The following is a 72089-nucleotide window of genomic DNA, read 5'->3' on the forward strand; positions in this document are numbered from 1 at the left end:
CTCTAGTACTGTGAACCCATGGAGCCATATTCCATCTCCCAATATGTGCTTCAGGCCTCTTTAGTTTCATAACTTATTATCCCTCCTTCTTTCTTTAAGTGTCCCCCCCAGCCTAATGGTCTGGTATCTGCTAATGCCACCAGCTCTGGCCAACAGCATGTGAGCCAGACAACACCCACCAGGTCCCACTTCTATTACCCAGGAGGGTAGTGTGGAAGCCTAATGTCGGGCATTGGGATTTTCTGGACTCCATTTGATCAGTGGCTTCACTAGGGACAGTAACCCCAGGAACAATGACAGGGAAAGAAAGAACATGGTGGTGCCCATTTGGCAGCTGAGATGCTAGTTTGAGGTACCCCTTAGGTTAGTCTGAGTACCAGGGTGGAACTTAGGGTTTAGAGGAAAGTTGGATTTAATGTTTTGTTCTTCTAAAGCCTGCTCCAGAATTCACACACTTGACAAAATGGTCTCACCTTGATAGCAGTGTCCTACCAACAATTCCTGCCAGACAGGAGACTCCCTGTGCCTGTGGGAAATGATTTGGACTCAGGGGACCTGTTATACTCCCAGTTCTGTTACTGAGTGTCCTTTGGCCTCAAACAGGTTATTTTTCCCTGGGGCTTGCCTTTCTTTACAATAATCTACAGTTTCCAATAATAAAGGTCCCTTCTCACTCTGTCACCCTATGACTCCTGGCCCTTTGTTTTACAGTTAGAATAGAGGAAACACACATCTTTGGTCAGAAAGTCAAGGGCAGAGTATAGCATATTGGTCATATCAGTTCTTTGAATCCCAGGCCTCAAATCCTTGATGGCAGTAGGCATAAATCATAAATAAATCCAGGCTACTACTCCCAGATTTCTTAGAAGGATCAGAGCACTGACATTCTTTGGCAGATGAAAAAAGAAATTCAATTATCTGGACTGCAAATAAAAAAGAATATTCTTTCTTGTTGAAAATTTTTCTGAAGGACAGTAGCAGTAGCAGTTTCTCTTGCTTTAGTAAGAACAGAGAACATAACAATATTTCTTCCATTATCATGGCTCTGTTTTGCTTCAGGATTAAGATTCTGAGTATGAATGATCATTATGCATTCAGCATTGTATGCTCTGCCTGTTGCAGATTTCAGAGATTGACCTGAATATATACTCTACTAGTGTACATGGTGACATTTTAATCAATTATACCTGTGGTCTCTGCGAGTCACTTACGGTTTAAATTTTTCTCATAAAAGTGGGATGAGGCCCTGGCCGGTTTGCTCAGTGGTAGAGCGTCGGCCTGGTGTGCAGAGGTCCTGGGTTGGATTCCCGGCCAGGGCACACAGGAGAAGCGCCCATCTGCTTCTCCACCTCTCCCCCTCTCCTACCTCTCTGTCTCTCTCTTCCCCTCCTGCAGCCGAGGCTCCATGGGAGCAAAGATGGCCCAAGTGCTGGGGATGGCTCCTTGGCCTCTGCCCCAGGCGCTAGAGTGGCTCTGGTCGCGACAGAGCGATGCCCCGGAGGGGCAGAGCATCACCCCCTGGTGGGCAGAGCATAGGCCCCTGGTGGGCGTGCGGGGTGGATCCCAGTTGGGCGCATGCGGGAGTCTGTCTGACTGTCTCTCCCCGTTTCCAGCTTTAGAAAAATACAAAAAAAAAAGTGGGATGATAAAAGGTTCTAAATATTTTTTAGTGGTAGTAATGTTCCATTTCATTGAGTTCTAGTTAATGAAGGCTCTAAAATGTTTAAAGAATCCAGAAACAAAACATTTGTACTGTGTTCTGAATATCAAAGACTACAGTTGTTATTTATAAGACAGTTGCTCATAAGCAAATGCTTTTTGATTCTGAGACGCAAGGAGCAATACGTTCCATCAACTCAGTCCCCCTGGGCAGAAGATTCTTCCTCAGTCTGGAGCTTTGGGGTGATCCTGCTTTTAGTCTATTTTATTCTATTACCAGTTAAAAGTGTTTATTTGAGCACCTTCTCTTGGTCCTCATTGTACAGTCTCAGCCCCCAGTGAGCTCCTAGTACTCAGGTAGAAGACAAGTTCCCCACCCACACTGTGACCAATCCCAAGACAGTGGGAGAGAAAGGGAGGATGAGGAAGATGACCAAGAAGAAAAGAAAAAAGGAAAGAGGTAGAAGAGCAAAAGAATAAGATTAGTTATGAAAAGCTTGTGCTGAATTTGTAAGAAAGGAGATGAGAGTTTAAACCTCAAGGAAAACAAGAGCATCTACCCCTCCGTTTTCGGAGCATTGAAGGTGGAGCTTTTCCTCTCATGGAAATCTAAGTTCTGGGTGTCAAAACTGGCATGTAGTTTGTCCTTGGGTCTGCCTTGATTCAAGATTTTCCTTGTCATGGTTGAAAGTATATCATAGCCTGATTGGTAGTGGCATAGTTAACAGAGCGTTGACCTGGGACACTGAGGTCCCAGGTTTGAAGCTCTGAGTTGCCAGCTTGAGCATAGGCTCGCCAGCTTGAATACACAGTCGCCAGCTTGCGTATGGGATCATCAACATGATCCCATGGTCACTGACTTGAGCCCAAAAGTCATTAGCTTGAAGCCCATAGTCACTGGCTTGAGCCCAAAATCACTGGCTTGAGCATGGGGTAACTGGCTTGGCTTGAGCCTCCTTGGTCAAGACACATATGAGAAACAATCAGTGAACAACTAAAAAGATGCAACTACAAGTTGATGCTTCTCACCCCCCCCACTCTGTTTTCCTCTATCTCTCAATAAAAAAAAAAAAAAAGAAATAGAAAGAAATAAAGCATATCATAAAACCCTCTTCCTATAACAAGTTTTAATTCTGCAAAGATTGGTTTCGAAAAGGAAAGTAGATTTTAAGCCTGAGCTACTTGTCTGAAATAATTTAGAGTTAAACAAGTTTCTTGATGATCTTGGGTGTTGGACACTTTTTGTGTGGAACTGACAATCTTCATTCCAGCCAACCAACCAGCTGACCAATCAAAGAAACCCAATTTCCCTCCTGCCTGCACATCTGCACCCCTGCCAAATGCAGAGCATCATTCTTACACATGTGTTGATCTCTAGATACAGCCATGTCTTGTTTACTTCTGTGTGGCTTATTCTTTTTTGTCAGTTATCCAGACAGCTCAGTACCTCTCTTGCCCACCTGTTAGTATTTTTTTCAGTAATGAGAAAAGAGTCTCAAACTAGTTTATTTGGTGATACCTTAGCAGTTTTTGAATTAGTATTAATGGAAAGAAGGTTGAAACTAATGGATAAAATGAAGACTTTATTCTTGTATTCCAAGTTGTTTATGCCAGCCCTAAACCCATGTTTCTATGAGTATTTGAAAAGTCGTTTTTATTTCTGTACTTTTGAGACCAGTTCTGTCCCATTGCTAAGACCCACTCTCTCAAGGTGAGGTTGAAGTGCTATGCCTCCCGGCTTCATTCTAGGTAAATAAATCACAATAACTCCTTTGAGTCTTTTACCTTTCTTTTATTTCCACTGTGGAAAAGTGGAAATATATCTGTCTATCTATATCATGGGTGGATTTTTTTTTTTGTGGAAAGGGTAATGGAATACAGAATACCATACATGGGTTATTCCCGCTATGAATTAGTCTCTTTTATCTGTCTCTGACCAAAACAGATGTTGGCAGCCTTTCTATTCCAGCTCTCTAAGTCAGACTAAGACTATCAGTTCCGCTTAGAAAAGCTGTAGGGAAATGATTTAACTCTTTCAATAGACCCTTACTAGTTTTCCCCTTGGTTTCTTTTTATTCTAAACTACAAATAAAATTAAAATGCATTTCTATGCAACAATAAAAGAAAAATAGCAATATTAAAAATACATCAATACAACTCTAGAGGGAAGAGAATTTTTATTCAAGGACTTTCAAGAATTCTGACATTGAAAAAACATTGCTTGAGGAGGCAGCTGAATGTGTTTCCAACTTATAGTCAAACTGCATTTGCATAGAATACCAAAAGAGCCTTTTTTTTTTTTTTTAATTTGGAGAAAAAAAGAATATCTATCAGAGTGTGACAGGATGCATCTTGTTAGGATTCTACGCTTTTCTGCAGAAACTGACCATTTAAAAAAGTCATTCTGCGCTGGGAGCCACAATAAAGCTCTTGTACCAGGATTCTGCAACCGAATGTAAATGAAAGAAATGTGAAGATGGAGGGCGCCAGGGACAGAGAGGCACAAAGGCTGAAAGGAGGGGAGATTATCGGGAAGGAAAGTACAATAAACACATAGCATTCCAAAAATTTATCATGGAAAGAAACTGTGTCTTTAGATTTTAGGTAAAATTTTTTTTCTAAATTGCTAAACAAAGACTCTAAACATTTTCTAAACCATACATAGGAATGAGGAAAAGGAAATGACTTCTTAGACTCTAGGTAGTTTTATATAATTTATCTCCCTTAGTTCTCACAATTATTGTATGAGGTGAGCATTTCTCTCGTTGTGTTTCTGGCAGTACCCATGCCAGGGCACCCGTGCATTAGACTCCCAGGTAGCTGGGTTTGTGAATAATGCCTCTGCTGGCACTTTCCCTCCCTCCGTAACCCTTCCAGGAATATGGGAATACAGGGTAAGAAGAGCCTCTGATTTGTAACTGAAGATGGAATTTAATTGAACCCTTTCAGCAGTCTGCAGGTAGGTGCTGGCTGTATTTTTTTCATTTTCAGAAACTGATGCAAAAGAGGTTGTCAGCGCTCTGGTATCACAGGGCTAGTAAGTGGCAGAATCTGATATTTTTTACTCCAGAGCTTACATTCCCAACTATCTCATCTCAAAACTCAGCTCTGTTAGAGGCTGTCCTTCACTGCACTCACAGCCACTAAGGAAATGGGCTAGGCTCTCCATCCCCCTTGTCCAAGAACCTCATCTTAGAATCCTGAGGTGGACCCTTGCAACCATCGCACCTGTCAACAGATAGGCCGTGTGACACAAGAAACTTCAAGTATTTCTTGAGATGTACAGAATTTCCTGCTTATAACAGGTGACTTGCTGATTACAATGGGACTAGAACAGGGACATTAAATATAGGGGGAACTCCTGGATGGCAGAAGTTCACTGACTTCTCCAGGTCACACAGTGTGCATGATTTCAAAACCCATAGTCTTCTCCCACTCCGTGTACAACAAAGAACCCAACTAGAAGCGAGATAAGGATTCTTGATTCCCCCAGAATTGACTAGATAGCAAAAATGAGATATTTTTAGATGAGGTGGTGGGTGGTGATGGAGGGAGAGCAGTGAGTCTTCTAGATTCTCAAGTAAGAATATAGAGGAGGCTGGAGAATCTGTAGAGTTCTGGCCACAGCCATGTCCATATGGTTAGTACCATGCTGATGGCTCTGATAGCTCGACCATGATGAGCCGTTATCATGTAGTCATTACAGAGATTATGTTATATGTCATATTGGCCATTAAAATGGCCAAAAGTAATGAATTTATTGTGGGATGGCCTTTGGGGTATTTCTGTTATATATAAACCATTTTAGTTGTGTGACAAGGAGCTTGGAAGTGTGAGATTGGTATCAGGAGGTCATAATTAGAAAGGCAAATACACGTATAGGTATCTGAAGTAGGAGCTAATTTGTTACAGTGACCAGGTTTTGGGTCAGGGTAGAATCAAGATTTGTAACTTATAACACAGATTAGCTCTTCAGCCTCCTCCCTTGTGCTGAAGGGCGAGGCATTGGTTTGCTACAGCATGTTTTGTGTGGGTCAGAGTGCTTTCGGTCGGTGAGAATCCAGTCTGTGAGGTATGGTCCTGCCCACTCTCTTTTGAGCAGGCCACATGTCCCACACAGCTGTGTTGGCCCTTCAGGCAATTTGGCAAACATTTGTTCTTCCAGCACACTGACAAACCTCCGTGTTGGGGATATCATCGCAGAACAAACGGCTGCACATTTGTCACTAGATTGTTCTTTGTTGTAGTCCTCGCTTATTCCTATGATGACAACAAAGAAAACGTCACACGCCTACGGAACAGCCGCTTCCTGGTGACTGTACTAAAATTTAGATTTCTCGTTGACATTGTGTTTTTCAGAATTCCTCCCTCTTTCCACAAGCGAGCACCTGCCCTGTTCTAGGAGCTGGAGCTACAGCAGTGAAGGAGACAGGCGCGTTCCCGGCTCTCACGGAATTTGCACTCTGGTGGGGAGACAGACAATAACAAAATAATTTCCAAAACAAACAATAAAAGGGGATATTCTAGTGAGTGCTTAGAGGTCTACTTTAGAGGGCTGGTGGGAGAAAGCTCCTCTGAGCATCCAGAGCTCAGGCTGAGGCAGGAATGGCCAGCACTTTGAGTGTAAAGAGAACAAATAAGTCCTAAGAGGAGGATGAGCTGGCAGGTTCCTGCACAGAATGGAGCACGGGCCCATTAACATGGTGGAGAGCTGTAGGAAATGAGATCAGAGAGCAGGCAGGGTACAGATGGTGTGGGACATTGATGGCCCCTAAGGCGTTTGAGTTTTGTTCTAAGTATCTTGAGAAACCATTGGAGAGAGACTTCTGAGTGTGGGGTTAACATGATATGCTTAATAGTTTAAGGAGAGCACTACAGAAGTTGCTGTGTGTAGGGCGTCAAGAATGGGAACAGGTGACTCACTTGAATGATAGGTGGAAGTCATTCAAGTGAGATGATAATGGCTTGGCCAGGGTGATAGCAGTGGTTAGATTTGAGATTGGAGAGACAAGATACATATTGAAGATAGTGGGATGGGGAGAGCGAGGAGTATCACTTTCAAGGATGGGGTGAGGGTAAAACCCACAGTTCTGTTCTGGCCATGAAAATCTTGAGATGTCTGTTAGAATACAAGTGGAAGACAAGTCAGAAGTTGTTAGGTGTCTGGAGCTCAGGGCTGGAAGTACAAATGTGGATTCCTTTACAAATTTGAGGCTACTTTAGTTATAGTAAAAACAAAATTATTTTAAAATCTAGGTGGATCTTATGAAATAAAAACTTAGGAAATGGCATTTTTAGAAGAGTCCAGTGGTTACATTACTTTCATTGCAGTTTCGTACATGAACATACATTGATATACAAGGCAAATATAATCTGTACTATGCAAACACAGATTATAGAAGATCAACAAGACCTAATAGTCAGGCCCAAGGAACTCACAGCCTAGTAGACAACATGCACGCCCCTGCTCCCCACGAACTGACACTTTCTTGCAAGCTACTTCTTTGCCCGGTACTGCTCAGAAGCCTTCCCCTAAGTGTGCACGCCATTTTCTTGGCTATTGAATGAGGAAGAGATCTTATGTCTGATCCTTCCAATCATTCAGTCAGCCCTGGGGTTGGAAGGATGACGTGTTGGGGGCTGATCACTCCCGAGTACTAATGTGATGTGTGAGGAGCAACATGCAAAAGGTATTCTGTACTGAGGACCAAAGCTGTCTCCAGGGGTCACAGAGGGGTCAGGGGAAGGCTTCATGCAGAAGTCACATTTGAAATGCATCTTGAACGAGGAGTTCGTCAGGGACCATGGGAGGAGTAGGAAGGCTGTTTCCATCAAAGCAGTTTCCCAGAGTGAAGGTGTGTCCCAGAGAAAGTCAGCCAAAACATTTTTTCCATCTTTGAACATAATGCCCTGTCAGACACACAGATTCAGGTGCTCTTTGCTAGTTTAGTGGAATGGTTCTCTTACTTTTGAAATCTGCCAGTGCCAGATTTCCAATGCTTCATTTATGCATTAAAACCCCCAGATCATTTCATTTACCTGACAGGAAACAAATTTTCATTTAGAGCTTTGACTAGAGAGTATTCTTTTCCACAGCCTCCCATCTCCCATCCTAGACAGAATTCACAAAAGCTGTGCATAAGTGGATTGTTGTAGTATAACTAAAACCTATTTCCTTTTATGTAAAAAACTCCAAAATGATAATTATAGGTAATTACTACAGTGTAAACCTCAGTCTGTTCATCTGCTAGCCCACAGCGAGTTCATCTGGGAGTCGTGTACTGCAGACTGGTGCCTCATTTTTAAACAGACTGGTGCTCTTCCCACTTTTTTATCATTGCATTTATAACAAAATGCTTTTTTAGTCACTTCTTGGCTACAGTTTATAGTTACTGTCTCTTCCTAGTATACTTATTTATGCCAATGTCTTCCTCTTCATTTTAATAGCTCAACACAGATGATGGATTAAAGACAAAAAGAGGTTACCCAAAATCGGGCTTTATTTATTTATTTTTTTACTATTGATAGTAAAATATTTACAAACCACTGCTCTGTTTTTGTTACTTAGGCTGCCCCAGAATTCCTCCAAATGTCTTGAGAATTGCATGGAGCAACAAGACCACAGCCAACAGATAGGTTAGTTCGCCTACTTCATCTTTAGAATATTGTCCTGCCGGATATAAAGTTAATCATAGTGGTTTCTTAGAAGTAGCAAAGAATGAATTTCTCTTCCCCTTCCCGGGTGAACAGAAGATGAAAGTTGACTTTTTGCTGCCAACTTTAAGCAGGCCTTCTGACCATGACTGTGTAAAACATTTACTGAAAATTTAAGTGACTTTCCTTGAGTAAATATACAAGCTTTCTGATTTCTCAAGCTGCTAAATAGAGTTGTGAAGATTAAATCAGAGCGCATATATCAAGAGTCTGGCAAAGAGCCTGGCATATTCTCAGTGTACAGCACGTGTTATTTCCTCTTACCCAGAAGCCTTAGCAGGGCTGTTTTTATATGATGCTCCTAATGAAAAAAATTTCCAAGTTTGATCATCAATTTCAACTCTCAGTTAGTGCTTACAGCACATCAATATCACCAGTGACCCACGTGATCATTTACTGCAGTGATCTGAGTAACAAGTGGTGGGGGTTGGAGTGGTGCTGGGGAAGGGAGCCATCTTCTGACATAAGCGCTCTTACCCGATTTGAGAGAAATAGGGTTAGGACTTAACGTTTGACAAGTCAGTAAATTCTTGGGAGCCTCACAAAAGTTTTAAGGCAAGATTTTGATGACTTTTCAAAATGCACACATTTTATGGCTCCACGGATTTGTCTGTGAACCTTCATACAAGTTAAGTAACCTGAATTAAAAATTTATTCCTCACTTTGTTGCCATTTTAAATAAAGAAATAATTTTTAAAAAGTGACTAAACACAGATGAGACTTACCCTAATAGAAGATGCTAAAGCTGGACACTGAGTGGGGTGATTGTGTGTTTCTATTTGCCCAGGGTAGATTCAGTTTGTGCCTGTTGTCATGTTGGATTATTAGTAGCATCCCCTTTTACTCTCACAAGTTGTTCCACTAGGTAAAGTAATTCAATTGTCCCAATTCTGACAATATGTTGGACTGTCCTGGTCCACCATGTCCCGTCACTAGCTTTGTGGCCTTTTAAGAACTCCAGCCTTGCAACAGAATTGAAAATGATTATATGGCGAGACCATTGATATTGCTCCCCAATGGTCTACTATGAATAGTTGATCTGCAAATGTCAAAGATTTCCAGGATTTAAACACCCACTGAGCCACATCTGTCCGCCACTACACAGCTCCCTCAGATGGGATCCTGTAGTCTTTCAGCGGGCAGACTCCCACTTCGTTCAGAAGATTTCACCAGTGTTTGAGGTTACTTCCTATCACCAAGTTTTTATGGCATCAGAACCAAGCCTGAGTAGTTTCTTTTTCTGCCCACAAGCTGTATTGTTACTCGAGCGTGCTTCTTAAAACAAAGAATATGTAACTCATTAAATGCCTTCACAAAAAAGGAGATGTAAGGATCTAATTTTATTGACTGACATGGAAAGCAAAAAACGCAGAGCCTGCTCACATCCTCTGTAAAGTGGGGATTCAGAGACACTTCTTCACCCCCCCTCCTGACATAGGAAGAGACGCCATCACACATGTTTATTGACTGGTGGACCTGAAGGTCTGTGTGCCATATGCACGCAAGGAAAACAACATAGACCTTGACAGGAGATGCTGGGAAACATTTCTGTATCCAGAGCTGGTGTGGTTACATTGTTGATACCAAATCAGTTGGCTTCCTAGAACTAATAGGTCATGTTGTATCCTCTAGGAAGGACTGTATCCACACCAACTCAGAAATGCTGCCTCAAAAAACAAAAATAATTCAACCCCAAAGGATAAAATTCACACTCTCCCTTAGTAACAAATTTCATTCTGTTCAACATGTTGCCTTATTTTTATGCACTTTAACTTAATGTCCAAACTTTTTAATCTTGATTGAAATGGCACAGTGCTTGTAGTTAATGTAATACTAACAAAACAACAACAATAGCAAACACACAGAACTTACTATGAGCCAGGCACTGGTTCAACATTTTACCTCTAGTAGTAAATATAATCCTTATATGATTGGATTATATTTATATATTTTGTTCTAAGTAGGCACTTAGAACAAAACAAAAACTTAATGAAGTAGGAACTTTTATTGTTGTTATTTCATAAGCAAGGAAACTGAGACTCAGAGTCTGCCTCCAGAGCCTGTGTCCTTGCATGGTTATCTCTCTTACCTCTTATATACTGTCAAAAACACTCAGGGAATTTCAGCTCACAAGAAACATCTCTTTTCAAATTCACTGTTGCTCTACTTGCATTCAAATGGTCAATAGATCCTTGTCACCTGCCTGTCAGTAATCATTCTTATCTTTTAAGAGAGAGTCACATCTCTGCCCTCAGCCTTCTTCTCTTAAGACACAAGGTATCTAAATAATTTTACTTCTTTCATTGTGAAGACTGTTTTCCAAACATTTAATCATTTTGGTTGTTCTCTCTGAGTGCCCCAGAACATGCTTCCCCGGGTACCTGCAGCCCTGCCCCACTTCAGCCTCACCGGCTGTGTGAAGAAGAGGTTCTTGCTGTGGTTTAGGGATAAACAGGGGCAGTGGTCCCAAACCCCGGGGCTGTGGACCGGTACCGGTCCGTGGACCATTTGGTACTGGTCCACAGAGAAAGAAGAAATAACTTACATTATTTCTGTTTTATTTATATTTAAGTCTGAACGATGTTTTATTTTTAAAAAATGACCAGATTCCCTCTGTTACATCCGTCTAAGACTCACTCTTGATGCTTGTCTCAGTCATGTGATACATTTATCCATCCCACCCTAAAGGCTGGTCTGTGAAAATATTTTCTGACATTAAACCAGTCCGTAGCCCGAAAAAGGTTGGGGACCACTGAACAGGGGACTAGAAAGAGACCCCCAAAGCCATAGCACATTTAACCAGGAGAATAAGGCAACTGTGATTCCCTGATTCCTTTCTGTGACCAGTGGAAGATAAATCACTTAGTTTTATATGAGAAGAGATCCATTCTAACACAATTATAATCCTAGGTAAAAATCACCTTCGGTCACCTGGAAAACCATGCTGGTGGTAGACATGAATGCATGTACCTTAAACAAATAAACAGATAAAGGAGAAACCATACCGCGACTCCAAACGGCTACCACACTATTTTGAAACTTCTCCTGCCTTTAGCAAATGTTGTAGGATAATTAATGGTTGTAATTTTTTCTTGTTTCTTGTGGTATTGTGGTCTTCCTCCTTAGAGGATAGTCATCCTTTTAAGTGGGATCCAACAACCTTCCTCAAAGGTTGGAATTCAAAACTGAGCCAAAACTACTTTGAAATGACATTTAATCCAGGCTGTCAGGGTTTGGGAATATGAAGGTGTCTGCATTAGAAGGTTACTTGCTAGTTACATTATTTGTGTAAATTCCGTGTTCATTCATAAGAAGCTTAAAATAACCAACACACAGACTGCACATAATAGTTGCCCCCAAAATATTAGTTTCTTGTTCTACTGTATACTAACTTGTGCTTCAGCACTGTTTAAAAATGCCATCTGGTATCCTCAAATCCACACTTAATGTTTGGTCTGGGTTGTCATCTGAGATGTAAACATGAACAAATGACAGCTTTCATGGTACTCAGTTTGAAGTGACTATTTCTGAAGATTGGCGTTTCTCAAGGTGTCTTTTTGTTGCTTCGGAGTACGATGTTAGGTGGTATATAATGAACTTTTAAAAACACTTTATTGGCTATCTATTTACTTAACATGTATTAGAGGAACTATTTCCAGAAGATCAAACCTGTTATTTCATGGATATTATTCCTTAAGGTAAAGCTTAAGACAAAGTAGACTTAAAGGAAAAGTTTAGAGTAAATAGGTCTATAGGTCAATATGGCAAGACTTTTGAGAGAGAGTCATGAATGTATAAAGTTTGGGACACACTAATACAGGACATCTTGACACCCAGGGGCTCTGTTATCTTGGTCTAGGGATGGCTGTAGATAAGTACCAAGACTCTTGTTGCTCCTGTTTCAGAATCTTCTAGGTTTGTCTTTAAGTCTCGAAATTTTTTTGCTCATTCCTGACTCCTTGTCTTGTTCTCCCTTGGAATGTCCTTTCCAATCATCTGCAGTGTTTCGATTTCTTCCTGCTGTTCAAGACCCATTTCAGGTAATATATCTTCTATAAAGCCATTTTCACCCATGCAGTCACATAGCATTTGGTTTATCTGTTAGCCTGGCTCACATACTCTTTCCGCCCTAGTCCTTGGCACAGTGCTGCTCATAGCTCACTAACCTATGTGATATGATGGGTGTTGCAGAGCCTCGCCTCCTACAGGATGATCAGTCTGGGGGAGGGCAAAGGCAAAAGCAATTCAAGCAAGTCACAGATCAAAGCAAACTCAGAATTCATTATTAGCTCTGCTCGTAAATATTCTTCCAAGTTGACCTGCTATCCATCAGTCCAGTCTTAGAAAGCTTACATTCGCTCATATTATAAATTACATCATCAATTATTTAGGAACAATAACATTCATTTTTAGGTAGCTTGCTTCTTTATTATTCAAAATCCTGATTTCACTTATTTTTCTGGATTTAGATAAAATTACAAAGTCAAAGGATATATGCATTTTAAATTTTGATGTTTTTCCAAATTGTCCTCAAGAAAAGTTACATAATTTATCTCTTACCACACATTTGATGATATGATATGCTTGCTTTAATTTTAAAGATGTTGGTTAAAAAAGGATACTTCATCATTATGTTAATTTGCATTTTAAAAACTGTGAGTGATGTTTATATTTTAAAATTATGGAAGTTGTATATAAAATGATGTGAAGCATGTTGCACCAGACTAAGGTCTGTAGGCCCTATTTGTCCTTTGTTTACTTTTCTTTTTTGCCTTTCTTTCTTCTTCCTTTCCTCATTCCCTTTCTCAACCTTTTTTTCTACTTTTTTTCTACTGCTTTATAAGAGATCTTTTTGTATGTATTGCATCTAAGCAGTGTTTATTGCAAAAGTTTTATTCAAATTTGCCTCTTTGTTTTATTTGTGGTATTTTTTCCTACAAAAGTTTTAAACTTTCAGACAAATTCAATAGGTCGATCTTTTCTTGTATGGTTTCTGGGCTTTACAGTTTCCTTCAAAAGACCTTCCCCACAGAAAAGTTTTAAATACACCCATTTAACAAGTCTCATTTCTAATTTTCAAACAGATGTTCTATTATATATTGTTCTATGACATGACAAATGGAACAAGCAGCCGTATCTTCTTCAGAGAGCAGGGAAGGACCTGGTTCGTGGCCTCACTGGGCGGCCGCCTGCCTCCTTCACTCTTGTCAACCCTGCACCACTTGGCCTTGGCTTTCGCTCCTGATCCCTGCCTCAGGCATTCCTTCTTTCGGTGGCCTCTCATAATCTGCTTATTGGGCCTACAGACCTCAGTCTGGTGCAACATGCTTAGTTGATGTAGGGCAAGACTGAAGCTGTGGGCACCATCTTTGCCACCATCTCAGGTAACTGCCCCAGGATGAAGCCAGCACAAAGGCAGGCAGAACTAAGAAATAGAGATTCCTGATGCTATCATTTGCACTTCTGGATCCATCTATGCTGAACCTGGAAGGACATTTCTTTTTTGGTTAAGACATTTAAATTTGTTTTTGTCACTTGCAGTTGAGAGCTCTCACTAATACAATCCCTTTCTATAATAACTAATGAAACACAGCAACCAACTCTTGAATACATCTAGAGATAGGCCCTCACTAATTTGTGAGGCGGTTTGTTTTCTTTTTGATGATTCTGAATGTTAGAAAATTTTATACTTATCCCAAATTTATCTCTTTTCATTGGTCCTCTATGTGTTACCAAGGGCAACACTTTTAAGCGTACATCTTTATTTGTCTTCTTGCCTTTTACAAACTCTGAGTTAGTTATCATACTTCTGTGAAATCTTCTCTAGCTAAACATACTTAGTCTCCTCAAATATCTGGCATGATTTTTATTTTCCTAGTCATACTCTTCTGGATATACAACAGTTGTTCAACATCTTTAAGAAAATGTGGCATACTCGTTGACCTAATATTTGTCACAAGATTGAACAGAGTAGAAAGTGATTATTATCTTGTTTTACCTGCAAGACTGACTATCAGTGAAATGCTGAAGGGGGTGAATGTATGGTTAAGATGGGACTTCCATTTCTGTTTTTATTTATACTTTTATTTTCATTATTCCACACCTCCACCACCCTTTGTCCTCTTCTCTCTCTACTCACCATGTTTCCCTCCACTCCTCCCCCTTCTCTTCCCTCCCCCAAGCTGCTCCTTATTACAAATAACAGTAGGGAAAGAATTGAACTCATCTATTGAGTTGAAGTGCAAAATAAATGATAAGTTTAATGTGCCACCTCTCTTCAGGAGTATATATTTTATTTCTATAGATAAAGTTTAATTGGAGTCAAAGAACAAAAGTTCCAATTGTGGAATTTTAGCTGTTGTTGAACTATATTGGGATGGTGCTTTATTGAAATTATATTATGTTTCAGGCCTCTACTTCATTCATAGACTCTCTGCCAGCCTGTGATCTCCAGGGCCCTGTTTGAGCAACCTGTTCCTGCTGCCTACTCTCAACCCTCACTTACCACCCACTCTTCTGAACTGTTGACCAGCTGTGTTTTGTCTTCTGATTCTTTTTTCTTTTCTTTTTAGATGAGAGGAGGGAAGATAGTGAGGCTGACCTTTGTATGTACCCCAACTGGGATCTACCTGGCAATCCCATTGAGGGCCAATGTTAGAGTACTGAGCTATTTTTAGCACCTGGGGCTGATGAGCTCCAATGGAACTATCTCAGCGCCCTGGGCCACATTTAAACAAATTGAGCCACTGGCTGTGCGAAGGAAGAGGGAGAGAAGAGGGATAGGGAGGGGGAGAGAAGCAAATGGTTGCTTCTCTTGTGTGCCCTGACGGGGAATTGAACCGGAACATCCACACATCAGTCTGACCATATGCCAGGCTGACACTCCATCCACTGAGCCCTGGCCAGGGCCATTCTGATTTTTAAAGATGCAAAAATACTTCTTGTTCTCAGTGGAGGACAGATTAGCCAAAACCAAAACAGAACAAAACAAAAACAAAAACTTGAAAGCTGGCTTCATTTCTCCAATAAAATGCACAAAGGTCCTATTGTCACTGGGACAAAGATGATATCAATGTCTTGGATAATAGCTGAGATTACAACAAAGGTTACATATTTTACATATTGCAATCCTTTTGCGATCACATATTTTGGTCATTGTAATTATTAAGTTCCACAGCATGGATTTGGTCCAATCACTCCATCTGATAACTGTCATTATTTAAATGACTGAAAATAGCACATCAATGTCTTGATTTTCACTTCAGACACATAGATTCTCTCTGGTTTTAGCATTCTTCTGATATTGCTAATAGGGTTTTTTTGTTTGTTTGTTTGTTTTTTTGTGGTTATTTTGTCCCAAAGACTAGCTCAATTCCTGGCTCTCCAGAAACATCTTGCAGTTGTTTATAAAAAGTTAGCCTGTAAATATAAATATTCAGAGCAGTATCACAAAGCTACTGAAAACCACTGCTCAATTTTCAGTTCTTTAGCAAGTTTAATGAAGTTTTTCCATAAGACACATTTCTGAAGGAAAATTTATGATACTGTGGGTCCGTCTTGTACTAAATCTCGGATAGTCATTTCCCAGTAGTAGCAGAAAGACTTCTTTCTAACGTGGCTTTTCCCTGCCAGTGTGCTTTGGAAGGAGAGCGCCAGGCCAGCATTAGAGTGACATCCCTGTGAAGGCACACACTGATTTCCTCAAGCACTGGATGATTTTCATCAAGCTGGCTTCAAAACTGACACTGATTTTCTCTCTCAGTCCGTTTACGTGTTAAGAATCCTTTCCAGATCACTTCCCAGTCCCTCTCCACGAAACCACCAGTGGCTCACGGACTCCGAAGGTACTCGATGGAATGGGAGACAATGATAACTCCCTCAGTCTGTTTTCTTGTTTTGAACAAACAGGTCTTTTCTGAGGGTGCTGCTGGTGGTTTGGTCCTTGGTCATTCCTCTCCTCAAAAACGTGTCTTACAAGAGCGAGCGGTTCTTCGAGTAGAATGAGCACCTTTCAGAGCCCTTTCTGTTTGTTTAGTTTCTTGATTATATGAAGTATATTAAAACCAGTTCAAGGCCCATTAACATAATTTTCATGCATGTTAGTTCTGGCAAAACACACCAGGCAGGAAATGTATGATAAATGAGATAAATAATTTTGATGGAGCAGTGAAATAAAATAAACTCTTGCTATTTAAGAAAACAAACCATGACTAGTGTGTGTATAGGGATTAGTTCATGTTAGGGTGGCATTCTGAGGGTGGCCTCTCATCCTTAGAATGTTCTGGGGAGAAAGAGCTGCTGTCTAATTCTAACAAGGTCTAGTTGTAGCTTTAAAAGTAAGCCATTATGAAGCCCACCATCCTTTATTTAGGGCTTATCAAGGCTATGGATTATGTGTGGGTCCCTGTTACTTTTTCTTCTTGGCTGCCTATTAGCACTTTGCTTAAAGAACGGACAAGGGCAGACAGAAGGTAGGAAATTTGTATAAGTTCATGTCACACTTACTAACACCTTGGGGAAGAAATTGTTGGGGACTAAGTAGAACCTTTCTAACAAGTTTAAATTTGCGCAGTTAGAAGTTTACAGACTATTGTGTGAGATGGCCCTCCTGAAAGCAGCTATCAGAGTTAATTGTAGAATGAGATTCATGAGGCCTCAGCCAAATACGTAGCCTTCTTATTAGATAGGCCCGGGAAACACTCTTCAAGATTTTGTTTTACAGTCTCCCTGTGCGCCCCCCCCAATCATGAAAGCTAGAAAGAACTTCAGATAAGACCTTGACAGTTTGAGTTTTTTCCTATATTTTAAGAATTTTCAAGAAATGGACCCCTGAAAATAAGGTGTTGTTGTTTCACCATGTCATGTTCTGATGTCACCTGAATTTTGTCTCATTGAGACCTCCTCCCATGCAGAGCTGTGTTTCTTGGGGGAGAGAAGGAAAATTCCACACAGTACGTATGTCCTGGCAGAAGATGGTGAAATTACGCTTGTGTAAGTTTTGAACTTTCTTTTTACTCCTCAAAGACTGATCAACTCAGAAAAACTCAGGCTAGAACGAAAGTAAAATTAATGAGATTTTTGGGGTGATCACTGGGTTTCAAATGCCCTTGCTATTGCTGCCATCATAGCTCTGTTAACTGAACTGGTTAGAGACCACATGTGACAGGAAGCCCTTGAATTTCTGCTTCTAAACACATGGAAAAGTACAGCACCACATCTCTGCCACCTACATCCCATTTGAGCCGGTCTCGGCTTAAATGAGATAGAGCATCTTCCACCGTAAGAAAATCCCCATCATCTCAATAATCTGCAAGGTTGATGCTGAAAAATTGTGACAGCAAGATTTTGGGGGTTTCCTAACATCCCCACAAAAAACATAGGGTGCATTGCATGTAAGTTATACAGTGTGTTCGTAAAGTCATGGTGCACTTTTGACAGGTCACAGAAAAGCAACAAAAGATGATAGCAATGTGAAATCTGCACCAAATAAAAGAAAACCCTCCCAGTTTCTATAGGATGATGAGGCAGCATGTGCGCATGCGCAGATGATGACGGAACACCGTGTATATAGCCGAGCAGCCCACGGCCATGCCAATCGAGATGTGGACGGTACAGAGGAAAGTTCAGTGTGTTCTGTGGCTCTCTAAATTCGAATCCATGACCAGAGTACAACGTGAATATCGGCGCGTTTATAACGAAGCGCCACCACATAGGAATAGCATTACTCAGTGGGATAAGCAGTTGAAGGAAACCGGCAGTTTGGTGGAGAAACCCCGTTCTGGTAGGCCATCAGTCAGTGACGAGTCTGTAGAGGCTATACGGGATAGCTACCTAAGGAGCCCTAAAAAATCTGTGCATGAGACCACATCAAACTGCACTGAATAGGTATGAAACTGGGAGAATTTTCCTTTTATTTGGTGCAGATTTCACATTTCTATCGTCTTTTGTTGCTTTCCTGTGACCGGTCAAAAGTGCACCATGACTTTACGGACATACTGTATTTCAATAAAGCTGGGGAAAATATATATGTACATATTTTTATTAGAAAGCTCAGGATCCTAAACTATAGGGAATAAAAAGAAAACAGAGCCACTAGATCATAAAACTAAATATCCACAGACAACATGTATTAAAGAAACAGAGGAACAAGGTTAACTAGTGAACCTTAAAATATGACCCATAAGGCCAGTGCTTTTCTGGCATCTGTGTAATAGGAAACAGAAAGACGCAATGGGGCTGGATTTGATAAATATGAGAATGGAAGAACTCCATAGTAGGTGAAGCTGGGAACTAAAGCAAGTCAATTTGGTAACAACAGCTGAAATTGTCAGGTGTTTGACCACCTTAACTGCTGAGGATACACGTTTCCTATGTTAAGGCTTAAAGTGACTGGAGCAGTACAGACTGTGTGAGCTCTTGAAACTGACCCACCAGGGCTCTTCCAGCCTAGGGTGTTACCTGAAGAGAAGGAAAGAGAGGGTTCAGATAAAAGGGATGGGTGGGAAAAACAGAGCCGGGAAATAGCAGAGAGAAAGCTGCTGTTAGGGTGTGTGTGTGTGTGTGTGTGTGTGTGTGTGTGTGTGTGTGTGTGTACGTATAATAGAATTTATTTTTAGAACAGTTTGAGATTTACAGAAAAATTGAGAAGATAGTGCAGAGTTCTCATATATTCCCTACCCAGCTTCCCCTATTATTAACATCTTTAAATTTTTATTAGTATGATAAAATTGTTATAATTAATGAACTAATATTAATACATTACTATTGACTTAAGTCCATACTTTATTTACATTTTCTTAGTTTTCACCTAATTTCTCTTCATGTTCTAGGATCCTATCCCGGACGCCACATTACATTTAGTCATCATGTCTCCTTAGGCTCCTCTCTGCTGTGACAGTGCCTCAAACCTTCTTTGTTTTTGACAACCTATGCAGTTTTGAGGAGTTCTGGACAGGTATTTGTAGCTGCCACATACATTTTAAAAACAATCTACAAAAACAACAGAGGAGAGATCTCTATGAAGTTAGAAAACTTCTGTGAACTTCCTAAAAGAGAGTATAACTATACACAAAAATTGGCAACCAAAAACTAATTATACACAAAAATTGGCAACAGAAAATTATTGAGGTAAAATGCTATACAAAGTTACTTTAAGAAAAATGAGGGTTGAGAGCAGAATAAAATCTCTGCAGGCAATAATCATATCAGAAAGACACATTGCAAAAAAGATAAAAACTATAATATATTATTTTAAAACAAGCTAAATATTTTAAGAAAATTATTCAAAACATGAAAAAATAGCAAAAAAAAAAAAAAAAAAAAAAGAATTGGAAAAAGTCAGAAGTCCAGAAATGGTGTTGAAAATAATTTAAAAAAAAAAGAAAAATGAAGGCTAAGTTAGAAAAGAATAAAAGCAAATTATAACCAATAGTCCTTGAGACAGGGGTCGGGAACCTTTTTGGCTGAGAGAGCCATGAACGCCACATATTTTAAAATGTAATTCTGTGAGAGCCATACAATATGTTTAACACTAAATACAAGTAAATGTGTGCATTTTATGTAAGACCAACATGTTTAAAGTACAATAAGTCTCTGAATTCTTTTTTAATAACATTGTTATGTTGTTGCTAACCAATGATGAATAAAGTACTTCTTACCATTAATGCAACTTCTGGTGCTGCATGGTTTTGCTGATGGCTTTGTAGTCTGGTTGATATGTGGTGAGGTTAAGCTTCATGCAGGCGTTGAGACTTCCATCCATTAAACGTGATCATAGGTTGGTCTTAACGTTCTTTAGATGTGAGAAAGACTGCTCACATGCATACGTAGAGCCAAACATCATCAGTACAGCAATACTCACACGCTGCAGTGTGTGGTATGTGATGGGAAGCACGTTCCAAGTTTTGACAATCAGCTGGTCTGTGGGTTGAAGTTTTTTCATTTCTTCCCACTTGTGTTTGCTCACGAACTCTACTTGCTGTCATGCAAGTCTTTCCAAATCTTCATTCAGTGACTTGAACTTATTCACCCACATGTCTGAGGCCTTTAGGTCAGCAGCTTGTAGCTCAAAATCTCTGATGGAGACACCGGGGATGTAACTCAGGTCAGCACTGTCCACTGCACACTCGTGTGGATGGATGATGAACTTAAAAAGACGAGTGCGCTCATGAAATTCTCCAAAGCACACTTTGAATGACTGCAGGAGATTAGATGTGAAGCCTGCTAGCTGTGGAGATAAAGATGTTGAGCAGGGTCACTTGCTGTGCATGCATCTTTAAACTCTCCCAGTTTTTCAAAGTGTAGTAAACGACCATTTTCAATGTCGGTGACGAAGAGTTCCAGCTTGTTTTCAAACGCAAACACTGCTTGTTGAAGGGATAAGACTGTATTTCCAATGCCTTGCATTTTCACATTGAGCTAGTTCAGATGTTCAGTCATGTCCACGAGATAGTAGAACTTCAGGAGCCACTCAGTGTTAGCTAACTCAGATGCTCGACGTTTTTCATTTCAAGAAAAGTCCGGATTTTACTCAGACAAGCCGTGAAATGGCTGAGCACCTTCCCTCTTGACAACCAACGCACATTGCTGTGCAGAAGCAGACCAGGATAATCATTCCCAACTTCATCCAGCAGTGTTTTAAACTGGCGATCATTTAAAGCTCGGGTAACAATAAAGTTGACCACCTGAATGACCAGTGACATCACCTCATCAAGCTGCTCACCACACATCTGAGCACAAAGTGCCTCCTGATGTAGGATGCATTGAAAACTTAGGATGGGTCTCTTTTCATGTTCACAAAGAAGCGCTACGAATCCTCTGTTATTCCCCATCATGCACTGAGCACCATCAGTACACACCAAAATAAGTTTATCCATTGGTAGATTTTTTTGTTTAGTGAACTCAGTGAAAGACTTGAATAAATCCTCTCCTCTTGTTGTTTTTTTCATAGGCAAAACAGCAAGACTTTCCTCATGTAGTGTGTCACCGACAGCATACCTTGCAATCACGCTGAACTGGAATAAATGGCTTATGTCTGTTGACTCATCCAAAGCGAGAGAAAATAATGGTGTTGCATTTATGTCCTTCACTTGTGTTACCTCAATTTTATTTGCCATCATGATGGTACGACTATGAACAGTTTTTGCCGACAGAGGCATGTCTTTTATTTATTTATCTTATCTTTATCCGAAAAGTCGTCAAAAAATTCATTGGCAACATCAAGTATGAATGTTTTGGCATACTCCCCATCTGTGAATGGCTTTCCATTTCTCACAATTGCTAAAGCACCAGCAAAGCTAGCCAAATTCCAGTCACCTTGTTGGGTCCAAACACTGAGTTGCTGCTGACTAGCTTGCACTCTGCACAGTAGCTCTTGACATGCTTTCTTCCTGCTGTCCCCCGCTGGATATTTCAATGCAAATGTCATATGGCGTGTGTTGAAGTCCACTTTATATTTGACTGTTTCATCGATGCAATTTTACCATTGCATATTAGACACACTGCAGAACCTGTTCTCTCCACAAAGGTGAATTCCTCTGTTCATTCCTGCTGAAAAGTACGATACTTCTCATCTTTTTTACTTTTAGCCATCTTCTTTGTCAAAAGGGTTTCTGTAATTAGCTAGCTGACTACTTGATTAAAAGGAGGGAAGTTTACTTCCTGACCTCACAACGACCCGTGTACATTATGCATTATCCAATAAAAATTTGTTTTTGTCCCGGAGGACAGCTGTAATTGGCTCTAGCCACCCGCAACCATGAACATGAGTGGTAGGAAATGAATGGATTGTAATACATGAGAATGTTTTATATTTTTAATGTTATTATTTTTTTTTATTAAAGATTTGTCTGTGAGCCAGATGCAGCCATCAAAAGAGCCACATCTGGCTCATGAGCCATAGGTTCCTGACCCCTTCCTTAAGAGAAATAGGAAGTAAAAGGAGAAAAAAATTGAAGTTCAAAAAGAAGTGATAAAAGAAATATAAAAGATGCAAGACATGAGACAGCTATTTGAAAATGGGCAAAGAAAAGATAACATGCAGATAACAGGAGTCCCTAGGGAAGGAAATCAAGGCATGAGAGTTGAACAAATACAAAATTCCAGAAAATGTTTCTGAAACAGAAATAAATTAAAACATCACTTCAAAAAGTACACTGTGAACCTTAGACTATCAACCCCAAATGACCAACACTAAGAAAAAGTCTTGTAAAATTACTGAACTTTAAAGAAAAAGGGTGAAAAATCCTAATCCTTTGTGTATATAGACAAAGAAAACATGATATATAAGGAAAATCCAATTAGATTATCATCAGAATTTACAAGGGCAATGCTTTATAACAGAAGAAAATGGTACAAAATACTTAAGACACTCAAAGAAGAAAATGTGTGCCAAGATTTTGTATCTAGACTTTCAAGGAAAAAGGGCACAAAAACTTGGAGTCACCATGGAATGATTTTGAATATTGTTCCATGAGCTCTGTAAAAATCTTGTTGTTGTAGGTTTGTATTGGAAATACCATTATGAACTTATGAAGTATGGTATTTTTAAAAAACATATATGCATATATGGTGTGTATATTCCTTAGCTCTGTTCACTGAAAGACCCAGGAACAATTACTATCCTTAGGGCTCAGGTATGGTCTTGAAATACCATGCCCCTCTAAAAGGAAACAGGATTTATTGAAAAATGGTTGATCCCAAGTCTGGGGCAGAGGACATTACAAGATCAGCTTGGAAAGTCTTTTTTTTTGAGAGAGAGAGAGAGAGAGAGAGAGAGAGAGGCAGGAGCATCGAGCTGTTCCTGCATGTGCCCTGACCAGAGAATTGAACCTGTAACCTCTGTGCTCTGGGACAATGTTCCAACCAATCAAGCTATCTGGCCAGGGTCCAACTTTCTTTCTTTATTTCTTCTTTCTTCTTTCTTCTTTCTTCTTCTTCCTTCCTTCCTTCCTTCCTTCCTTCCTTCCTTCCTTCCTTCCTTCCTTCCTTCCTTCCTTCCTTCCTTCCTTCCCCCCTCTCACTCTGTCTCTCTCTTTCATTCTTTTATTCCATTCAGTCATGCATTCCTTGGTTGCTTCCCGTATGTCCCCTGACTGGGGATTGAACCTGCAACCTTGTTGTTTCAGGACAACGCTCTTAACTGACTGAACTAACCAGCCAGGGCCTGGAAAATCTTGTATTACCAGACAGCAAAGAAGTTATCAAAGCTAGTAGGGTCATGTCTAATGGACTTGAGAATCAACTTGAAGACAAGGCTTCCACTGACCAATTTGAACTCCAAAACAGATAAGAATTACAAAGGTTTGAAATTCATCAAATATACTTAAATCTGTGAGTTCATAATTATATATATGTATTTATATATTGCATGAGTTGGTCACCTCCTGAAGATAACAAGGACTGATTCATTGCTTTAGAAACTGAGTGGATAAAGGAGAAGAAATGGGCATTTATGAACCTTGCCTTTGTGAATCATGCCACTAGGCATCTCCTTATAAAATTACAGCTGACAATTACAAACAAAATGATATGATTCAAATGCCACCATTTTGTAACTCCTAATGAATTAATAGATCTAGGCATTAAATCAATGGCTGCATACATCAAAAGAGAGCGAAACACCAGACGTTATATGCTTCTTGATGAAAAAATACAGCACCACCCAGAACCTTGCCAAACCGAATCAAGTCCCTGGACCTAACAGCCAGTTTGCAGGAAACACCAAGGACAGAGGAACATGATGAACCGCCTGCACCAGCAGTAGGCAATCAGCAAAATCTAGCCTGTGAAAACCTATCGTTAAATAGCCTGATAGTTTTTAAAAGATAAATTATAAGAAAAAAAAATACGGCATAGAGGATAACTGGTAGATTAAAAGCAATTGAAAATATATATTAGATTTTAAAGATGGGCAAAATTAAATGACAGCATATTTGTAAATTTTTATTTGTTCCTCTTATAGAAGAGAGAGAGAGAGAGAGAAAGAGAGAGAGAGAGAGAGAGAGAAGGAGGGAGGAGCAGGAAGCATCATGTACATTATGCATTATCCAATAAAAATTTGTTTTTGTCCCGGAGGACAGCTGTAATTGGCTCTAGCCACCCGCATCCCATTTGTGCCTTGACCAGGCAAACTCAGGGTTTTGAACCGGCAACCTCAGTGTTCCAGGTCAACGCTTGATCCACTGTGCCACCACAGGTCAGGCAAATGACAGCATTTTTGGACATACACTTGTGTGGTAAAATCAGAAGAAATTACAAGAAAATGCTAGCACTTAATCTCAGGATAGTGGTGACTTGTGAAGGGAGGAAGGGGCTGTGATGGGCTGAGGCACACGGAGGGGCTGCTGGGAGCCTAGCAAAGTTCTATTCCATTCCTTTGTGGGGCTTTCTGTTATTTGTGTTTTATTTTACATCTATAAAGCTTTTTAAAATAAAGTTTTTTAGAAGATATTTTTAGTAAACTGTTTCTGAGTTTTGAGATTCTTTGACATTCTGATGAATATACTCCCCAGAAAAATGTACCAACATCTGAATACTTCTTGTAGAGTCTGGGGACCTAGGTACAATTCTGACACCCTCTCCCCGGATCGACCCCACTGGAAACCATGGAATCCAGATAAAGAGCATGTTTAAAATGTGTATTACTCAGAGGAAGGATAAGTTGAATTCAAACAGAATTGCCATGAGCTGAAATGCACTCTTTGTTTTCAGGTAAAGAAGGAGTTCTTACAGTTGGAGTCTGTGGATGAATTGCAGGGAGTCTGAGAAGCCCATGAAATAGTATGATATATTTTTGTGTGGATGTATGAGATTTTTTTCTGGGGAAAGTAGGCAATGGTCAGGAACCCTTAAAAAAAAAGACACGCAGACACTGTAGTGTCCCTTGTGCTGCTGGACCACGGTGGTGGGAGAGGATGCTTCCTCGTGCCTTCAGCTAACTGGGGAGAAGGTCCCACTCTCTGGACCCCAGTGATCGATCATTCTGTGTCCTCAGCCCTACACTGTCCCCAGTGGTCAGCATGGGCCATGGAAGCAGCAGAGCCCCCTGCCCTGAACTCCCAGATAGGTTTTTGCTTTTTCAGCTCATGCCTGTATCTGTGCCAACAGAGGTATGTCCCCTTCCTTTCTGTCTCAAAACAGTGAGTCACTGAGTTTCCCAGATATCCATCTTGAGAGTCCCCCGCGCAATCTTTGACAGACCTGCTACCACTTCTATCATTTCCTTAATGTTTTCTTCTTTAAATAAAGTGAAGTTTAAAAACTAATGTGTGTGGATTACAATCTCCCTCTCACCTCCCCACCCCATGGTTTTGCTTTTAAGTTCATTTAAGAAGGAGAATGCCTGTGAAGTGGGCTCATAATTACATTTTCATCCCTAGTGTGTTTCTCACAGGGAGACCACCGGGACATCGCCTGGTGCTGACTCAGGAGCTGTTGGGGAGGCCATGGCTTCTGCAGTTTAACGAGCTTCACAGGTGATTCTCTTTCAGAGTACTTAAGAACTACTGCATTAGCAACGTTGTCTTTCCTGTACTGCGTAAAGGACTGGCGTGCACATTACACTTCGGGAACACTAGATTTAGAGCTTAATGTGCATGAGCTTTGAAGAAAGAAGGCTTGTGTTTGCTTCCTGGCTCTGATATTTTCCAATGGTGTGTGAAGATAGCTAAGTCCCTATTTCCTCATCTGTAAAGGGGTATGAGAAAACTGACCTCAAAGGATTTTTATAAGAATGTTATGAGGTCCTGGTAATAAAAACATATGGGCCGAGGGAACACACTTTTCCCGAGACCTTTCTATATTCAGTTTTAATCTAGATTTAGCACAGAATTATCATATAACCTGAGGCAAATCATTCACCTTATTTAAAAAGTTTTCTATTTTTGATCTATTAAATATTGATAACCTTTGTTTTTATGTAGGTTTTATCTAGGAACTTAAGGCCAAACAAACCCTTGGTTATTCTGTAAACTGATGATCAGTGAGAATGGCCCGCCTTTGCTGGGAGCTGTGTGAGTCTGGGGTCAGCACTCACCTGACTCCAGGTAGCTCCATGAATGTTCAGGCAGGGACTTCTTCACTTCACTCCCATCTGATTGTGAGCGTGTGTGGCACAAAGTCTGTAGTGAAAACAGCCATCCCCTCCCTCACCTCTAACTATCACACATCAGTTACCTTTGTGTCTCTTGAACACAATGTTGTATTAAAACATTCTAAATGAATTGGCCAATTAGTTGGACATTTCAGATCCAAAAACACCAGACAATAAGGAAAATCATTGAGGTGACTAAAATTTTTCTTGAGTCATCCAGAATAAATCTTAGTTTACAGATCAATGATGTTATGAGCTCAAAGAACAAAGGGTTAAAATGTGAGTTAAAGGCGATGTATCACTCAAGTTCATATGTTCACTTCCTGTCATGAAAACGCCAAGCTTACCTCATTCAAACTGTTGCTAGCTCTGAATACTTTACAGGGGAAAAGGTCAGTCATTTCAGGGAAAGAGAATTGATGGTTACCTAGTAGGAGTCTGGTTGTATACCTGTGGCTGCCTGCTTTTCATGAGGATGGAAATTTAGTTCTTGGGCCAATCATAACATTCCTTTTATTACTCCTTTGAAGCAAAACTTAATTCCTTGTGTGTTAAAAAAAAGAAAAAAAAACTAAAACAGGACCTCAAAGAGGAAGTCTCACATGAAACATGAGACAGGTTAACTATCGATCATAATATGTAGATGTCCAGATGATGGCTGGATATATGGGTTGGTGGGAAAACCCTGCTGGAAATCTGTTACATTATTGCTGATTTCAATTAAGGACTGAACTTGTGTTGATAAACAGAATATTGAGAGACTCTTCTACTATGTAAGTGGTTTAAGAACGTGTACTAGTTGATATGTCTGTTGTCTTTAGAGCTAAAATTAAAATGTGTATTAATACTCACTTATAAATATCGAATGCTGTAATGGTTCTCTTGCTGGACCACCTTTTTATTCTACTATTCATATAAATGTTTCCTTTCTACTAGGAAAAGATAAAATAAAAAGTGATAATGTGATAAGAACACAGTGAATTTAGAGCTTGGTGAATAGGCACACTTAACCCAGAGCTGTCTACTACTCATCCTGAAGGAAAATTGAAACCTAGTCATTTGTCAATGTAGAAATTAGGAAATGGGAGCATAATTATGGTGGCACTGCAAATTATAAAACAACCCCAAATATGCTCAATCTGTTGCAAGGTGAGTTCAGGCATGGACCAACTAGATACCTAATTGAAATGTGTTTTCCTAGGTAGTATAGGTGAAGTTTTAGGGGTTTCTACCATCCATCTAGCTGACATACCACTTCTTTCCTGCACTGACTGTTCAAATCCCACAAATGGAGAGAACCTGCTAGGAGCTAGTTGGTTGTGGAAACATCTTTTAATGGGGAAGAGAGGATCTGGGTGGGATATCCACAAAGCTACAGTATAAATCACCAGGGAGGCATTTCAGTGTATCTGGGTACTCACTGATAATACTTTACTTCTTCCCCTAACATTTCTTTACATGGAGAAAAAAAACTAGGCTGAATTGGGATTGCTCAACATGGTAAGACACCTCAGGCTCATTCATAGCCTTACATAAATGTTGGAGATAGTTATGGAATACGGTGCAGGCTGGAGTGCTCTTAGAGTCTAAAATTCAACTGACTTTAAACTGCAGGCAGTATTTTACATGCCACCCAGAAACTTGTTAAAAATGTGAATTTTAAAACCCAACTCCCATGGATTTCGATTTAGTAAATCAGGAGACTCATGAGTACATCTTAACATGACAACCTTCCAGAATATTCCCATACACATGACTCCAGTCCACTTTCAGGAAGTTCTACTTTAAAGAATTATGTACTTGTCTTTAGGCTATTCCCTGCAGATACTGTGGTACAATATATATAGGCTGGGTAGGAAAGAAAAACAAAGGAGAAATTTAAAAGCCCATTCACAAAGGATTCCTTAGAATGCCTGAAAATCTCTTAAGTACTTTCTAGAAAGGGATAGTTTGGGAAATTAGAAAGAATGAGCCACTGATTTCTGTTGTGTCCCCAGTGAAAATCACCTAGAATTGTGAGAAGTTATTTCTTTGAAAACTAGTCTTCAGATATCTGCCCTTCTCCATCAGAACTTGTGACTCTGCTCCTAAAATGTTCTCTTCACAGAGGTGCTGCCCAGTGCCTGACACGGAAAACTGAACCCCAGGCTGGTTTGGGAGTCATGACGCTTTTCAAAGAAAGGCAATCCACCTCAAGCTAGATCCTCACGATTTTACACTTGTGTTAATTGGAACCGGTGAGAGACAGTTTCAGGAACATTTGGTGATAGAATCCCCCACCCCACACCTTCTGGTGGTGCACTTGCTGTGAGTTGCAGGACGCTTGCTCCTTGGTGAGTAGGCCGTAGACTGCTTGCTCCCGTTGTGTTCAGAATCTCCTCGGGACTTCTGTGGAACTAAACTCTTTTAGTTCATTGATTTAAACAATAAACAGCTGTTAATCTCAGAGCACCTGGCCCTCCTTTGAAGTTTTTCTAGACTCTAAATGGTAGAAAATTATATAAAATAGAGAAGCCAATTCTAGGAAGATTCCTCACTAGACAAGGTAAGACATGGAAGAGAATATATCTGATGTTTTGCCAAGAGCTATCTCTTAACTCTTTTTTTCTCCTGGCCTTAGTGTTTGGGTGAAATAGATCATCCTATGAATGAATATAAAAACAGAGGGCATTGCTGATGTCTTTATAAGAGAGTTTTAATTGCTATAGTTTTGTTAAATTAGTGTTTTGAACTTCCTGGTGAGGGAACTTCAGATGGCAAAATCATTTTACAGCTAACTTTTTTTTTTTTAAAGAAGAAAGAGGAAGTTCCTATTTTTTTTAAAAAAAGATTTTATTTATGTATTTTAGAGAGGAGAGAGAAAGAGAAGGGGGACAGGAGCAGGAAGCATCAGCTTCCATATGTGCCTTGACTGGGCAAGCCCAGGGTTTCAAACTGGTGACTTCAGCATTCTAGGTCATCACTTTATCCACTGGGCTATGACAGGTCAGGTGAGGAAGTTACCTATTACACAGTATCTCTCAAACTTTAATGTGCATATAGATCTCTTGGGAATCGTGTTAAAATACAAATTTAATAAATCTGAAGTTGTGTCAGAGATTCTGCATTTCTAACAAGCTTCCAAGTCATGCCCATGCTGCTGGTATGGGCCCATGCTTTGAATGGTAAGGTACTAAAGGACTGTGATACGTTAAATAGGGGTTTAAGACTTTTAGATTGAGAGCATTCCTTTCAGTTCTAAAGTGCACAGTCCCTCTGGTTAAACAAAATAAAGTCTCTGTTTGGCTACCAAGCATTTCATAGTTGTGTGTATTTATTCCACAACTTTTTTTTTTTTTTTTTTTTTTTTTTCATTTTTCTGAAGCTGGAAACGGAGAGACAGTCAGACAGACTCCCGCATGCACCGGGATCCACCCGGCACGCCCACCATGGGGCGAAGCTCTGCCCACCAGGGGGCGATGCTCTGCCCATCCTGGGCGTCGCCATGTTGCGACCAGAGCCACTCTAGCGCCTGAGGCAGAGGCCAAGGAGCCATCCCCAGCGCCCGGGCCATGTTTGCTCCAATGGAGCCTTGGCTGCGGGAGGGGAAGAGAGAGACAGAGAGGAAAGCGCGGCGGAGGGGTGGAGAAGCAAATGGGCGCTTCTCCTGTGTGCCCTGGCCGGGAATCGAACCCGGGTCCCCCGCACGCTAGTATTCCACAACTTTTGAGAGGCATACCTGATGTGACCATTGTGATACTAGTTAATAACAACAATATATACATATACCTTCAGTTTGTACCACATTGTAGTCTGCTGTCATGAAACACAATGACAGGCCATACAAGTTTTAAGCAGTCAAATCTATCTTTTTCAACAGGTTTTCTTGGCATTGTGTGCATAAGAATTACCGAAATGTGTACATTTTACAGAACTTCCGGTAAAGATGGTATAGTTGTTGCTCTTCAAATGATTGCCCTTTAACCGAATCCTCTTTGATCTCTGGGGTCTCAGAAAGAGCTTGACTTATCCAGCTTTCTCGTGACTAAAATCATGCACTAAAAACAACTGACTTAAATATCCTCATCACAGCATTTTGCTCACCTCCCATTCTACACTGGAAATTTAAACCAAAGAGATCAATGTGGAAAAGTTCTTAGTCAAAGTCCAATTCTTCTGCATGAATTTATCCTGTATGGAATATATCAGAAACATAAATACAGATGTGTTGAAAAACCAAGGATATGTGATCAGAAATGAATTTTTCTACATTGCATTGACTTGATTCTTTGAATAAAAATGGCTAAACATATTCAAACAAAACTTGAAGTTGGATAAGGCAGTTCCTATTGTGAGAAGTAAGTTAAGAGGCAGCCGGAAGGGCATAGTGAAAAGAACATATTCATTTTGCTGTCTGTTCATAATCTATTTTTACTGGATGAATAAAACCATACTTTTAATAGAGGTAGCTTGCTGAAGTTGTAAACTTTTGTAGGGGGAGGATGCAACCTTAATCTAAGCATAAGTCAGGAAAGCAAAAGCCAGCTCTTTGAAATTAAGAATTAAAACTGTTAGAGGAGAAGAAACTTTTCCAGTGAATAATGAAAAACAAAACAAAATTATTGTGATTCAAAAAACTGAAGTATAAAGAGTTAAGAGGGTATACACAAGAAATCCAAAGGTCACAGGTTAGTGGGTGATAAGATGGTTTCTGCTGCCTTGTCTAGATGGATATAATTCTGAGACACCCAGACTCCCTGGACAGCTAGCACCATTCTTAGATGCACCTAGAGAACCAAGAAGGGACGGAGAAACTACAGTTCTAGGATTTAGATTCAGGGCATGGAGACTTCATTACTTGCAGTGTTGTCTTATCTGTAATAAGTTGATTTTCTGTATATTTTAATAAATGCTAAGTTTTCTATATAGTATATGCTAATACTGGCGTTTAAGGTTGAATACATTCAAGTCTTGTGTCAGGAATCTAATTACTTTTCTGTAATCTGTTCCCATAATCATGGGTGGAGTTTAGCCCTGTTCAGGCAAGTAGCATGGGCATAGTCTACAAGTTTCTTTAGGACTGGCCTCAACTCATAGAAAGTATTATAATAGGAAGACAATATTTAGTTTCTTCTTTGGGGGTCAATTCTCTCATTTTTGTGTTTTCTCTGTTTTCCCAGATATTATAGTGGCTGCCACAGAGCCAAGTTGTTGTGTAACCCCTAGGTATGGCCCCTCCTTTCTGCTTTCATCTCTAAGGGAAGGTGTATATATGGCTCACTTTTTGAAAATAACAGATATAAGTTTCAAATATATATAAGCTACCTGGCCATGTAGTTCAGTTGGTTGGAGTATCATCATGATATGCCATGGTTATGGGTTTGATCCCTGGTCAGGGCACATATAGGAGTCAACCAATGAATGAATAAATAGGTAGAACAACAGATCGATGTTTCTCTCTTTCTCTCTAAAATCAATAAATAAAAATTAAAAATATATATATATAAGTTGAAAAATGCAACTGAAATAAGTTTAAAAATGAGTACAAAAATATTTATATTATCAATACAACCATGAAAATAAAAATGATTTTAGGATAAAGAGAAAAAATTTGAGCACTAGACCTCTTACTCTTAATTTTGGATCTTAAAATACTGGGTTAGGATAAAAATTTTTAAAAAGGATTCTTTGCGTTTCAAATGTATTAAGGCTTTCCAACATGGAAAGTTAGGTCAAACTGCTAAATCTCATGTCTATCTGATAAGGGAGAGAGAAAAGAAAGATGTTTAATAGGACAGACTAGAATAGGTTTTTCTGAACAGTCTAGTATTGCAAAGTTGCCACCAGCTGACTCAATAGAAAAAAAACACCCAAACAGTCAGAAACGCAGGAGTGAGGGAAGAGACCCTGTATGAAAAACTGGGCATTCAACAAGATCCGAGTCAAGCAGAGTGCCTGTCTGACAGTGAGGCTGCCTGCCAGCTCACAGGTAAAGGCCATGTTCGCCAGCAGGAGCGCATGTGGCTGGCAGGCCCTCTGTCACTAATAGAGGGATTAGTGCTATTATGATTTTAGGGGTTTAGTTGTCATCTATGATTTGTGTTCAAATCTATTTTCTTAGCAATTCAAGGGTCTGGTTATGTCTTTGATAGAACTGCCCACACTAAAGAGGAGAACACAGAGTCAGAAGAAGTGGAAATGCTTCTGGGTGAGGTTTGGGAGAATCATTCCTGAGACCTAACTGTTTTTATTTTAAAAGTGAGAGTGGGGAAAAGTTCCAGAGAAAAGTTACCAAATAAGGAAGGATATAGGATATGGTTCTATAAGAAAAAGATGAGGGGGGGGGGATGGGATTGTTTTACCCATAAAACTAAAGATTAAGGAGTCGTCTCCCATTTTTGGAAATGTGAAGGGTTATTGCAAGGCAAAGGGATCCAGTTGTTACCTGTTTTCACAAGGAAAATCTTTACAAATGTAGATTTGACAGATAACTTCTCTTAAGTGCTTTCAAGAGTTATCATTTCATTTCTTTAAGAAGTTAAATAGGAGAAATTTTAGACATGATAGCTGGGTCTTTTTTATGCTAAAACTTGTATGAAATCTGTACTCATTTATGGAATTACGAGGTTATTTATATGAACTAATAATAGTGATATTTGCTAATCTTTGCAAGTTAAATTTAGTTTCACCATAGTTGAAAATATAAACTGCTTACAGTAATCTACATTTCATAATTTGTTCTCTCTTCTTTTGAAGTTCTTTATTAGCTGTGCCCTCTACCATAGGATCACCACTGAACCCCAGACTAATGGGTATAAATTATGGTGGTGCCAGCTTGTCTTACCTTTGTTAAATATGTGCCAACTGTTTCACAATGAGCCTTTACTTTCCATTTTATGATTGGCTATAAAAAGTGTTCTTAGAGCCAGTGAATGGGCATGGTATATTATGGCCACAATCTTGAAAGTCCCAACAAAAGCCAACTTTTTTACTCTCTAGGGATAGCTCATGACATTTTCATCTCTTGGTATTTATTCTTTTTCTTTCTTTCTTTCCTTTTGTTATTCATTCTTTACTCTCCCTCTCCATCTTCGCTCATTGTTCTCCAAAAAGAAACAGGAAGAAAACAATGAAAAGATAAGCTAGACAGTTTTACCCTTCAGTTTCGCTTCTGTCTGCTGGTTGGATGGGGAGAGATTGAAATTATTAGAAAAATAGCAACCATGACTTAGTTTAAAATATAGTATCCTTTCTATCCATTATTATTAGGATTGAGAGTTGGCCATCTTTAATCAGATGTCACAGTGGTCTAAAACTAGAGTCAATCAGGTAAAGACCTAATAGTTTTACAGTTAATTATTTTGTAAGAAATACTGACTTGATTTGCAGTTCACAACTTTACAGAAGTTGCAAAGCATCATTTGTGGTAGAATTTAGATTCAGATAACCTTAGAACATATATATGCACTGTCTCATAAGTGGAATGAAAAATAAAGAGCTTAAAAACCGTATATTTGAGGCATCTAGAGAAAACAGAAGTATTTAGAAAGAAAGGCCAGAAAAAGGAGACCCAAATAATACCTGAATGATCAAGTGATGAGCAAGTATCATGAACCTGTTTGGATTGGAATAGAGGCAAACAAGAGGGGAAAAAATAACATTCTTGGGAGGAGAGAAAAATGATTTTTAATGTCTTTAGCAAATCAGGATCAATATAATCTCTATGTATTCTTAATAGAGCTAATTAATAATTCAACTGAAAAATCTTTTGGAGGTGTTTCCATATTGGCTTTTGTTGAACAAAATTGGTTGGAAAAAAATCTTCGGAGCTTTAGGGTCTTTATTATTTCTTAAAGCATGAAACAGGTTTTCTGCACCACACACTTCGAATTATTAAAGCTTAGATGACCATAGGAACCAGATTGATCTGGTTCAAACTTCCCTAGAACTATGAGCCTAATGGATCCTAAATAGAGATTCATGATTACCTTGTAAGAGAGGCAGGGAAGCAAATAAAGAGCAATCTAAAAATGACATACACACCTTTTTAATTGTAGAGCAAATGGAAAACCAGCCCAACCAGTGGATTCTTGACCATAATGCCCACTTTGTCTCCTCCTGTGTTCTCTTGCACCAGGCTTGCAGTGGGAATCTTCTTCGTGTTTACTCCTAGTGGTTGGTTGGCATGGAGGTGGAAGGTGAAGAGCCATTTGCTCACATCTGTGTGTAACGCCAACCACATAGCAAAAGCGAGGTGTGGGCTCTCTCACTCAGGAAAACAACTGCTGCTTCACGCTTAGAGCAAGCCAGGTGTCTTGAAGCCAGTTGAAGAAAGCAACAGGTCCAGGCACCTGGGTCTTAGCCCACACACCACAGAGAAAATCATTTCATGTTAATGTATTTGACATCAGGAACCCACTGTTCACTGACTCTGAATTTGGCTAGGCCATTCCCGATAGCTCTGGAGAAAGGAAGTACCAAGGGAAAGGAGAAGGCCAACAATATTAGTGACCTCAGAGGGAGACAAGATGAAAGGTATGATTTTATGATACAAAAAACGTTGAAAAACAGCTTCCCATATTCCCAGGGGAAAGGAAAGCTATACTCTCCAAGGGTTGCAAATAAAAAGAACCCTTACGTAGGTACTTCCTTGTTTCTAAGCACAGCACTATTTCCTGCCCAGTCAGCATATTGTCTCAGAATCTTTCTCAAAATCATGCTCCAGGCAGGCTCCACCCACTGGCTGAAATTGACCTGGTTTATGCTACAGGATAGTAGCATTTCTTCACTGGAGAAACCATTGTGCTGGATCCAGGGAGAATAGGAACACTAATGGCCTGTTTCCTTCTGCAAACTCTCCCAGTGGCATGGAGACATGGGACTAGGGCACGATGGACTATGAATTTCTGTGGATAACTCATATGATAGATCAACGAACAGATCAGCTCCTGCCTGTCTTATTCACTAGAATTTCAAGTGTGCAGCACAGTTTTGACAATGTAGTTAATGCTCAGAAGACATTTGCTGAATAAATAAATTTTAAGAATGACTCAAGTTAAATCATAGCAGTGAAATTCCATTTTGTAATTACAGAGTGAATTTAAGAGTTATATTTTTCTTCAATTTTAATTTTTTCTCTATATTTCTAATAAAAATATTGATACCTGCTACTATTTAATTTATCAGTGCTACTGAACTAGCAGCAAAGAAATGCTAAAAAAACTGAAAATGTGATTTAAAGGAAAACAATTCTATATATATTTTTGAGATGCAGAAAATAGTGTACAAAATATATAATATGGGCATATTTTTCCCCTAGTAAAATGCACAAAATTCTATGTTACCAATTCATGGTGTCCCACGAAGAACATGATTTTCAGGTGTTCCATGATCTGAAGAACATGTTTTAAAACCAACCTCCCCTTCCAAACCCTACATTTTAGGACAATAGTTCTTAAATCATAGGGGTTGTTAAAACCCAGATTGCTAGGTGCCACCTTCAGAGTTTCTGATTCTGTAGGTTTGCATTTCTCACAAGTTTCCAGGTGATATGGTTGGTCCCCAGGCCATACTTTGAGAACAACTAATTTAGAGCATGACTTTTTGAGATAAAAACATCTTTTATTGTTTTAGTGGCTCTTTCCCAATTACCCCTTTGAAAGACGCTGGGCATAAGAAGGATCACTGATACATATATTAACTCACTTAAGCCATATAAAACCCTGTGAGGTGTATACTGTTATTATCCCCATGCTGAGGCAGAGAGAATTTGAATAAGTGGGAAGTGCCAGCAGGTGAACTAGGTACTCTGGCTTCAGACTCTTAACTATAGCATTATACTGACCTTTAAGAAACGGGTTAGCTGAAATAGATCCTCCTAATCATGTGGTTTTGATCCAGGGCAAGAAAGGTAAATGAGTAGATTCTAAAGGCCTGATTGTTCAGAAAAGAAGCAAGTAGTAGGCTCTCTCGATGGCCACTCTGGACCCATCCACTGTGCGCCTCCTTGTCACAGCTTGAGGTCGGATGAGACCTTCCTTCCTGCGGGGTGGGGGGTGGAGGGAAAGAGAGGTAGAGGAAATGATTGGAAATGACTGGCTGGACTGTTCTTTCGAAGGGACCTAATAAAATAAATTGAATAAAGGCACATCCCTTCTCAGGATATGGTTAGCAAAGAACCAAGGTTATAACCGACAAGTCTGAGTGAAAACCCTTATAAACAATTAATTTAAATGGCTAGTTTGACGCATTTATTCTGATTACATGCAAACCTACTGGTTACATAGACAAGTTAAAGTTGTTTTGGTAAATTAAAATATTTGAACATACATGAAAAAGAAGGGCACATCCAGTCAATAAAATAGAACACTGCTGCTGCAAAGGAAAAAAAAAAGTCTAAGGAAACTCTTTATGTACCAATATGTAAACAGCACCAAGATGCAGAGTTCAATTTTTGAAAAGGAGAAAGAACAATGCGTTTATGTTTGCTTATGTACACATAGAATATCCCAGAATGATGGGGTGACCAGGAACAAGAATGGCAGGGAGATTTCTCCCTAATGGGTTTTGGTTTTTAAAATTAAATAATTAACATTTAAAAGTTGTGATAGATTTTCTGTGACTTTTCTTATTTGATTACCTGGGGAAACCGCTTCACTTTTCCATGCATTTCCAGCCTCTCCTAGGTCCCTTCTATCCACCCAGCTGGAAACCCATCACTGCCTGATAGGCTGGGCTCAGGGCTGGCTTAGTATTTATATTAGCTTGCAGAACCCAAGGTGGTGTGCATTTCAAGGATTTTGGAATTGTTTTTGCATTGTATGTAAGTAACTAAATATAAACTTTTGGAAGAAATAAAAAGCTTATTTCTCTTAGGAAACAGAGGCTACTTTAATAATAATAACATCAATTCATACAGCACTTTATAGTTTATAAAAACCTTTCACATGCATTAGGCCACTTATACCTCACAACAGCTCTTGAGAGGTAGCTATTATAGTCCCCATTTAATAGATGAGAAAACTGAGGCTCAAAGAGTTCCAGTAACCTGTCCAAGGTCAGAAAGCTAGTAAATGGTAGAGTCAAGACTGGTACCCAAGTATTCTGACTCAAGGCCTGTGAATTTTTCCCACTGTCTTTTCATAATTGTAAAATAAGAAAAATTAATATGCTTTTTAAAAATAGAAAAACACCGAAACACCCACAATCCTGTGACTCCCACAAAATACGTTAAATTTACATATTCTCTTCCAGGGTTTGTCCATGTGCCTATAACTATTATCTGGTTACAATCATAATGTATGTGCAATTATAATGTTGTTTTCTCCCCACTTTGTGCTGCTATCCTGAAGCTTTTTCCATGTTGCAACGTTTTCATAATTAGCAAATTAATAGTTTCACATTTCATCAAGAGGCATACTAATACCATCTGCTACCATTCAACATGGATTCTATTCGTTTTATTCACTCACTCACTCATTCATTCACTCCCTCAATGGTGACTAAACCACCACTCTGTGCCCGGCCCTGTGCCAAAGGCTAGGGACGCACCAATGATAGACATTGAGGAGCCTACAGGTGAGAAACCAGCGGCTGGGGAGTAAGGCAAAGCTTGCTAGAGACATTTCTAGAGCATTCCTATGCTGAAACATTTAGATAATCCTTGAAATTTTTATTAAAAATTATAACACTGCTGTAAACACCTTTGTACTTAGTTTTTCCATTTTTAAAGGTTTTTTTCTTGCACAGTTGAAGTCCTTTTTTATGGCTAAGTATTTGCATTCCTCGACCTTGAGAACAGAAATATATGAGTGTACAGTTTCATTATGACCTTACCAACAGCCACAAAATGATGTTTGTAAATTTTACATTTGGAAATTGGTGCCTCATTGTTGCTGTAATTTGCATTTCTTTGATTAATAGTGATGTTTATATTTTTTTTCACAGAAAAAATATTGTTTATTAATTTTTTTCTCTTAGTATGGATCTGTGTTCTGTCCTTTGCCTAGCTATCTAACTATTAGGGTCTTATTATTTTCTTGTCCATGTGTAGGGGCTCTTTATATGATTTACTTTAGTTTCATTTCAACATTATTCAAAAATTGAACAGGTATTTTATATTGCAAAGATGACACAAAAATGACTCTTTTCCACTTTTACTTTGTTTTTTTTTTTCCCACTTTTAACATTGTTCTTTTTAGTCTATATGCTTTTTTGCTTTAATGATTATAGGTTAAATTTCCTTTTCAAACTAATGAAGCTATTATTCTTCTTGATATTTGATTATTATTAGATCATCATTTGTACTAGTTTTTGTTTTTATTTTTTTCTTTACTTTTCATTTGAGTATTGTGAGAGGTATGCATAGACTTCAATTTATTTCTCTTCCCCAATTTCTAACGAGTGAGTATAACATCATTTATACAAATATTTTAAATTGCCTTATCATATATTACATTCTTATATGTAACAAACTTCCTACATAGGCCATTAGTGTGCATGTCAGTTTTGTATTAGAACTAATACATTGTTCTGACTTTGCTTTTACTATATTTTATATCTGATTAAAATAGTCTCTTATTCTTTCTCATGTCTTTCAAACTATTATTTATAGTTTCACCCATTTGTTTTTCCAGATGAATTTCATTTTAATTTTGCGCAATACTAATTTTGCACAGAATTTTTGTTGGGCTTTTGATTGGGTTTGCATTAAAGAATGTGAAGAATCAGGCACCCTTTATATACTCAGTTTTTCCATTTGGAAGCGGAAATATTTCTCCTTCTACCAAACCAATTAAATTATCTGTCAAAAATAAGTGATATACATCAGTTGCTAAATCTTAAGTATTTTATAATTTTTTGCGAAAAAATAAACTGGACATTGTAATGAATTGATATTGGTATACAGGAATATTATTATTGTTATTATTTTTAGTGAGAGAGAAAGAGAGAGAGGGACAGACAGGAAGGGAAAGATGAGAAGCATTAATTCTTAGTTGCAGTACCTTAGTTGCTCATTGATTGCTTTCTCATATGTGCCTTGACTGGGGGGCTCCAGCAGAGTGAGTGACTCCTTGCTCAAGCCAGTACACGAATATTATTAATTTTGCATATTTATCATGTATCAGGAGACATAAGGATTATCTAGGAATAAAAATAGATATTTATTTTTATTTTTTATTTTTCCAAAGTTAGAAGTGGAGGCAGTCAGACTCTGCATGTACCTGACCGGGATCCACTCGGCATGCCCACCAGGGGTGATGGTCTGCTCATCTAGGGTGTTGCTCTGTTGTGGCTGAGTCATTCTAGCGCCTGAGGCGGAGACCATGGAGGTGGAGACTATGAAGCCGTCCTCTGTGCCCAGGTCAACTTTGCTCCAGTGGAGCCCTGGCTGCGGGAGGGGAAGAGAGAGATAGAGTGGAAGGAGAGGGGAAAGGTGGAGAAGCAGATGGGTGCTTCTCCTGTGTGCCCTGAATGGAAATTGAACCCGGGACTTCCACACGCCAGGCTGACGGTCTACCACTGAGCCAATCAGCCAGGGCCAGGAATAAAAATAGATTTTTAATGTATTTCTTTGACTTTTGTAAGTATACAGTCATATACCCTTTGCAACTAACTATATTTCAATCTCTTCTTGAAAGTCATGTCTGATTAAATAATTCTTTTTTTTTTAAGGACATCATCTATTGATCTTTTTGAGAGAGAGGAGAGAGATAGAGAAAGTGGGGAGGAGCAGGAAGCACCAACCTACAGTAGCTGCTTCTCATATGTGCCTTGACCAGGCAATCCTGGTACTTCAAACCAGCAACCTCAGCATTCCAGGTCGACACTCCATCCACTGCACCACCACAGGTCAGGCTGCTTAAATAATATTCTCAAGCTCACAGCTCTAGTAAGTGGTGAAGTTGGAACTGGCAGTGAGGTCTGCTGGAGGGTAAAGCCCAGCTTCCCACTTCATGTTCAGATCCAGGGAAGCCAGGCGCAGGGCAGGCCTGTGGTTCAGAGCCCTGTTATGCACTAATCCACTGAGTTACTCTGAGTTCCTTACTTCTAGGGGATTTATGGAATCAACTTAGTTTATTTCTAAGAATTTGACCCACTGTAAAATACTTTGAAATGGAATGACATTGAGAAAGTTATCTGGAAGTCATCCATTTGGGGCAGAGTTTTCAGATGAGAGAACTCAAGCAAGACTTGCGGGAGGAAGGAAGCAGTGAGGCAGCGAAGCGCAGGCGTAGCCGCGGGGTCCGGAGAATTGTAGGCACACGCTCTGTTCCTTTCATTACTCTATGTGTCAGGCAAACTATTCACTTGCTGTTTGGAGGTTCCTTGACATAAAATTTCTTATTAACATTCTTATCTAGATGGCTTTATTTGTAAAAGGTCATGGTCATGTGATGGTGTTTTCTTTAGTTGTATTTTATTGCAACATTGACCACTGCTGGAGTTCTGAGCCCAGCCAGAGTTAATGATGGTAAAAGGACAGAAAAGAAGGAAAAACAGAACAAGCTAATGAAAGGAGAGGAAGAGATTTAAAAAATAGTAATTTATCAACATATATATATACTAGTTCAAACACTTGCAGTTAAGACTATATACTCTGGAGCCAAAAATTTTTATTCTGCCTAAATTCTTAATCTAGCTTTGCCATTTAGCAGTTATATAAACTCTGCTCTTCAGTTTAAAAAGTCATGTGACCTCTGTTACCCAATTAATAAACTTAAATGAACTCTGTTCTTCAGTTTAAAAAAAAAATCCATCTTTAAAGTGGGGGGGGGGGGTAATAATATGACTTCACAGGATTGTTGTTAAGCATAAATAAGTTAATAATGGAAAGAGCCTAGAAATTGTCCTTGGCACATAGTAAACTGTCAAATTTTATTACTGTAATGTTTCCTAAAATACATTAGAGGTATACATCAGATTAGCCACCTTTTCAAAATGTTCCTGGTGATTATCTTGCCCCAACCTTCTTATATTATGCCTTTCTGAGGTGGCTATTTGGGCGCCTTGTTAACCTAAACTTTAGGTTAAGCATTCTACTGTTAGATTCAAAGAACTGCATGCCTTAGGTTATTTTATATTTATGAGGCTTAATTCCAGTTTATGTTCCAACTTGCACATTACATTCTTTACTTGATTTATTGCCACTTGTAATAATACTATTTATAACACTTTTCATCCTTAGTTCTCTAAAGTTTTACTTACCTCAGTTCATTCCGGCTCTCAGGTAACTGGGTGGCAAGTAGCAGAATTTCTCATTTTTCATGCAGAAAAACCAACTAAAAGCATGATGAAGTGACACCTAACAAATTGGCAGGAGGGTTGGTAATATAATGAGGGGGTTGCCTCACTACCTGGGCTTCTGTGTTCTCAGGCACTCAGCAAGCAGCTCGTTTCTTTAATGAAGGTGAGCAGTGAAGGGCACAGGCTCTGGGGTCAGACAGATTCGGCCTCAAAGTTGATAATCAGTTATAAAAACTGAGGAGGCATGGGAAAGTCACTTGACTGCTCTCAGCTTCCATGTTAGTGATAATGTATTCTTTGTAGGTTTTTATTTTTTTAATTTTTTTAATTTTTATGATAGAGGGGTTGGGTAGTGAATCAACCAACATATAGGGACTGATTAATAACTATGGTCATTTTGTTCTCGGATTCACCCTTTAAGGATGAGCCAGCCATCTTCCCTCGAGCAGACTGCACAGTCCCCCTAAAGGGCACAGGTTCCTTTTTCAGTTCTGTCTTTCACAGCGTCCAGTCCAGAGTGCAACACATACTCAGTGCCCAGTATAGACATGTCGAACTGTGCTGAGAGAGGAGGATTGTAGGTCAAATAAGTTTGTAAATATAATATATATGTTTGCTCACTTATAGTTTGCATTGGGTGTGGGGACAGGCTGTAAGTAGGCAGGGTGGTTATAAACTAAGGCTTAGTTTTAAGACTAAGCTTTTCCCCACACCCTTGACTGATTGCATGATGTGGGGTGGTACACTCTCATGAGGAATCCCATCATGCCTCAGATGAGTGACTTTGTATCAGAGACTTCCTTGTTTGTATATTGGATTAAAGGTTTTGATTTCTACACTATAAAATGGGGCAGACCGGGAGCTTGCTCTTTCTAGGTTCCTGAGATTAGCATTAGAGGAGAGAGCAGAGAAAGGAGAGCAGAGAGAGGCCACGTGGAGGAGGCCAGGAGAAGCAGCCAAGATGGCAGAATGCTGAAGGAGAAGCCAGTTTGTGCAGAGTTTGTGCAGAGAGAAGGAGATGGGGAACAGAGGTGAATAAGGCTAATGAGCTAGAAACCTTTGATTCTAGGAAACTCGGATAAGTCAGTAGCTTTGTGAGCACTAAATGAGTGGGTTTTGGAGCCCAGTGTGTGTTTTTACTTGCCCACTGGGTGCTAGCTAGGATTAAAGATGATGGCCCACCAGTTTTTGGCTCTGTTGTTTTATTACCGATTGTCCGAATCCAATGCGAACCTGCACTGGCCAGGTGGCTAGGATGGTGGCCGTGGCGGTGGCTGTGTCTACTGGCTTTACAAGGATCAACAGAAGATTTTTTGCCTTTCATTTCTTGATACTTTAAAATATTTATACCATTTTAAACAAGGCCTTTTGCTTAAATATATGAGCATAAAACTTTTATAAAGGGAACTATGTGTTTAGAACTTGAGCTGAGTGGCTTCATTTTGAATTCTACTCTGCAGGAGTGTAGGGCTGCATGATCTGGTCTGTGCGACAGGGAGAGGAAGAGGGGGAAGTGTGAGGCACCCATGGCAAACGACACTGTGGTTGGAGTCTCTCACGCTTGAGCACACCAGAATCTCCTGCAGTGCTTATTAAAGCAGCTTCCTGGGTGCCACCCACAAATTCTGACTCAGTCCTGGGGTGGGGTCTGAGAATTTGCATAACTAACAAATGCTTAGGTGCTGCTGGTGTGGGCCCCACACTGTGACAACCACTGGATTAGGACAAGCTGTGTAACGGTTACAGCAAGTCTCAATGGCTTAAGACAACAGAGGTTACCTCTCACACTATATATACACTAGAAGGCCCGGCAGTCATACGCTGTTCTAGATATTATAAATTGTAATTAAAATGATTTGTGCAAAGGTGTCTGCTAATTCAAACTGAATTACCCAGGGCAGGTGGCGAGGACGTCCCTTTGCTTACTGCCCCACGGGGTTTCCCCCGTCTACTTGCTTAATTGCTTAAAGTAGAGTGCAATGAAGGAAACCACTGGCGGTACATTTCTTAAGAGCCACCGCTAGCTCAATAAATAAAGGTGATTTAAATAATAAAATGTTAATTCACATGTCAAAGATCTCTTTGTACACAACATTTCTTGTGTAGATCTTTCCATCATTTTTAAGCTCGCTTTGCAGAGGACCATCAATTATTTTTAATTTTACGTCCGTTCTTTCACGAACTATTGAACAGGTAACATAAAGTTGACCGTGTCCAAATGCAGGCTCAGGTAAAAAAATGCCAACACGCTTAAGCGTTTGGCCCTGAGACTTATTGATGGTCATAGCAAAGGCAAGTTTTACAGGAAATTGTCTACGTCTCAATTGAAATGGCAACACTGTTTGAGATGGAGCAAAATCAATTCTTGGAATGACATGTATTTCACCTTTAGAGGAGCCAGTCAAAGACTTAGCTATTATGACATTTTTCAATTGGAGAACCTCTAGTCTTGTACCATTGCAAAGACCCCTTCTGGTGTTAAGATTTCTTAACAGCATAATAATTGCTCCAATCTTTAACCTCAATTTGTGAGGTGGCATGCCAGAAGGCGGGACTATTTGAATGCCGTGGCAACTTCACCCCATTGGCTAGTACAGTTACACAAGCAACCAATAAGCTATCGGTGACAAACAGACACTTAAGCCGCATATAATAAAGATTATAAGTCAGGTGTTTGCTATGAACTATTATACTTCTGTATGGTCAGTCTCCCCAAGAAGATGATAACCTCCTAAACAGCACAGCTCACCTTTTCCATTTTATGTCCCTCACAGTGTCAGAGCTCAACACATATTTAATACCCAGTAGAGACATGTTGAGCTGTATTGAGAGAGGGAGACTGACGGAAGATTTCTCGCCTTTCATTTCTTGTTTCTTTTTAAATTCCTCTTTTCAGATGGATGTCTAAGGTCCTCTGGGCTTTCTTTCAGCTTGCATTTTCAAAATGGGACCAATCGATTCTTATTTTAAATGGAAATTGCAAAAACTTAATACATATATAATGTATGTATATTTAGACATACCTCATATAAACAAAAAAATTTAATTCTCTAAAGGAAGGTGAGAGCAAATAGTCTAGTTATGAGAGCCAATATAGTTACTGTTATCAGATAATAAATTAGACTCTGAACTTCCTGACAATAACAAAACTATGATGGATTATATAATTTCCTCCTACTCATCACTTATTATCCACTGACTTGATCTGTTACATTAGCAACCTTTTTCTTCTCATGGCACACATAAACTAATTACTGAATGTAGGGAAAAGGGCTGTGTTAGTCTTGCTTGTGGGTTTAGCGGCTACAAGCACTTTGCCTGATTGGTATGTGAGTGCATGGCAGAGGCACGTGGTGTGGTCCGTGTAAGGCTGTGGTGCTTCCTCTGGGTGGCAATTCTCCCAGATCACTCTCCCGCCACTGTGAGGTGCGGTTTTTCCTGCTCCCTTGCCCTTACTACAAATAGCAGATTTTCCTTTGTTTATTAGCTCTTTTCCTTTTCTTATTTATTCACTCTCCTGTCTCTGCGAGCCTCCAATAAACGGGCATAGCCCGACGCATTCTGGCTCCACAGTTCCTCTGCTGTCTGCCCAAATCCCTTGGGAACCGGCCTGGCCTCAACCACCAGCATTACATCTGGCATAGTGGGCATGTTTGGAGCTGACCAGTGTGGAGCCGCCAACACCCTTGAAGGGTAGGGTAGAGGAGTGGTCGTTGTTCTCCAGTGTATGGTTCCCCGTGGCTCTCCTTTTGGGGGCCGTGGGCTGGGTGTTGTTTACAGCCCTGTGAGAGGAAACCGAGAGCTCTGTGCAAGAGGTTGTGTGAAGTCGAGAGCACCAGGGTGAGCTGCAGACCGAGCGCCAACCATGGCACGAGCTGGACCAATCACTGGAGAAGGAGCTGCAGATCTGAGAATTGCACGTCGGACTGCAGACAGAGAACCAGCGACGGTATGAACTGGAGTGAGCGCTGGAGAGAGAGGCCAACCTGGTTTGAGAGCCGCAGTGTGAGATGCAGATTGAGCACCAACAGCTCCTGGAACTAGAATGGTCTCTGGAGAAGGAATTGTAGGTTTGTGAGTTGCAGTTTGCCCTGGAAGCTGAATGTTGGCAGCGACAGCTGTTGGAGAAACAACTATGGGTTCAGGAGCTCGAGAATCAACTTCAGGCCAAGAGTCAGCAGCCCTAGGAGCTGAAGCAGGCATGGAAGACGGAGCTGCATTCCTGACAGCAGAGTGGCTCTGAGTTGGCGGGACCAGGTGCTTCTGATTCCTCCTCTTCTGAGGGGGAGGCCTAGGCTGCAACTGCCATCCACAGACTCAGAGCCGGGCTCGTATTCGCCAAGAAGGTAAAATCCTAGGAGCAAGGAGTTCCTCAGGGGCAACCACAGCCTCCTCCACAGATAGTGGAACACTCTGTGCTTGGAGTCTCTCACACTTGAGCACACCAGAATCTCCTCAGTGCTTGTTGAAGCAGCTTCCTGGGTGCCACCTACACCCAGGCAGAGCTGATGGAGTTGGGGGTGCAATTCAAGCTGATACCCATGGAGCCACTGGCAGCCTGGCTACTGATGTTGTGGGACATAGGGGTGGTTGGCATCATGCTCTCCAGAACAGAGATGGAGAAATTGGCCACTATTACCACACACTCCTCCTTGAAGCAGCGTCTTCAGAACTGCCATGACAACCCAAGAAACCATACCCTATTAGAATGAGTGATAGCTGCCATCTGTATGGTCTGGTAGAATGCTGGGGACTTGCAGGGAGCAGTGAGTCAGTGGCAATGCTATAGTGAACTGCCCTGGGTCCTTCAGGAATTATGTATGAAGAATGTTGCTTTCAACCTGGAGTCCTGTGGACCAGATGAAGAAGTGTTTATGGCCAGGATGCAGGATCTTATCCTCTGCAGTGCTCCATCAGCCCTTTTTGAGTCACTAGGGGCTATCCTGAGCCCCTATGTGGGACGGCCTATCAACGCAGTTACACAGATGGTAGCAGATTTGGGAGAGCTGGAGGTAGCACAGAATCACAAAGCTGTGAGGGCTGCTGCCCAAGCTGCCCCCTCCCCCCCGACTAAAAAGAGATATAGGCCTGTGAAAGTTACCTGAACACAGATGTGGGTAGATTTGATTGCAGCTGGGGCAGATGGGGAGAAATTGGATGGCAAGCCTAATAAAGTACTTTTGTAGCTTTGGCAGCAGCTTAAACCAGAACAGAGGTTCCAGCCACTGAGATGAACAGCCCCAGCAGCTACCAATAAAATGGTTGGTGTGCAGGCAGCATGGTTACAAGATTATATGATGGAGAAAGCTAAGGGAGAGGAACACCCCGAAGACCTGTTGTTCCAGTTTGAATAGGGGTAGACTGAGGGACCCATCTAACAGGGGTGGGCGGCGACTGGAGGCCACACGTGGAACTGGCTATCCACTGGTCCCCTTCTAATGTACAATGGGTATTGGCCTTGGTGGATACGGGTTCAGAATGTTCCCTTTTTTATGGGAACCCAGAATGGTTTGCTGGGACCCCAGTGGCCATTGACAGTTATGGGGGCCAAACTGTTCCAGTGAAGCCAATAACTATTCCATTGGAGATAGGAAGACTGCCTCCTAAGCCATATAAGGTATATGTATCTCCTATTCCTGAATGTAGTTTAGGGGTAGTTGTCTTACAAGGACTGTCATTGGAAACTACAGCCAGGGAGTTCCGCCTGCGAGTCCGGGTCATGAAGGCAGTGTTGCAGGGACATGCAGCATGCTTCCCCTCGCAATTTACTGTTTCCCGGCATGTGAATAGCACAAAGCAGTACCGCCTGTCAGGCGACTATGAAGAAATCACTGGGACAATCCTTGAACTAGAAAAGGTGGGGAGGCCCTGTCCAGTTGGCTCAGTGGTAGAGCGTCAGCCCAGCGTGTAGAAGTCCTAGATTTGATTCCTGGCCAGCGCACACAGGAGAAGTGCCCATCTGCTTCTTCACCCTTACTCTTCTCCTTTCTCTCTATTTCTCTCTTCTCCTCCTCCAACCAAGGCACCATTGGAGCAAAGTTGGCCCAGGTGCTAAGGATGGCTCCATTGCCTCCGGCTCAGGTGCTAGAATGGCTCTGGTTACAATGGAGCAATGCCCCAAATGTGCAGAGCATTGCTCCCTAGTGGGCATGCCAGGTGGATCCATTCCGGGTGCATGTGGGAGTCTGTCTCTCTACCTCCTCACTTCTCATTTCAGAAAAAAAAAAAAAGAAAGAAATGTGGGGATCATCTGGCCACACATAGCCCTTACAAATTCCCCGGTGTGTTGTGTGTACAAACCAGATGGAACCTGGTGAATGACAGTGGATTACAGGGAACTTAATAAAGTTATTCCCCCTTCGCATGCTGCTATACCCTCAAAAGCTAACTGGATGGATTGGTTAAGCCATGAGTTGGGAACATAACACTTTGTGGCAGATTTGGCTAACACCTTTTTCTCTATTGATATAGCTGCAGAGAGTCAAGACCAGTTTTCCTTCAAAATGGACCTCTTACTATGGGGCTATTTGAATAGCTCCACCTTGTGTCATGGGCTGGTGGCTGCTGATTTGGCTAAATGTAAACAACCAGAGGCAGTTCATATGTATCATTACATCGATCATATTATGCTAACTAGTGACTGTCTTTCAGAATTGGGGCAAGCTGTTCCTACCCTGCTATCCTGTTTGAAAGCATGTGGCTGGGCAGTTAACGAGGTCAAATTACAAGGACCTGGGTTAACTGTTAAGTTCTTGGGAGTTGTCTGGTCAGGTAAGACAAAGGTTATCCCTAACAAAGTTATAGATAAGATTCAAGCATACCCTGTGCCCACTACGGTAAAGCAGTTACAGGAATTCCCAGGTCTGTGGGGGTATTGGCAAGCATTCATATCCCATTAAACTCAGTTATTGTATCCTTTGTATCATCTTATTTGGAAGGGGGTTTGCTGGGGTTGAACTGAGCAAGTACAAGGTGCATTTGTAGCATCCAAGAGAGCTGTCAAGGTGGCATAGGCCTTAAATATGTTTGATCCTGTTAGGCCCTGTGAACTTGATGTCCATGTAACCTCTGGGGGGTTTGGATGGGGCTTGTGGCAAAGGACAGAGCACCTACGGCAGCCTGTTGGGTTTTGGTACCAGTTTTGGAAAGGCACGGAAGTCTGTTACTCATTAGTGGAGAAACATTTGACAGCGGTGTATACTGCCCTTCTAGCCACTGAGAGTATTACGACCTCAACACCAGTTGTGATCAAGACCACATACCCTATTGCAGGATGGGTGAGAGATTGGGCAACCAAACCTTGTAGTGGTATAGCCCAAACCTCCACCCTGGCCAAGTGGGGCACATACTTGCAACAACACTGTGCTCTTAGCACCAGGCCATTAAGAGCAGAACTGCAGGAAGTCTTGGGTCCAGTCACCTATGCGATCTTAGAGTCAGGTACAGCTAGGGCTCAGGAGGCAGAACCTGAAGTCAGTTCCTACCAGGAGGGGCGAATGCCCATCCCCGAGGATGCCTGGTATACTGATGTTTCTAGCAGGGGCCAACCTGCCAAGTGGATGGCCAGAGCCTTCCATTGGCCACTGAGACTATTTTGATGGACACAAGAACAGGCCAAAGTAGCCAATGGGCAGAATTACGAGCCATATGGCTAGTTGCCTGTAATAAGCCTTAACCTCTGTTGATTTGCACCAGAGATACATATACCTTATATGGCTTAGAAGGCAGCCTTCCTATGTCCAGTGGAATAGTTATTGGCTTCACTTGAACAGTTTGGCCTGCATAACTGTCAATAGCCACTGGGGTCCCAGCAAACCATTCTGGGTTCCCATAAAAAAGGAAACATTCTGAACCCGTATCCACCAAGACCAATAGCCTTTGTACATTAGAAGGAGACCAGTGGATAGCCAGTTCCATGTGTGTTAGACGTGTCCCTTGGCCTTCCCCTTATTCAAATTGGAACAGCAGATCGTCGGTGTCTTTCTGTCCCTTAGCTGTCTCCATCATATAATCTTGTAACCATGCTGCCTGTGCACCAACCATTTTATTAGTAGCTGCTGGGTCCAATCGTCTCAGTGGCTGGAACCTCTGTCTTGGTGTAAGCTGCTGCCAAAGCTCCAAAAGAACCTTATTAGGATTGCCATCCAATTTCTCCCTATTCACCCCAGCCACAATTAAATTTAGCCACATCTATGCTTGGGTAACTTTCACAGGCCCGTTCCTCTTTTTAGTTGAGGGGGGAGAGGGCAGCATGGGCAGCAGCCCTCACAACTTTGTGATTCCATGCTGCTGCCAGCTCCCCCAAATCTGCTACCATCAGTGTAACTACATTGATTGGCTGTCCCACATAGGGGCCCAGGATAGCCACTAGTGACTCAAAAAGGGCTGATGGGGCATTGCAGAGGATAAGATCCTGCATCCTGGCCATAAACACTTCCTCATCTGGTCCACAGAACTCCAGGTTGAAAGCAACATTCTTCATACTTAATTCCTGAAGGACCCAGGGCAGTTCACTATAGCATTGCCACTGACTCACTGCTCCCTGCAAGTCCCCAGCATTCTACCAGACCATACAGATGGCAGCTATCACCCATTCTAATAGGGTATGGTTTTCAGGGTTGTCATGGCACTGCTGAAGATGCTGCCTCAAGGAGTTGGAATGCCTGCTTCCGCTGACTCAGAGTCACTCTGCTGGCAGGAATACTGCTCTGTCTTCCGTGCCCGCTTTGGCTCCTGCAGCTGCTGGCTCTCGGCCTGAAGCTGTAACTCAAGTTCTTGAACCAGCATTTGTTTCTCCAACAGCTCTCACTGCCAATGTTCAGCTTCCAGGGCAAACTGCAACTTCTGAATCCATAATTTCTTCTCCAGAGATTGTTCCAGTTCCAGGCTCCATTGGTGCTCAGCTTGTATCTCACACTACAGCTCTTGAACTTGGTCGACCTCCCACTCCAGTTCTTGCTCCAGTTCATGCCATTGCTGGTTCTCAGCCTGCAGTCTGACTTGCAATTCTCAGATTTGCAGCTCTTTCTCCAGTGACTGGTCCAGCTAATGACATTGTTGCTTCCTGGTCTGCAGCTCACCCTGGAGCTCTTGACCTCAGGCAGCCTCTTGCACAGAGCTCTCGGTTTCCTCTCTCAGGGCTGTAAAAAAATACCTAGCCCATAGTCCCCAAAAGGAGAGCTACTGGGAACCATATCTTGGAGAACAACAACCACTCCTTTACCCTACCCTTCAAGGGTGTTTGTGGCTCCATACTGGTTAGCTCCAAACCCTGTCCACTATGCCAGATGTAATGCTGGTGGTTGAGGCCAGGCCAGTTCCCACTGAATTTAGGCAGACAGCAGAGGAACTGTGGAGCCAGAATGTGTCGGGCCATACCCGTTTATTGGAGGCTTGCAGAAATAGGTGAGTGAATAAATAAGAAAAGGAAAAGAGCTAATAAACAAAGGAAAATCTGCTATTTGTAGTAAGGGCAAGGGAGCAAGGAAAACCGCACCTCACAGTGGTGGGAGAGTGATCTGGGAGAATCGCCACCCAGAGGAACCACTCGCAGCCTTGCACAGACCACATACACGTGGCCCTGCCATGCACCCATGCACCAATCAGGCAAAGTGCTTGCAGCCGTTAAACTTGGGAGCAAGCCTAACACAGCTGTTTTCCCTACACCCTTCCACAGACAGTGACTTGATTGGTTCAAGTGTCAGCCCCCAGTGCTGAGGATAGTTCAGTTGATTCAAACATCAACCCCACATGGAGTTTACCCACTGGATCCCAGTCAGGGTGCATGTGGGAGTCTGTCTCTCTATCTCCCTTCCTCTCACTTAAAAAAAAATTCTCGTGGCAAACTGGTTGAAAATCGCTGTATTACATCGTAGTCTTGTTTCCTCTGCTTTCCTACCCCCTTTCTCAGAATGCTACCCCCAATTTCTGCTATGGTTTTCCTCAGATTCCCTTTTCTGGGTTTATAACATTAATACTTTTCTTCTTTTATTCTTCTACTCCATACACACCTCTACTTTTCCTTGAATTCTGAGTGAAATATATATTTTCCTCTGGTTCTGATTTCAAATAACCTCTCCTAAGCCAGTCCTTCCAGGAAGGGAGCACGGTCTGTCCTCTGGGGGGTAGCTCTCAGGTGTGCAGGCAGCGCTCAGCTTTGGAAAGATCGTTTGACAGGCAGCAAGACCTATGAACTGATAGAACACTCATTCCTTCAGGAGAGAAAAGCCAGAATGAAGCATGTCACAAGTCCTTAGAGGAACAAAGCCTGTGTCCACTATGTTTCCTGTTCAGTGCACTGGTTTCCTAGAGAAAGATTCTGAAATCCCTTCAAGGCTCTGCGGGAAAGAGTGTTTTGATCAATTAGTGATGTATGCTGAAGTGCAGGTGAGGGGTAGAGTGGTAGCATTCCAGTCAGGTGTTTCCTATTTCTTCTTTTTGCAGTAAATCAATGATCAAGATCGTATCTTAGGCCCAGTAGGGGAAACCCAATCAAAATTGGGTTACACGTGAGGGTTTGGCCTCAAAAACAAGAAAGAAGCTAGTTGCTACAACCAGGTTAGAAAAGGACTAGACATACACTTTGACATAAGCCATCTGAATATTGGATTGGGACTCTTTAATTATATCCCAGGTGTACTTGGGCTGGAATGTGGCTGATGCTGTGGTTTGTAGTCTCCTTGTTTAAGCTCTATGAAGGAAAGAGATAACTTGGGGGAATCAGGCAATGTTGCTAGTGATAATGTTGGCTAGTGTGTACTTTGTGGTTTGCCAACTGGTGACACCGAAGGGTATTTTGGATTCTAAAGAACCTCTCCTAAAGCCCTGTCTAGGGTCCACCCCAGCTCTGTTGTGACCAAGACAAAATTTCACCACTCCCCTAATCATCAATGTCCCATGACTTAAGACAAAAAGAGATGCAAGCATTTGTTTATCCAATACCTTTATGATTTTGATTCTTTAGGTCATTCACTAGTCAAGAGACCTAAGCTTTAGTTCTGGTTCTGCTATTAACTGGCTGGCCTTGGGCAAATCACTTAACTTTTCAGGTCCTCATTTTCCCCATGTTTAAAATAAGGGGCTGAGCTTGATTTTTGGTGCCTATTCATATCCATAATTTTTTTTAAAGAACTTTTTAAAGATATTTATTTATTTATTTACTTATTTTAGAGAGAGAGGAGAGAGAGGAAGAGAGAAAGGGGGAGGAGCAGAAAGCATCAACTCCCATATGTGCCTTAACCAGACAAGCCTGGGGTTTTGAACCGTCGACCTCAGCATTCCAGGTTGACGCCCCATCCACTGTGCCACCACAGGTCAGACCATATCCATAATGTTTAATGAGCTGCAATTTTGCCTCTGAAAAGTGTGCAATAAATTTCATTTGTCTTATACGTTTACTGAACACCTATTCTCAACCAGACACTAGGCTGGGCACTGGGAATACAAGGAACTGGGAATATTATTCACACACCTATTTCTGCAAGCCTCCAATAAACGGGTATGGCCCAATGCATTCTGGCTCCACAGTTCCTCTGCTGTCTGCCCAAATTCAATGGGAACTGGCCTGGCCTCAACCACCACTCTTTCCCAAGGGCCATATAGTTTAGTGAAAGATAAATGGGTAACCACATGCAAGAGACACTGTGTAGCAGCTAAGAGTACAGGTTCTAGAACCAGGCTGCCCAGCTCAGGCAGTTTCTTTATTTGTGACACTGTACAACTTTCTTAACTTCCCTGCATCTCAGTTTTCTCATCTTCAAATGGTATCCATCTTATTAGGAGGACAGGAGGATTAGATACATTAACAAATATAATCATTAGAATTATTTCTATGTGGTATGGACAACCGAGTTTTGGTAGGGTGTTATTCTTGGCTTTCATTTAAACCAGAGCAACTCTCTTTCAAGGGTTTATAAATTAGGCATCTATATAGTATTTCATTTGAAGAGAGGGTTCTACTGCTTATACAAATAAACACAAATAAAGTAAGAAGTTTGACTATTGAGACTTTTGGCATAGAATAAGAGAATATCTTTTTGATTAAGTATGTCTAAACCCAGGCAGATTAGATCATATCTGGCTACAGTCTATTAAAGAACTACCATTAACTATGGAATTGACCTGTAAGACAGAAGTAAATAACCATCATCTTGTTTGAGGATCACCTTTTATAAAAAAAAAAAAAAAAAAGTCAGGATAAAGTGACTCACCCAAAGTCACAAAGCTCGCTGGGGAAATATTCTACTCTTACTCGTGCTAATGGGTTTGGGTCATTCTAAACTCCAGTGATCCTGGGATGTGCACTGATGGAATACTTTAGGCCTCATATCATGTACTGATTTGGCTTTTATTTGATTTTTTTTATCAGTAAATATTCCTAAATGTATCTCTAAAAGAAAGGAAGTTTTAAAGTATATGATGGTATACTATTATCATACCTCAAAGAACTGTTTACAATAATTCTTTAATGTTATAAACTATGCAATGTCCAAATTTTAGATTTGGATGCAGAGTTGAAAGTCAAGCTGATAAACTTTGTGTGATGTTATACGATGTGACCTTTTGAGGTCACAAAGTCCTCTTCTCTGAAATAAGGATGACTGTAATATAATTAAGGTTGTGAATATCAGATCTGTAAAGTCCCACTCCACTGAAGCACATGTTAAACGTTTAATAAACCTCTATTGAGATGGTGAGAAAAAAATTGCCTGGCACATGGTGGATGCTTAATAAGTCTTAGCTGTTATTACTAAACAAGCAATTTAAATACAATATAATTTGTTGGGTCTATAGAGAGGAGAAAGTGCCTGGAGGGCTAGGAAATGAACACTTTGTAGAAGATATGCTACTTCAGAGATAGCGGGACAAGGCCAGGGGGATGGCAAAGGGGTGCTTGCTTCAGATGGAGGCAGAACTGAATTAAGGGATGGATAAGCCACTGGTTCCCCGGGGCCTTTCTACAACGGGTACAAAAATACCCCTGGACAAACATTAGAAATATGGTGCCATTTAACAGTTGCTTTCCCACATTACTCATTATGGAATTGGTGAATTGCAAAATGATCTGATTCCTGTACTGGATGTATAATAAATCTCTAGTCTTAATTTAAACACATGACAAGAAAAAAATTGTTACAATCCCCACTACTGTTAAGGAGAGTGAGTCTTGGTAACCAGAGGATCTTTGGTTTGCTAATCACAGACAAGTTCCACAGTCTCGGTAGAAAGTATTAAGTGTGTACATTTAGATAGAGAGACTGGGATAAAGACAAATTGCTCTACATAATAAGGGAGGTATAGGAGGTCTTCCAAGGGGAGATGGAAGAAGCAAGCCTGCCTGCTGGAGGAGGAAGGGAAGAAACTCCATCCCCAAGGCTGTGACAAAAGCGGGAAGGAACGCTTATTTCTGCCTTAGATTCTTTGGAGTCTAGGGAATGACCCGTTCTCAGAATTTTTTGTTTGTTTTTGGATAAAGAGAAAATATCTTCCCTTCAGTTTTATTGAGTAATAATTGTATACATTACTGTAGAAATTTAAGGTGTACAGCAACAATGTTCAGAGGGAGATTAAGGTTGGTTGAAGTCCTGGGCGCAGAAGAAAATGTTGGGCTCCTTACGTTAGAAAAGAGTGTAAAGTCGGGGTTTTGCAGGGCCCTTCAGAAGTTGGGGCCCAGGGCGCACACCCAGTGTGCCTGCCGTTAAATCCGCATATGACAGTGTTTGATTTACATATATTTTGAAACGATTGCCACAATAGGCTCAGCTAACATCCATCTTATCATATGATACAATAAAAAGAAAGGAAAGAAATTTTCTCCTTGTGATGAGAACTCTTAACAACTTTTCTATAAATTATACAGCAGTGTTCGCTATCATCATCATGTTTTATATTACATCCCTAGTGCTTACTTAGTTTATATCTTTGACCACTTCCTCCAATTCTCCCTCTCTCTACCCTCCACCTCTGGTAACCACAAATACGATTTCACTCTTTTATTTATTTACTTATTTAAATTTATTTTTAATTTATTGGGACAACATGGTTTGCCAAACTGTACAGGTTGCAAACGTACAACTCAATATAATGCCATCTACACACCTCACTGTGCACCCTCTGCCCAAAGCAAAGTCTCTTTCTGCCCCCACTTCCCGGCCTTGGCTCTCCTCCCTACTTCCACCCCACTCCTTCCCTCAGGCACTGTCACTCTGTAGTCTGTATCTATGTGTTTTGTATCTATGTGGGTTTTTGGTTTTTTTTTTGCTAACCATTTCACCTTCCTTCATCCAGTCCCCTCAACCCCCTAAGCCAGGCAGAGAAACACAAATACCATATGATCTCACTTATATGTGGAATCTAATGAACACAATAAACTAGAAACAGAGGCAGGGTCATAGGGAACAGACGGACACTTTCTCAGGATTTTTCAAGACACAAAATTCATAGGACTAAAACCAGAAAACAATTATAGTAAAATAGTTTTCAAAGTGTTTTTTTACAACTACACATTCACTTGGGAGAGGGAGGGTTGAAGAGGAGGTACACAGGGGACTTTTAGGGCAGTGAAACCACTTTGTATGGTATTGTAATGGTGGATATGTGCCATTATGCATTTGTCCAAACCCATAGAATGTCAGCTATGCACTTCAGATCATAATGGTGCGTATTATGTTGGTTCCCCAACTGTGGCAAATGTACCACTCTGACCGGGGATGTTGATAGCATGAGGCTGTGTGTGTGGAGGAGGAAACAGGGGTATATGGGAACTCTGTACTTTCTGTTCAGTTTTGCTGTGAACCTAAAATTGCTTTAAAGATAGTCTATACATTAAAAAACTACATTTGTGATATAATGATATAGGCACTTCTTTGTTAACCTTAACAAGAGCTAGATCTAGCATGGAGTCTAATACCTACCAAATTCAAGGTAGTGATGTCCATAAACAATATTTCAAGATATCTGCAACAATTGTAATATGATATCAAAATGATTGATTGCCATTAGTGAAAAAAATCACAGGTACTGCTAATGCTACTGTGGTTTGTTGATTATATTTATAATGAAAGAAAATGAATGCTCCATTTCAGTTACAGGCCATTGAAAATAAAGATGCAGATTTTTTTTTCTCTCGAATTTCATCCGTAGAACCCTTTGTGGAGAGGGGTAGTCTATTGATCCTGATGAAGGACCCCTTACTAGACCCAAGATTTCAGTCAATTCAATTCCCCATTTTAAAAATTCTGCTGCTCTGTCTCATTTCTGTCTTCTCCTAAGGTTTCCCGGCTGATCTGGGTGGTTTTTCTCTTTGTTTTTAGCAATTAATCCAGTGTTTTCTGTGGCCACCTGGCCGTGCTTATTGCCCAGGTTCCCTGATGTCCAGCAACAGCAGAGCTGCCTTTGACATCCGCAGCCGCGATGTCACAGAAGTTGTAGTGAACGAGGAAAAGGAGGAGGTACCACCTGTAGAGTCTTTTGTGTTGGGTGCTGGGAAGATGTCTCTGCTTCATTGGTTACTAATAACAATTTGTAGTGTATTTAATCATACTTTTGAACTTCAAAAGACTTGGATGGTATTTTTAACTAATGATGTCTCAGTTCTGCAGTTGAGTTGATTAGGGTAGGATTGCTTTCTTATAAAAGTCTCTGATGAGTATTGCTCCACTATTCCCAAGATCTTATTGAGGTGAATAAAAGGGAGATATGCCTAAGGACAATAAAACCATTGTTTCCCAGAGGTCTTTTACTATTCAAACAGAAGAAGTACTTTTTAGGCTAGTAATATAACTGAATGGGTAAATGAATCTGTTTTTTCTTCACTGAGACCAGAATCCTCTCAAGACAATACTCCTGGCAGCTGTTATGGGGAAAAACAAAACAAACAAAAAAACCTAGGTTCCCAAGATGAAACATATTTGCCTAGACTATGCTTTGATCTGATATCACTGTTAAGTAACCTTTTATTGATCTCCATTTCTTCTGGATAAAGCCTAGGCTTCTTGCTACGGCATTCAAGGGTTTTCCTTAACTCATCCAGCCCATCTACCACCATGCTCTTCCTCGAAGTTAGCCTCCATGCTCTACCTTTTCCTAAACACAGACTGATCTCTCACGTCCTGCTCATTTTGCTCAGGTCCTTTTGCCTGGAAAGCTCTTGCCCTTGTTTTATGTCACTCCTCTTGGAGCTTTCCCTGATGGCATTTATTACTTCCATCCATATGTTTTCTTTATAACAGCATATACCAATCATAGCAGCCTTCCTGAAACCTTGGTGTGTTTTCACATATCCATGTCTTTATTATCCTGGACTTTCTTTCTGACATGTCCTTTCTCCCTATTTAGCTAGCAGACTCCTAGTCATCCTTCAAAGCCCAGGTCAAATATCCACGGAACTCCACAGACTTTCTCATCCCACCAAAACAAAATTAATTGCTCCCACATCTGGCATTTATCAACACTTAAAACAATGATAGGTGCTCAATAACTAATTGTTCAAACTGACCTACTTGCTCCCAGCACTTTGTTCATGATAGAGTCTCAGTTCAAGGGCAAGTCACTGGTCAGCAACTCAGGCTCTGATATTAATTTTGCTGAGGCAGAGATCCTGTGATGAGGAATAGGGTGTGCGTGGGATTGAGGGGGCTGATACTTCTGAAGTCTGATTCCTCTGGGTATAGTGCTCTGAATGTGTGCAGATGGTTACAACAGAAGGAAGGAGGGAAAGAAAGGTGGGAGGGGAAGGGGAGAGAGGAAGGATGGAAAGTAAAAGGTAAGGAAGAGAGGGAGGGAGGGACTTGCGAGTGTAAGAAGAGCCAAATTGTTCAAGCCAGTAATATGAGCCGAGCTTAATGCCAAAATGTCATAGACCAAGCTCATAATTTAGTTTATGGATGATCTTTATAGTAATAAAAAAAAATCTAGAAAGAAGCTGCCTGGCACCATTTGCTGAAGACGTTTTTTAATACTATCAAATGATTCATAATTATAAAGAGGGAGTGTACCATGTTCGCTCTGTAGTGGTTAGGCTGAGACTCATTAAGCACTTTCTGCATCCAAGAGTCCTGTTTTATGTAAACAAGACCTCTGAGGAAGATATAGATGGGTAATAAAGATGAAAGGAAATGAAGTATATTAACGTGAGGACAAATTAATAACGGCCGTTCCATTCTCTACTAGGGAAATCAGTTGCTATGAAATAATTGCACTCTTTGGGGCAGAAGGGGTGCAAAAATTTAGACAAAGCAATAAACAGAAGAAAGGCAAACTCAGACAGGGTTCCAGGATCAAACTACTTTATGAAGATAGCCTGTTCTTTGGGAAACTGTTGTCAGTGTACCCCACCAAGCCTTTGATGGGACCTGCAGAGGGCTTCGACTTGACCACGAAGAAAACCACATTCAGTGCCCTGTAGTGGTCACTGGAGCATGGAGAAGCTTACCTTAAAGACTGGGAGAGGGAGCAAGAGGCAGGTAGGAGAAGCTGAGTGGTGAGACAGCAGGAAATAAAAAGAGAGAGGAAGATGTGTTCAACAGAATCACCATTTCATTCCTGGTAAAATAGTGGGAGCCCGTATACTGTTGAAATTCAACTGAAATGAATATAACGTTGAGAGACAATGCTGAGCTAACACAGGTGGAATTGTTCCCATTTTAGCAATTGAGTGTCTGAATTTCTACTCTGAATTCTAGAAAGTGTTACCAACCCAAAGATTGCCTCTTCTCCTAACATTCAGGCCTTCGTCCAGCCTTGGCCTGGGATGTCTCGCGGCCAAGTGGTCTCAGAAAGAGTCTTCAGATTCACACATTTTGGTGAAAGACCCTGACCAGAGTCTGGAGTAGGATGTAACAAGCCAGACTGAGGGCATAAGCTTTAAGGAGGCATTCAATCTCAGGTGCTGACTCCGCACTTTCATGGCTTTGAAAATAAGTGCCTCCTTAAATTTTGTACCAAGGGAACCTTATGTGCCTCCTCTTAATCCTGACTGTGGTCTGGAGAGAGATGCTTTATGCCCTGGAGACAAATGGATGAATTGTATTAGCCTTAATACAGCAGGTCTCTACAGCTTGATTGTGCTTCTCATATGTTTACCTCAGCTACACTTCTCTTTCTCTTTACTTTTTAGTTTTAAGAATCAGAAAACCAGAAACTGTGTGTGGTATTTTACAATGCAGGATGAGGGGACCACCTTGCTTTCTCACGGAGCTCGGAGTTGGCCTAACACAAAGGCTGAGGACCTGTCACAGAGCCAGAGCATCCTGACTCACCAAGACCAAAATGATCCCAGGGACTCTGGGGCTGTTCCAACCTAGGCTGCCTTGGGAGGTTTAATGCCCATGTTTGGTTTAATGCTCTACTATCACAGCCTTGAAGTTCTCAATACTTTTTGAACAAAAAAACTTGCTTTTTTTTTTTTTTTTTGGATTTTTCTGAAGCTGGAAACGGGGAGAGACAGTCAGACTCCCGCATGCGCCCGACCGGGATCCACCCGGCACGACCACCAGGGGCAAAGCTCTGCCCACCAGGGGGCGATGCTCTGCCCCTCGGGGGCGTCGCTCTGCCGCGACCAGAGCCACACTAGCGCCTGGGACAGAGGCCAAGGAGCCATCCCCAGAGCCCGGGCCATCTTTGCTCCAATGGAGCCTTGGCTGCGGGAGGGGAAGAGAGAGACAGAGAAGAAGGGGGGGGGGTGGAGAAGCAAATGGGTGCTTCTCCTATGTGCCCTGGCCGGGAATCGAACCCGGGTCCCCACATGCCAGGCCGACGCTTTACCGCTGAGCCAACAGGCCAGGGCCAAAACTTGCATTTTTATTTCGCATGGAGTCCCAGTTGGTCCTGCCTCAATTTAAGAAAATAGATAAAAATATCTGGTATGTCAATCTCCCCTGCCCCTTCAAAACCTTTGTTGACCATTCTTGGAGTAACACAATTCGATAAAATAGTCACAAAATCCTGCTACAAAACCCTCAGCCCCCATTCGCTTCTCTGTCCCTGTATTGAGGCATTTCCCTTCTGGCTATTGCATTCTGGCTTTCTTGAAGTCTCAATTGTACCGCATCTCATCTGCCTCAGGGCCTTTGCAATGGCTGTTTCCCCTGCCTGGAATAGTCTTTTCCAAGCCCCACCCCCGTAAATCTGGCTCCTACTCATTTGTCCTTTAGTTCTATATATAGACCTTAATTCCCCCTGACACTCCAGGCTAGATTGAGCCCACATGGCACATTCTCACAGTTCTCCTTTGGTATTTACGATGATTTGTAATATAATCTTTGTACAATTATCTGATGAATGTCTCTATTTCCATGTGATTTCATATTTGGCAGTGACCTTGTTTGCTTTGTTTACCTTTGCAGGTTCAAGGCCTAGCACAGCACTGGGCACTTAGCAGGCAGGACTTGATAAACAGATAAGAAATGGAGGAATAAGGAGGAGGCCCAGGTTAATCTTATCTGGGGATATGTGTGTAGGGAGGTAGGGGGAGGTGGAAGTGAGAGGTGGTCTCTGGAAGGAACAGGGACACAGCTGCTTGCCTTTTGGCTGTACTTCCCAGACTCACACACTCAGTGCTCCCAATGGGAAGCTAGCGCAGCTCCAAATTAGCCTTTGGTGAAGGGAGACAGTGGATGGAGACAGTGAAGGGGCAAAATTTAATCACTTTGAATTCAGTTCCCTGATGATCAACCCTGAGATCTCAATAATTACTGAAAACTATACTGTGGTAGACATTTCCAACGCGCGCAAGGGTATTCCGTTTGCAGTGTGGTCTGTCATGTATTTTAATTGGATTTCCATCTCATCTCTTCCTCCTTTATTTAGTGTTGCACTTCCTTTTCATGGTTTCATTCCCTTTGATAGGTTTGTAAAAGCATTATTTTTGTTCCCTAACTCTCCAGTATAGCTCATTTTGTCTCCTTGCTTTTTTTTATCTTTCCTTTTGCAAGCTACTGAAAGTCATGTGCTCTTCTTTGATTTTCTTCTGTGGTTTTACATTCTGGTATTGTAAATTTTTTACTTGTGATCTTTGAAATATTCCTGTGGGGTCAAAGTGACAGCTACTTGTTTATTTGTTGGGAAGAAGAAAGTCAAGATTTTCTTTTGGCTGTAGGACACCCAAATTTCTTTAACCCCCCAGTTCTAACCCGACCCCCAACATCTTATTCACTCATATCCTCGGTGCTCCTTGTTTTGCTTCCAAAAAATAATGTGACTTTCTATTACGTCTCTCTGTGACAGACTTAGGACATGTTTTTTTTTTTTTTTTTTAATTAATCTTTTCTTCTTACAAGAGAAAGAAATGGTACTTTTCTAAGCAGCTATTCAGTTGTTTAAAGATAATTTTATAATCAAAATGTAGAGGCTTCCCTAAGGACCCATTTTTCACAGTCTTGTCTCCATTAGCTGTTGGTATCATTAGTACTCAGTGAGTATGACCAGGGACTGTTCTCCTTGCTCATCCTCACTGAGCCCACGCTACCTTGGAACAGCCAAGAATATAAGCAATGACAACAAATTTGATTATTAATTTCAACCCAAATCTTAGCTAAATTACAAGTAACTGATGGTTTAAGAAAAAAGAAAATTTGGAGAAAATACCTAATGTTGAATGTCTTTGGGTCTGAATAAAAGGTTGGGTTGGACATTGATTGTTCTTACTTGGAGTCCAGAATATTTGGCCATTCATCAGGGTGGTGAAATGCTTCTTTTTGCTTTTTTAACTTTTTTAAAATTTTATTTATTTTTTATTTTTTTTTTATTATTATTTTTTTAAATAAATTTTTATTAATGGTAATGGGATGACATTAATAAATCAGGGTACATATATTCAAAGAAAACATGTCTAGGTTATTTTGTCATTAAATTATGTTGCATACCCCTCGCCCAAAGTCAGATTGTCCTTCGCCACCCTCTATCTAGTTCTCTGTGCCCCTCCCCCTCCCCCTAACTCTCCCCCTGTCCTCCCTCCCCCCACCCCTGGTAACCACCACACTCTTGTCCATGTCTCTTAGTCTCATTTTTATGTTCCACCAATGTATGGAATCATGTAGTTCTTGTTTTTTTCTGATTTACTTATTTCACTCCTTATAATGTTATCAAGATCCCGCCATTTTGCTGTAAATGATCTGATGTCATCATTTCTTATGGCTGAGTAGAATTCCATAGTGTATATGTGCCACATCTTCTTTATCCAGTCTTCTATTGAAGGGCTTTTTGGTTGTTTCCATGTCTTGGCCACTGTGAACAGTGCTGCAATGAACATGGGGCTACATGTGTCTTCCCGTATCAATGTTTCTGAGGTTTTGGGGTATATACCCAGTAGAGGGATTGCTGGGTCATAAGGTAGTTCTATTTGCAGTTTTTTGAGGAACCACCATACTTTCCTCCATAATGGTTGTACTACTTTACAGTCCCACCAACAGTGAATGAGGGTTCCTTTTTCTCCACAGCCTCTCCAACATTTGCTATTACCCGTCTTATTGATAATAGCTAATCTAACAGGGGTGAGGTGGTATCTCATTGTAGTTTTGATTTGCATTTCCCTAATAACTAATGAAGCTGAGCATCTTTTCATATATCTGTTGGCCATTTGTATCTCTTCCTGGGAGAAGTGTCTATTCATGTCCTCTTCCCATTTTTTTATTGGATTGTTTGTTTGTTTGTTGTTGAGTTTTATGAGTTCTTTGTAAATTTTGGAAATTAGGCCCTTATCTGAGCTGTTGTTTGAAAAATATCATTTCCCATTTAGTTGGCTGTCTGTTTATTTTGATATCAGTTTCTCTTGCTGAGCAAAAACTTTTTATTCTGATGTAGTCCCATTCATTTATCTTTGCCTTCACTTCTCTTGCCATTGGAGTCAAGTTCATAAAATGTTCTTTAAAACCCAGGTCCATGAGTTTAGTACCTATGTCTTCTTCTATGTACTTTATTGTTTCAGGTCTTATATTTAGGTCTTTGATCCATTTTGAATTAATTTTAGTACACGGGGACAGGCTGTAGTCGAGTTTCATTCTTTTGCATGTGGCTTTCCAGTTTTCCCAACACCATTTGTTGAAGAGGCTTTCTTTTCTCCATTGTGTGTTGTTGGCCCCTTTATCAAAGATTATTTGACCATATATATGTGGTTTTATTTCTGGGCTTTCTATTCTGTTCCATTGGTCTTAGTGTCTATTTTTCTGCCAATACCATGCTGTTTTGATTATTGTGGCCCTATAATATAGTTTAAAGTCAGGTATTGTAATGCCCCCAGCTTCATTCTTTTTCCTTCGGATTGTTTTGGCTATTCGGGGTTTTTTATAGTTCCATATAAATCTGATGATTTTTTGTTCCATTTCTTTAAAAAATCTCATAGGGATTTTGATGGGAATTGCATTAAATTTGTATATTGCTTTGGGTAATATGGCCATTTTGATTATATTTATTCTTCCTATCCAAGAACAAGGAATATTTTTCCATCTCATTGTATCTTTTTTCGATTTCCCTTAACAATGCTTTGTAATTTTCATTATATAGGTCCTTTACATTCTTTGTTATGTTTATTCCTAGGTATTTTATTTTTTTTGTTGCAATCGTGAAGGGGATTATTTTTTTGAGTTTGTTTTCTAATATTTCATTGTTGGCATAGAGAAAGGCTATGGACTTCTGTATGTTAATTTTGTATCCTGCGACCTTACTGTATTGGTTTATTGTTTCTAATAATCTTTTTGTGGAGTCCTTTGGGTTTTCGATGTATAGGATCATATCATCAGCAAAAAGTGATACCTTTACTTCTTCTTTTCCAATATGGATGCCTTTTATTTCTTTGTCTTGTCTGATTGCTCTGGCCAGAACTTCTAGCACCACGTTAAATAAGAGTGGAGAGAGTGGACAACCCTGTCTTGTTCCTGATTTAAGGTAGAAAGTCCTCAGTTTTTTGCCGTTTAAAATGATGTTGGCTGATGGTTTATCATATATGGCCTTTATCATGTTGAGATATTTTCCTTCTATACCCATTTTGTTGAGAGTCTTAAACATAAAATTGTGTTGTATTTTATCAAAAGCCTTTTCTGCATCTATTGATAAGATCATGTGGTTTTTGTTCTTTGTTTTGTTGATATGGTGTATCACGTTAACCGTTTTGCGTATGTTGAACCATCCTTGAGATTCTGGGATGAATCCCACTTGATCATGATGTATTATTTTTTTAATATGTTGTTGTATTCGGTTTGCCAGTATTTTGTTTAGTATTTTAGCATCTGTATTCATTAGAGATATTGGTCTGTAGTTTTCTTTCTTTGTGCCATCCTTGCCAGGTTTTGGTATGAGGGTTATGTTGGCCTCATAAAATGTGTTTGGAAGTATTGCTTCTTCTTCAATTTTTTGGAAGACTTTGAGTAGAATAGGAACCAAGTCTTTGAATGTTTGATAGAATTCACTAGTATAACCGTCTGGGCCTGGACTTTTATTTTTGGGGAGGTTTTTAATAGTTTTTTCATTTCCTCCCTGCTGATTGGTCTGTTTAGGCTTTCTGCTTCTTCATGACTCAGTCTAGGAAGGTTGTATTGTTCTAGGAATTTATCCATTTCTTCTAGATTGTTGTATTTGGTGGCATATAATTTTTCATAGTATTCTACAAAAATTCTTTGTATATCTATGATGTCTGTGGTGATCTCTCCTCTTTCATTTTGGATTTTATTTATTTGAGTCCTGTGCCTTTTTTCCTTGGTGAGTCTTGCCAAGGGTTTGTCAATTTTGTTGATCTTTTCAAAGAACCAGCTCCTTGTTTTATTGATTTTTTCTATACTTTTTCTGTTTTCTATTTCATTTATTTCTGCTCTGATTTTTATTATCTCCTTTCTTCGGTTGGTTTTGGGTTGTCTTTGTTCTTCTTTTTCTAGTTCTTTAAGGTGTGAAGTTAAGTGGTTTACTTCGGCTCTCTCTTGTTTGTTCATATAGGCCTGAAGTGATATGAACTTTCCTCTTATTACTGCTTTTGCTGCATCCCAGAGATTCTGATATGTCGTATTTTCATTTTCATTTGTCTGTATGTATCTTTTGATCTCTGCGCTTATTTCTTCTTTGACCCATTCATTTTTTAGAAGTATGTTGTTTAGTTTCCACATTTTTGTGGGTTTTTCCCCCTCTTTTTTGCAGTTGAATTCTAGTTTCAAGGCTTTATGATCAGAAAATATGCTTGGTACAATTTCAATTTTTCTAAATTTGCTGATATTGTCTTTGTGGCCCAACATATGGTCAATTCTTGAGAATGTTCCATGTACACTAGAGAAAAATGTATACTCTGTCGCTTTGGGATGAAGTGTCCTGTAGATGTCTATCATATCCAGGTGTTCTAGTATTTCGTTTAAGGCCACTATATCTTTATTGATTCTCTGTTTGGATGACCGATCTAGAGCCGTCAGCGGAGTATTGAGGTCTCCAAGTATGATTGTATTTTTGTTAGTTTTTGTTTTAAGGTCAATAAGTAGCTGTCTTATATATTTTGGTGCTCCTTGGTTTGGTGCATATATATTAAGGATTGTTATGTCTTCTTGATTCAGTGTCCCCTTAATCATTATGAAGTGACCATTTTTGTCTCTGAGTACTTTTTCTGTCTTGTAGTCAGCATTATCAGATATGAGTATTGCTACACCTGCTTTTTTTTGGGTGTTGTTTGCTTGGAGTATTGTTTTCCAGCCTTTCACTTTGAATTTTTTTTTATCCTTGTTGCTTAGATGTGTTTCTTGTAGGCAGCATATAGTTGGATTTTCTTTTTTAATCCATTCTGCTACTCTGTGTCTTTTTATTGGTAAGTTTAATCCATTTACATTTAGTGTAATTATTGACACTTGTGGGTTCCCTACTGCCATTTTATAAATTGCTTTCTGTTAGTTTTGTATCTAGTTTGATTCTTCTCTTTTGTTTTTCTATCATTTGTTTCTGTTTGTTTGTGTTCCATACTTCTTTCCTCTGTTGCTACCTTTTTTAAGTCATGTGTTTTTGTGGTGGTTTTTTCTAGGGTGGTTACCATTAAGTAATGAAAAGGGTACCTACCATATTCATTGTAGTACCCTATCTTATAAGTATTTCTGCACTTCATCGTCCTTTGCTACTGTTAATCTCCATTCTCTCCCCCCTTTTTTTTCCTTTGTTGTCACAGTTTAAGTTTGGTTTTATTGTGTTCTTGGTGGAGCTGTTACTTGTGGTGTTGTTTCCTTTTGTTCTTTGAATCTGGTTGGAAAACCCCCTTTAGTATTTCCTGGAGTGGGGGCTTTCTGGTGATAAATTCTCTCATCTTTTCTGTATTTGTGAATGTTTTTATATCTCCTTCATACTTGAAGGATAGCTTTGATGGGTATAGTATTCTTGGCTGAAAGTTCCTCTCTTTCAGGGCTTTAAATATTGGGGTCCACTCTCTTCTAGCTTGTAGAGTTTCTGCTGAGAAATCTGATGATAATCTAATAGGCCTTCCTTTATATGTTGTACTCTTCTTTTCCCTGGCTGCCTTGAGAATTTTTTCTTTGTCATTGGTTTGTGTCATCTTTATTATGATGTGCCTTGGAGTGGGTTTGTTGGGGTTAAGAAAACTCGGTGTTCTGTTTGCTTCTTGAATTTGAGGCTTTAGTTCTTTCCACAGGCTTGGGAAGTTCTCGTCTACTATTTGTTTGAGTATATTCTCCATTCCATTTTCTTTCTCTTCTCCCTCTGATATACCTATTATTCTTATGTTATTCTTTCTGATGGAGTCAGATAATTCCTGTAGGGCTTTCTCGTTTTTTATTATTTTTGAGTCTCTTTCTTCTTCTCTCTGTTGTGCCTCAAGTTGTTTGTCTTCTATTTCACTAATCCTATCTTCAATCTGGGTTGTTCTGCTAGCTAAGCTTGTTACCTCATTTTTCAGCTCATGAATTGAGTTTTTCATTTCTGTTTGATTTGTTTTTATAGTTTCAATTTCCTTGGTAATATATTCTTTGTGTTCATTGAGTTGTTTTCTGATCTCCCTATATTGCCTTTCTGTGTTTTCTTGTATATCTCTGAGTATTTTTAAGATTTCTATTTTAAATTCTCTGTCATTTAGCTCCAAGGCTTCCAATATGTTAAGTCTTTTCTCCATAGATTTTTCCACATCTATTTGTGTTACCTCTCTTTCTTTTGTATCCATAATATTCGATTTCCTCTTTCTTATTGGCATCTGAGGGTGGTCTTGCTGATAGCACTAATTAGAATTAATAAAGAGTAAAAAGTAAAAAAAAAAAAAAAAAAAAAAAAAAAGGGTAAAACACCCCACAAAAAAAAGCAGTAATAATTTATTATTTCCCCCTTTTTTTCTTTCTTCTCTTTCCCTCCTGTCCCCTCCTCAGGGAAATATCATGCCTATAATGGAGGGCCTGGTTTGCGGTGAAAAGTTCAAGGGGCAAAAAAAAAGGGGAGTAGGGACCTACTAAATACAAAAAAAAAAAAAAAAAAAAAAGGAAGAAAATCTTAGACAAGCATAAGATGATCTGCCTGCGGGTGATGGTCAACTAAGAGATATAATGAGAGGGATAAGAGGGAACCAGAAAAAAGGACAAAAAAAGGAATAATAACGAAGAAAAAAATAAAAATAATAAGTAAAAATCTGTTGTATTAAGTGGAGCGAAGACCAAATACAATGGAGACCTTGGGTTGGGAGGACCCAAAATGCCACAAAAATAAACAAACAAGAAAAAAACAAAAACAAAAGCGAAAAAGAAAAATAAAGCCAAAAAAAGCCTTGAGTCCCAAATTAACCCATTTGTTCGTGATTGAGGATTAAATGGGAGGAAAGTAAAACGAGAAAAGAAAAGACAAATAGAAAGGAAAAAATAAGAAAAAGAGAAAAACGAAGGAAGAAATAAAAAAGAAAGAGAAAAAAACAAAATAAAGCAAAACAACAACAACAAAAAAAACAAAAGAGGAGAGAGTGAGAGTTAAGTGTCCTGGAGTATAACCCCAAAGGAGGGTGAGGATGAAGAAGAGAAATAAAATGTAACACTTATGGGTAGTGTAGTTCAAGAAAAGGGAAGCATAAGATGGGTAGAGAATAGAAGGACCGAGGTGGAGGAAATAAAGGCAATAAGATAGAAGAAACAAACAACAACAACAACAACAACAACAAAAAAAAAAATTAGTGGAACAAGTTGTAAAGTCTGTGGATTTTTCTTGATTTTGAGATGTTAACTTCTTCCTTTTTCTTTTCTCTCCCTCTTCCTGGTCGGTGACTCTGTACCTCCGGCTCTGCCCCTGTGTCACACTTAGGTAGGGATTTGCAGTTGATGGGATTCTATGGCAATGTCATATAATTGGCTTTAGTCTTGCTGGTAGTCAAGGCTTGTTGGCGTTTGCAGGGTCCAACGATGAGAGAGTTTGCTTTCCTGGATTCTCTCTCCTAGTCCCCCCTTCCTGAATTAGCAGCCTGGTGATCCAGCTATAAGGCTGCCACTGCTTCTGCCTGGGGAGTAAGAGGCTCAAAGAGCTGGGAAATCCCCACTCTATCCCCACTCAGTGCATGGCTTTGGGAAAGGCTCTGGCAGTCAGGGCCTCCAGTGTAATCAGGCGGGGGTGGGAGTCAGTTGTTGTCAAGGTGACTGTTCAGCGCCTAGCATTCAGTTGGACCTCTCAACCCAGGCTTTCCACACTTTGTAGCCTGTTTTGCCTGGGAAGAAGAGGCACTAGTCTCTGCTTGCGACTAGTGTAGTATAGATCTTATTATCTGCCAAGTCCTTCTTGTTAGCGTTTATCCCTGAATATGGAGGCTCTATCAATCAGAAGTTGCCCCCGCCCCTTTAGCGAGAGGCACTAAAAAATATCACGCCTCTTGTCTTGGGTCGGTGAACTGAGAGAGATCTTATCAATTAGAACCGAGGGTGCGCAGATTTCACGGGTTAAGTTAATTTCAGTAATTGGGTTGCAGCTGTGCTCCCGAAGGTATTTCAGGCTGCCTGCGCGCGCCCCTCCCCCAACACTTGATTGTTAGCTTGAATGGCTGGGTGAGGTGCCCCGCCCGCGGAGAGAATCTCCCAAGTAGGGAATACCGCCCTGGGGCCTCTCCCGCTCCCCGTGCGCGGGCCGCTGGGAACGTTAGCGGTGATCGGTCTGCAACCAGACCGGGCGCTGCTCGCGGCTGCTCGCGGCGGCTGCTCGCGGCTGCGGTGCTCGCTCTGCAACCGACCCGGGTGCTGCTCGCGGCGGCTCGCGGCGGCGGCTCGCGGCGGCGGCTCGCGGCAGCGGCTCGCAGCTCCCGAGTGCGGGCTGACTCACCACAGGTGCACTTCCTCGCGGCTTGAATGAACGTCCCTGCGGTAGCTTCCTCCACACCCTCGTCTCTCAGATTCAAGTGATAACAGTCCTTTCGCTTTCAGTTTGTGTGGAACTCCGGAATGCTCCGAAGATAAAATTTTCCTGTTTCTAGTTGATAAATTTGTTGTGATTTTGGGGAGATCTGTCGGACGCGCTGCTCACGGCGCCATTTCCGTGACGTCACTCCTATTTATTTTTTATTAATTTTAATGGGGTGACATTGATAAATCAGGATACATATACTATGTTCAGAGAAAACATCTCTAGATTATTTTGACATTTGATTATGTTGGATACCCTCACCCAAAGTCAAATTGTCCTCTGTCACCTTCTATCTGGTTTTCTTTGTGCCCCTGTCCTCTCCCCACCCTTTCTTCTCCTCCCCCCCCCCCCCCGTAACCATCACACTCTTTTCCATGTCTCTGAGTCTCATTTTTATGTCCCGTCTATGTATGGAATCATACAGTTCTTAGTTTTTTCTGATTTACTTATTTCACTCAGTATAATGTTATCAAGGTCCATCCATGTTCTTGTAAATGATCCGATGTCATTATTTCTCATGGCTGAGTAGTATTCCATAGCATATATGTACCAAAGCTTTTTAATCCATTCGTCTACTGATGGTTACTTGGGCTGTTTCATGATCTTTGCTATTGTGAACAATGCTGCCATGAACATAGGGGTGCATTTCTCCTTTTGGAACAGTGCTATGGTATTCTTAGGGTATATTCCTAAAAATGGGATAGCTGGGTCAAAAGGCAGTTCAATTTTAATTTTTTGAGGAATCTCCATACTGTTTTCCACAGTGGCTACACCAGTCTGCATTCTCACCAGCAGTGCAGGAGGGTATCCTTTTCTCCACATCCTTGCCAGCACTTATTCTGTGTTGTTTTGTTTGATGAGCTCCATTCTGACTAGTGTGAGGTGATAACTCATTGTGGTTTTAATTTGCATTTCTCTAATTATTAGTGATATTGAGCATCTTTTCATATGCCTATTGGCCATCTGTATGTCCTCTTTGGAGAAGTGTCTATTCATTTCTTCTGCCCATTTTTTATTGTATTGTTTGTCTTCCTGGTGTTGAGTTTTACAAGTTCTTTATAAATTTTGGTTATTAATCCCTTATCAGATGTATTGTCAAATATGTTCTCCCGTTGTGTAGTTTGTCTTTTTATTCTGTTCTTATTGTCTTTAGCTGTGCAAAAGCTTTTTAGTTTGATATAGTCCCATTTGTTTATCCTGTCTTTTATTTCACTTGCCTGTGGAGATAAATTGGCAAATATTATATATTGCTGCGAGAGATGTCGGAAAGCTTACTGCCTATGTTTTCTTCTAAGATACTTATGGTTTCACGGCTTACATTTAAGTCTTTTGTCCATTTTGAGTTTATTTTTGTGAATGGTGTAAGTTGGTGGTCTAGTTTCATTTTTTTGCAGATAGATGTCCAATTTTCCCAACACCATTTATTAAAGAGGCTGTCTTTACTCCACTGTATGCTCTTAACTCCTTTGTCAAATATCAGTTGTTCATAAAGCTGTGGGTTTATTTCTGGGTTCTCTGTTCTGTTCCATTGATCTATATGCCTGTTCTTATGCCAGTACCAGGCTGTTTTGAGTACAATGGCCTTGTAGTATAACTTGATATCAGGAAGTGTGATACCTCCCACCTTATTCTTCCTTTTCAAGATTGCTGAGGCTATTCGTGTTCTTTTTTGATTCCATATAAATTTTTGGAATATGTGTTCTATATCTTTGAAGTATGTCACTGGTATTTTAATTGGTATTGCATTAAATTTATAAATTGCTTTGGGTAATATAGACATTTTAATGATGTTTATTCTTCCTAACCATGAGCACAGTATATGTTTCCACTTGTTTGTATCTTCCTTGATTTCTTTTATCAATGTTTTATAATTTTCTGAGTACAAGTCTTTAATCTCCTTGGTTAAATTCACTCCTAGGTACTTTATTTTTTTGGTTGCAATAGTGAAGGGGATTGTTTCCTTAATTTCTCTTTCTGACAGTGCATTGTTGGTGTACAAAAATGCCTCTGATTTCTGAGTATTAATTTTATATCCTGCCACCTGAATTCATTTATCAGGTCCAGTAGTTTTTTGACTGAG

Source organism: Saccopteryx leptura, chromosome 5 (genome assembly GCF_036850995.1).
Source record: "Saccopteryx leptura isolate mSacLep1 chromosome 5, mSacLep1_pri_phased_curated, whole genome shotgun sequence".
NCBI lineage: Eukaryota > Metazoa > Chordata > Mammalia > Chiroptera > Emballonuridae > Saccopteryx > Saccopteryx leptura.